This window comes from Castanea sativa, chromosome 5 (genome assembly GCF_040712315.1).
Source record: "Castanea sativa cultivar Marrone di Chiusa Pesio chromosome 5, ASM4071231v1".
In the NCBI taxonomy this organism is placed as follows: domain Eukaryota; kingdom Viridiplantae; phylum Streptophyta; class Magnoliopsida; order Fagales; family Fagaceae; genus Castanea; species Castanea sativa.
In genome coordinates, this window is record NC_134017.1 from 10,765,158 (window position 1) to 10,817,000 (window position 51,843).

At 34.0% G+C, this 51,843-nt stretch overlaps 3 protein-coding genes and 2 long non-coding RNA genes across 5 annotated transcripts; 4 read left to right on the plus strand and 1 right to left on the minus strand.

Annotated features, from left to right (window-relative positions):
- Positions 1-1,544: 1,544 nt before the first annotated feature.
- Positions 1,545-1,871, plus strand: LOC142634714 (uncharacterized). Its single transcript, XM_075808985.1, has one exon. It carries the CDS (start codon positions 1,545-1,547, stop codon positions 1,869-1,871), a length of 327 nt encoding a protein of 108 aa, XP_075665100.1.
- A 13,699-nt stretch (positions 1,872-15,570) lies between these two features.
- Positions 15,571-16,188, plus strand: LOC142634715 (putative F-box protein At1g47300). Its single transcript, XM_075808986.1, has one exon. The coding sequence runs from the start codon at positions 15,571-15,573 to the stop codon at positions 16,186-16,188; it is 618 nt and encodes a 205-aa protein (XP_075665101.1).
- Positions 16,189-16,603: 415 nt separating this feature from the next.
- On the plus strand, positions 16,604-18,779 carry LOC142633795 (uncharacterized). The gene is made up of 3 exons (XR_012843970.1): positions 16,604-16,758; positions 17,366-17,417; positions 18,474-18,779. It is a non-coding gene; the product is annotated as an uncharacterized LOC142633795 (long non-coding RNA).
- A 3,548-nt stretch (positions 18,780-22,327) lies between these two features.
- LOC142634481 (uncharacterized) lies at positions 22,328-23,194 on the minus strand. Its single transcript, XR_012844191.1, has 3 exons — positions 23,135-23,194; positions 22,931-22,972; positions 22,328-22,387 (listed from the first exon to the last, which is right to left on the minus strand). It is a non-coding gene; the product is annotated as an uncharacterized LOC142634481 (long non-coding RNA).
- Positions 23,195-41,443: 18,249 nt separating this feature from the next.
- Positions 41,444-42,697, plus strand: LOC142634716 (F-box protein At5g07610-like). The gene has a single exon (XM_075808987.1). The coding sequence runs from the start codon at positions 41,444-41,446 to the stop codon at positions 42,695-42,697; it is 1,254 nt and encodes a 417-aa protein (XP_075665102.1).
- The last annotated feature ends 9,146 nt before the right edge of the window (positions 42,698-51,843 follow it).

The following is a 51,843-nucleotide window of genomic DNA, read 5'->3' on the forward strand; positions in this document are numbered from 1 at the left end:
TAAAGTTTATTCAGTTTCTTTTTATGTATAATTTTACATAAAAAATTACAAATCAATTTTTATCTAAATTATATATATTTTTATTTTAACAGTTCTCTTCATTCTTTTACCTTTTTAAAGTAAGATTACATACAACTATTACAACCTACATTTGCAGTGTGGGGCTAGCTAGAGATGGTAACACCTCCTTTATGCCAACCATATTGACAAATTGAACTGATATTCCATGGATGAACATAGATATTAAGGCCTTTATAATTTCCTCATCATCTAATTAACCATATTTCAGGTTCAAGGATTGAAGAAGATACCTATTTCTATCAACGCCAGTGCCTCAACTTTCAAAGCTAAACTCGAGTTAATCTTGGATGGATGTGAAACACTGCACTGAAATATATCACTAATAACTCTATTCTGGACCTACAGTTTTTTCTCTCCAATCCCATTTATGAATCTCAAAGGTCCAGGTCTTAATCCAAAAGGATATATGGACAGGGCCAACTCACCTAATCTTACTGGCTAGTTTAGGGATCCAATAATTTGGGTGGAATCACGAACGTAATGAGGAACTTGCTTAGATAGGTCACAATTTTATACTACATGTTTCAATTTTCTTTCGCTTCATTTGTTAAATATCTTGTAGATTGTAGATATTTGTGTCTTGTAGATATTTGTTATAAGCATAGAATATCTTGTAGATATTAGTTTTAGTGGTTCTGAGTTGTATTTTGTATATAGTAGTACTAAGCTACAGTAGCATAGTGTTGTATATATTAGTACGGGTGTAGTTTACAGAATATTTTTTAGTTAGTTTGTCATCTGCCATTTGTCATGGTTGTATTGGTTGTAATAGTTGACTTTCACTGTTCTGTTTCTGGTATATAAGGAAGCAGAGTCAGATATTTATAATACATAGAAATCATTCTCTCAAGCTCCGTAATGTTCATTCACTCTCTCTTTCTCTCTGCATGTCTGTCATTTCCTCCATTGATGAACCTTTGAGCTTGTATCTTGATTTCAACATGGTATCAAAGCTGAACTAGTTCAGGGAATCGCTCAAGTCTGGTATTCTCTGATTCTTCCTAGTTCATTTTTCATCTTTCCATTCTTTCTTGGTGCTTCTTTCAGATCAATTAGAATATATTTTTTCTTCGTTGTGTTTCTAATTGATTCTTGCACTAAGTTCATCTTCTTCTAGGCTTTGTCTTCTTTAGCATATTGAAACCTAGATTTCTTTCTTTGTTATTGGACATTGTTTTCTTTCCAATTTTAGGGCTTCAATTCCCAATTTGTGGTGTGTTCATCAAGATTGTAAATTGAATATTGATCTGGTTTTCTTCAATCTTAGGGTTTCAATTCACACTTTGCAATTCTCTGTTGTGATTTCATCAAGGTTGTATATTGAATCTTGATTTGATTTGGTTCTTGTTCTTAAAGAACTCTTTGGAGAGTTAATTTTGGTTTTCTTTGCCTTTGTAAATTCTGGTTTGGGAATCTGTATCTTCATCATTGCCCTAAGTATGACTGAAAGTACAACTAATGCAATGGCTCGTACTGCTCAACCTTGGGAAAATTCTTCCAGTCCATATTTCCTATCTAGTGGTGCTAATCCTGGTCTTTCATTGGTAGTTCAACCTCTTACTGAGGAGAATTATAACACTTGGAGTAGGGCAATCCTCATCTCTTTGGATGCCAAGACCAAATTAGGATTTATTGATGGCTCTATTCTTAAACCTCAATCTGTTGATCATCCCTATTACACAGCCTGGTGTAAATGCAACGACAACTCATCTTGGCTTTTGTTTAATTATGTTTCTAAGGATTTACAACCAAGTATAGTGTATTTCAATACCCAGAGATGTGTGGATTGACTTGCGGCACGGAATATGGGCAATGGGCCTAGAATCTTTGAGTTGAGAAAAGAAATCAGTTCTTTGACTCAAGAAGACTTCACCATCAATGCATACTACACCAAATTTAAGGGTCTTTGGGATGAATTTACCAATTATAGGACTTGTACCTGTGGACTTCAAGTAGAGGATTGTACTATGTCTTTCTTAATGGGGTTGAATGAGACTTATGCAGCTGTCAGAAGTCAGATTCTTCTTATGGATCCTATACCTTCCTTGAGTAAAGTTTTCTCTCTTTTACTTCAAGATGAGAAGCAAAGAAAAGTTGGTTCTGGTAAGAAGGCTATGCTTGAGACAGCAGCTGCATTGGCAGCAATGGGATCCAAGTCTGGTAGTTTTGCCAAGAATTTCAATAAGTCAAAGGCTGGTGGCAGACCTCAATGCACTCACTGTGGTGTCATGGGACATGTAGTTGATAAGTGTTACAAGCTACATGGTTATCCTCCTGGGTACAAGTTCAAGAACAAGTCTCACACCTTTGCAAGCAATCTGGTTGCAACTGAGGATAGTTCCAATGAACCTGTCTCCCTCACTAGAGCTGAGTATCAACAGTTGGTTGGTTTGCTGAATTCACAGTGTCATTTTGGTACTCAAGCCCCACCAGAAGCAAGTTTGACCACTACTCACCAGGTTGCTAGCATTATAACTCAGCCTCCTCTTGGTTCTCAGCTTCCATTTGGTTCTCAAGGTCAAGAGTCGGGTATCGGTTCTATCCATCCTTTGAGTATTCGATTTTTTCTTCAAGTGTCAATACTTCACATATAGGCTCCCTGATTGGATTCTTGATAGTGGAGCTGAACCACATGGTTCACTCTCTTCATTTTTTTAAGTCCATTACATTTTACGTTGATTTTCTGTTAGATTACCCAATGGTGATATGGTCAAGGTGACTCATATAGGCCTGTTCAACTTTAGCCTCCTTAATCTTAGAGAATGTTCTTTGCATTCCTAGTTTTTCGTTCAATCTTATTTCTATTAGCAAACTGACCCGAGAATCCTTCTTGTTCTTTGTATCTTTCTTTCCAATTATTGTTTTCTCCAGGACTTACAGCATTGGAAGATGATTGGGTTGGGTAAAAAGCAAGGAGGTCTTTACACCTTGCTACACTCACGAGGTCATTCTACCAAATTCCCGTTTCGAGGCTTTGTCAATGTTGTCATCTTGTTTTCATGTCAAAAATGTTAATTCTTGTAGTCTTGATTCTTCTGATAGTGCTTTTAGGCTATGGCACTATAGATTAGGTCATCCATCTGCACAAAGATTGACTTTGTTAAATAATATTGTCCTTGACGAAATCAATTCTTGCAATAAAAATACGCCTTTTGATTGTCACATTTGTCCTTTAGCTAAACAGCACAGATTGCCTTTTACTCATTCTTCCAGCACTTCTTTATCTTGCTTTGATTTGATTCATGCTGACATTTGGGGACCATATTCCACTCCTTCCCTGAATGGATCAAGGTATTTTCTTACCTTGGTTGATGATCACAGCAGGTGTACTTGGGTATATTTGTTGAAGCATAAGTCTGATGCTTCTGCCTTGATTCAATCCTTCTTTCATATGATTTTAACACAATTTAATGTTCCTATCAGAGTGCTTAGGTCAGATAATGGACCTGAATTTGCCCTTTCTTCTTTTTATGCTTCTAAGGGTATAATTCATCAATTGTCATGTGTTGAAACACCACAGCAAAATGCTGTGGTTGAAAGAAAACATCGACATCTTTTAAATGTTGCTAGAGCCTTAAGATTTCAAGCTAATTTACCTTTGAAGTTTTGGGGAGATTGTGTTTTGACAGCAACATATCTCATTAATAGGCTTCCTAGTCCATTGTTACAAAATCTTACTCCTTATGAGAAACTCTTGGGTCATCCCCCTACCTATAGTCATCTCAAATCCTTTGGTTGTTTGTGCTATGCTTCAACCTTAACTAGACATAGAACAAAATTTGATCCTAGAGCTAAGGCATGCATTTTCATTGGTTATCCTTTTGGTACCAAGGGTTATAAATTGTATGATTTGGCTTCTAAGACTGTTTTTTTGTCTAGGGATGTTATTTTTAAGGAGTTCATTTTTCCTTTCAAACATTGGACCTCTAAATCTGTCATAGCCCCTACTCCCAATTCTTCTCTTATTTTTCCACCTCAGAATTTTGTTTCAGATCCTATTCCTTCTGTTTCTGCAGAATTTTCTTTTCCTTTCTCTTTTGTTGAACCTGCTATTCCTCCAGATGAATTTCCTGACCTTGTGCATTCTGATTCAGCTCCTTTTCCATCTATTCTTGCTCTTTCTCGATCCCTCTTGACCTTCTTGATCCTATTTCTTCTCTGGCACCGAGTTCCCAATTGTTAGAAGATCTTCTCGGCCTCATAAACCTCCTTCATATCTTCATGGATATCAACGTAATCTTGCTTACTCATGTGTTGGCCACGGCTTCTTTACCTCAATCTCATGATTCTTCTGTTTCGACAGTCCGAGGTATTCTTTACCCTCTATCTTCTACTCTTTCATATAATAGATTGTCTACTTCACATAAGGCTTTTGCCATTGCTTTAACATTGCCAAGGAACCTACTTCTTATGCTCAAGCCTTGCCTGATCCTTTGTGGCAAGCTGCCATGAAGGCTGAGATTGATGCTCTTCAATCTAACAACACTTGGGTTATGACCAAACTTCCTCCTGGCAAGGTTCCCATTGGCTGCAAGTGGGTCTACAAAATTAAACTCAAGGCGAGATAGATTACGTTGAGAGGTACAAAGCACGATTGGTTGCAAAGGGGTTCACTCGAAAGTGGGGGTATTGATTATTATGAGACTTTCTCTCCTGTGGTGAAGTTTGTCACTGTTAGAACATTATTGGCTCTTGCTGTTGTTTATGGTTGGCATCTTTCTCAATTGGATGTCAACAATGCCTTCCTTCATGGGGATTTAGATGAGGAAGTGTACATGGTTCCTCCACCTGGATTTGGCAGCAAGGGGGAGGTGTGTAAACTCACAAAGTCTCTTTATGGTCTCAAGCAAGCTAGTAGACAATGGTTTGCTAAGTTGTCTGCTACTATCATTGCTGATGGTTTTATCCAATCTAAATCTGACTACTCTGTCTTCACCAAGGTCCTGAGTTCAATCATCATTTTGTTAGTGTATGTTGATGATATTCTTATAGCTAGCAATAATGTGGATGCTGTTAACACCTTCAAGCTTTTTCTAGACAACAAGTTCAAGCTAAAAGATCTTGGCACTTTGAAATATTTCTTAGGCCTTGAAGTTGCTAGAACTGAGAAGGGTATTAGTTTATGTCAAAGGAAATTTACCTTGGAGCTATTGTCTGATACAGGTTTGCTAGCTAGCAAGCCTACTAATGTGCCAATGGAGCAATCGCCAAATTCGGTAGCTCGATAGGTGAGGATGTTCTGATCCTTCTTTGTATAGAAGATTGATAGGTAAATTACTCTATTTGACACTCACTAGACCGGACATATGCTACTCGAGTACACAAACTTAGTCGATTCATGAGCTCTCCCAAGGTGCCTCACTTGCAAGCAGCCTATAGAATTCTTAAGTACCTAAAGAAGACACCGAGTCAAGGTTTATTTCTTTTACGCTGACTCGAGAATTGAAGCTTAAAGCCTCTTGTGATGCGGCGGGCTGCATGTCCGGATACTAGAAGGTCTATATCCGGTTTTTGTGTGTTTCTTGGTGAGTCTTTGATTTCTTGGAAATGTAAAAAGCAACAGACTGTGTCAAGATCTTCGAGCTGAGTCGAGTACGAATCAATGGCTACGATCACAAGTGAAGTTGTTTGGTTGATAGCTTTGCTCAAGACTTTTGGACTAGAGCACAATCATGCAGCTTCTCTTTCTTGAAGGCAGAGCAGCTATCTATATTGTTGCCAATCCGATTTTCCACGAAAGAACAAAGCACATAGAAATGTCACTTCATCCGAGAAAAGATTCAAGAGGGAGTGATCAAGACCTTCCATATACCTACTAGACACCAGATTGCAGACTTTTTCACTAAGGCACTCGGGCATAAACAATTTCATTACCTGTTATCCAAGATGAACTTAGTCAACATATATAGTTCATCTTGAGGGGGAGTGTTAAATATCTTGTAGATTGTAGATATTTGTGTCTTGTAGATATTTGTTATAAGCATAGAATATCTTGTAGATATTAGTTTTAGTGGTTCTGAGTTGTATTTTGTATATAGTAGTACTAAGCTACAGTAGCATAGTGTTGTATATATTAGTACGGGTGTAGTTTACAGAATATTTTTTAGTTAGTTTGTCATCTGCCATTTGTCATGGTTGTATTGGTTGTAATAGTTGACTTTCACGTATTTGGTATATAAGGAAGCAGAGTCAGATATTTATAATACATAGAAATCATTCTCTCAAGCTCCGTAATGTTCATTCACTCTCTCTTTCTCTCTGCATGTCTGTCATTTCCTCCATTGATGAACCTTTGAGCTTGCATCTTGATTTCAACATCATTTGAGATAACTCGCTCTAATTGAAGGCCATAATAGTCTAATATTCTATAATGCTTTAACCTAGAGCCTGTTTGTTAATAGCTTGTAACTCAATTGACACATGTTGGTATTTTTCACAAAAAAATCGAGATTATAGTCTTCTAAGTCCTCTCGATCGGTTTCGTTACCTGTTTGAGAGCAGGAGAATGCAAATGTCCATCTGAGGCAAATGTCCAACGGCAATGTATATGTCAACAATATTGTCCTTGATGTGCAACACAATAATCTAATTAATAGTAATATAATAAATAGAAAATTAGAGGTGGGATGGGCTTATTATAAATTCGTAGAATTTCTCTTTCAATAGGGTATAATCCAAATTGAAGTTAAAATTTGACGCCTGGGTGTATACATTCTACTCTTCGTTAGTTTAATTGTACCACATTAGGACCCACCTCCCAAAAAAGAATAATAATCTTATGAAGGGTGAAAATAATTGCGCTCATGTCCCTTATATCCCTAATACAATTTATACTATTTTTTTTTTTTAAGTTGATATTTTTAATAAGAAAGTCAATAGTTGCTTATTTCATTTAAACAGAGTCACAATCCAATTAGTAATGAATTATATATATATGCCAATTATTTAAACAATTTTGAAAAATGCATTGGACTCCTAAATATTTTGAAAATTATTGTATTTTAAAAATTAATTTTTTTTCAATTTTCTGACAAAACATTAAGAGGTAATAAGCTACTAATAACTATAGAAATAGGATTGCAAAGACGTGGAAGTATTTGCAAAAAAAAAAAAAAGTTATTTTTTTTAGTAAAATAGAAAATTGAATTTTATTTATTTATTTATGTTGTGTCTGTTTTAACATAAAAATAAAAAATTCCGAAAAAAATATTTTACTGTAAAATATTTTAAAGCACAATATTTTCTTTCTAATGTTTGGTTACATCCATAAAAATAACTTTAAAAATATTTTCCTTTATTTGGTGTAGTAGGATTAAAGAGCATGCACGAAGTTGGAGTTGAATCTACAATGAATGAATGTGTTGGAGTAGGTTATCCTTGATAGTGATGCATAAAGGTTGGAAGTTTTTATTTCGATGATACATTTTACAATATTATTAGCTTTTTAATAACTCTAGAACAAAATAAATGATAGAAACGTTTTTATTTATTCATTGCAATGTAGAAACCCCCCATCAAATTTTGGACAAGTTAAATGAAAGAATCTCATGCAAAATTAAAGTTTAAAAACTGTTTTTTAAATCCAAAATCATATCACCACCTCTCCTCACCCATATAAAAATACCCATCACTCACTCTTGAAAACCATCCCAAAAACCTCAGTCTAATCAAACAGAAAATTAAGGAACCTCTAGCTAGCTGGTACTAGTTTTGCACCATGGCAAAGTTCAACAACATCTTCATCATGGTAGCTTTGATCTTAGCAAGTGGAGTCATGGCCTCACTTGCTCAAAAAAAGATAAGCCCACCAAAGCATGTACGGGGTTATCCCTTGCACTTGTTGCATTGTGCTAGGAGAGTAGAAGATGAGTGTGGGAAAGAAATATTCCTTGGAATGTTTGAGAAATTACCTGTGTCTAGGAAATGCTGCGTACAACTTATTAAGAAAATGGGAAAAACTTGTCACGATGATTTGGATAAGGCAATTGTTCACTTACCAGATTACTCATCAAGGGCATCCAAGGCAATTCCCAAGGGGAATCGAATATGGCATAAGTGTGCTTTGGTTGCTCGGCATATTTAACTTGCTCCTTCTCCACCTAGTTAAATAGTAAATTTTCTATTTAGCAATTTTGTACCACATGAATGTTAACATTGAATAAATCTTCGTCTTTTATCTTTAGACAGTACTTAATTCTGCACCAATGATCTATACCCCTATGTTGCTATTGAATTAAGTAAGTATACTCAATCATAAATAGTAATAATTTGTCTCACAAATCTAAAATTGTATTTCTTATACGGTGGGATAAGGCTTCCATACATCTAATATTCTTGTGCATTGGATAGGGTATAAGGTCAACACATGACTATTTTTGAACACATGTAGTGCACGTGTCATTTCCAATACACAAGAACATTGAAGGTAAGGCAAATCTCTTTTCTTTTTACTTTTTTATAATTCTGAAGAACAATATGTCACACACAATAGGATTCAAGTCATTTCTTGTTTCTTGTTTGCCTTTTCCCTCTAGTATCAACGTTGCATCTCCTCTAATAGTAAATTGTTGGGAACTAACTCTTTGCTGGACTGACTGGTACTTAGTAGTCTTCAAAGGAAACAAAATTTACATAAAATTGTATTGCCATTTATTCACCCTTGATTTTGTGCAGCTGATAATGGATAGCATTACATGTTTGAAAGGATTGGATACATACATACATACATATATATATATATATATATATATATATAATATTTTAACAAGAGGGTTTTCCTGTTTCGTCTTTAATTTTTGGCATACCAAACTATCCTCATACAAATTCTGAAATAACATACCCTTTAGTTTAATTTTTTTACTACAAAAAACAAAAAAATGTTAAGTAATAGAATCTCACGTACAAAAGAAAAAAAATACCGTTATTCTCACCACCCATTTGTATTCAAATGTCTAAATCCTATCTTTGTTTGTTATCTATTTGAATTCAAATACTCCAATTATCTTCATAAAAAAATTAAAAAAAAATTACTTCTTCCAAAAAAAATGTTAAAAGAGTAATACTATCTCACGAAAAAAGAAAATAAAATTGTTATTCTCACCACTTATTTGTATTCAAATGTATTATTCATATTTTTATTTGTTATCTATTTGTATTCAAATAATTCAATTATCTTTATAAAAAATATATATACAAAATTACTTCCAAAAAAATAAAAAACTCAATATCTCACGTAAAAATTACTCATTCTTATCACGAAATTTCTATAGTTTTTTTTTAATTCTTTAAAATATTCCAAAATTTTTGTTATCCAAATTCTATAAAATTATCACAAATCATCATCTATCCACACTAACATATATCATCTTTCTTTTGTTTAAATCTCAAGTTTTTTTACTTGTATGTATGTATATATATACACGCACACTATTAATAACAGGATATCCTGTTTGGATTTCAACATTTTGCGTATCAAAATATCCTCACACAGATTCTTAAACTCTTTAAAATACCCCTATCTTTTAGTTAATTAATTTTAAAATAAAAAAACACAAACTGGTTAAAAAAATAATTTATTGTTCCTAAATTTTAGACTTTTTCATTTATCTTCTCCATTCAGCTTAAAACTTAGGACACTATTTTTGTCTCATTTTTAAACATTATTCCACGTTATTTTACCTCTTTCTTGAAAACAAAAAAAAAAAAAAACACAGTAATTTATATATCACTTTTAAACATTATTACACTAAACCAAAAAAACAAATAAATAAATAAAAAATTGCACGTGCAAAGCGCTTGTAATGAGTCTAATGTATGTGTGTGTGTGTGTGTGTGTGTGAGTGCACACACACACATGCACAGAGAGAGAGAGAGAGAGAGATTCCAAGTGTAATTTGACAAGAGGTACACATTTTTTAGACAATATATTTCTAATAAATCTAATGATTAAAAAAACGACATTAATTGCAAATTGCTTTATACCTCTTTCACCTAATTAACAACATTTTTATTTCTCTCTCATCATATATATATAAGAATTATATATTGCTTATTTAAAACCTCATTAAAGTTAAATAGCACCCTGCCATGTTTTTGTAAAGAGAAAAGAACCTAAAATTCTTATATATTACTTATTTAAAACCTCATTAAAGTTAAATAGCACCCTGCCATGTTTTTTTAAAGACAAAAGAACCTACAAAAAGAAGGGATAAATTAAAATCGAAAAAGTTAACGAATGGCTTACGGGCATTAATTTAGAAAATACTCTTAAAGCAACTGATTTTTTTTTTCAAATTTTTATATTCCTTATGAAACTTATATCAAAACTTTTTCAAAATTGCTCATTAGCAAATATGTTATGGTCTCCCGTTAACAAGTTAATTATTCAGTATCTTACATTCATGCACAAATTCATTGTGATTGTGTGTGTGTCATTCTTTTGATTTAGGTATATCGCTTGACATTATTTTTAAAAAATAAAGCAATAAGTGTATTTTAACAACAGCATAGCACATTGGTTAACAAACTCCAAAATTAAAATACCACCGTACAAAAGAGTCAATAATACCTTACTGTTGGGGCAACAGTAAGTGCTTCTTACTCAAATAATAAGGAAATAGTAATTGCTAGGAAGCTATTCTACCACGTTCTTTAATGTTCTAGTTTCTTTTTTTTCTTTGCTGAATCTTTAATATTCTAGTTTGGTAGGGGCAACTACCCACCTCATATGTTAAATGCAAAACATATTTACTTCACCCTTATTAGGTTTATCAAATCCAGGTTCTTTTTATCTACTAAACGTTATATTTTAATTCAATTAAACACTTTCTCTCTTTCATCAAAAAAATAATAATTAAACACTCTCTCCCTCTCTCTCTCTTATGCGAAAACACTCTCTTATTTTATTTTAATTTTTTTTTTTTTTTTGAGAAGAAAAACATTTTCTCATTTAATTCCCTCATCAAATCACCAATGAATGCTCCATTCGTACCGTTCACATTTTTTAAGTGAACGTACTGTTCATATTTAATTTACCGGGTACAAAATTCAGACTCAGGCTGCGTTTGTTTCGACGGTAAACGGTTTCAGGAAATGATTTTACGCGTTTTCGGATGTTTGGCAGGGGCTGAAAATTTGGTCAAATGGAAAATAGCAATCAGTTGACCGTAAAAAACAGCGTCTGACCCGGAAATCCTTTTCCGCTTTTATTTTACCTTCAATTGAATTCAGCCCTCATTTTCCCCTCGCGTTCTCGCTGCCTCAAGTCAAGCTCCAGAAACACAGCTCCAGTCAAGCAACAAACGCAGCCTCAAGCCGGTCCGATCTTCACCCCCGTCCAACGAGCACCGCCACACCCACCGCGAGATCGCGCCGTTGCACCCTGGCACTGCGATCTTGCGCAGTCGCACCCCAGCACCGATCGCGATAGCGCACCCCAGCATCGCGATCGTGCCGATGCACCCAGCCCTCGCGATCGCGCCGACGCACCCAGCCCTCGCGATCGCGCCGACGCACCCAGCCCTCGCGATCGCGCCGACGCACCCCAGCCCTCGCGATTGCGCCGTCGCACCCCAGGATCCTTGATCGCGCTGCCTTCGCGATCCTTGATCGCGCCTCCTCCTTCGCGATCGCGCCGCTTCTCTCGGATTTTAGGATTTTTTTTTTTTGGGTTTTGTTTCTTTTGTGATTTTACTGAGAAATGATGATAAATATTTGATTGGAAGTTGAGAAAATATGAGCATCAAGTAAAAAATGTATTTTCTATAATATTTTCAAGATCATAACCAAACACCTGAAAATATTTTCCAAAGTATTTTTTAAAATGCCACCAAACACCTAAAAATATTTTCCTTTGCGGAAAATATTTTCTTTTCTTGAAAACATTTTCCGGAATTGCTTTACTGTCGAAACAAACGCACCCTCAATTTTTTAGGAAAACTGGAAAATCATAGAATTGAAGAGACACTGATCTGAACAAGACAAACGGTGCTTAGTGCAGTGAACTCATATGCCGTTTGTTTTGTTTGTTTGTTTTTTTTTTTAAAGTTTATTCAGTTTATTTTTATGTATAATTTTACATAAAAAATTACAAATCTTTTTTTTTAAATCTAAATTATATATATTTTTATTTTAACAGTTCTCTTCATTTTTTACCTTTTTGAAGTAAGATTACATACACCTATTACAACCTACATCTGCAGTGTAAGGCCTAGCTAGAGATGGTAACACCTTTATGCCAACCATATTGACAAATTCTTCTGATATTCCATGGATGAACATAGATATTAAGGCCTTTATAATTTCCTCATCATCTAACCATATTTCAGGTTCAGGGATTGAAGAAGATACCTATTTCTCTTATGGCCAGTGCCTCAACTTTCAAAGCTAAACTTGAGTTAATCTCATTGCATTAGAATATATCACTAATAACTCTATTTTGGATTCACAGTTTTTTCTCTCCAATCTCATTCATGAATCTCAAAGGCCCAAGTCGTAACCCAAAAGGATAAATGGACTGGGCCACACTCACCTAATCTAACTGGCTAATTTAGGGACCCAATAATTTGGGTGGGCTCAAGAACATAACGATGAATTTGTTTTGATAGGCCACAGTTTTATACTACATTGCTTTGAGATGACTCCCTCTAGTTGAAGGCCATAATAGTCTAATATACAATGCTTTAACCTAGAACCTATTTGTTAATAGTTTGGAGCTGAATTGACACATATTGGTATTTTAATAGAAATACCGAGACTTATAGGGGTGGTTGGTGGTTGTTTTCAAACAACTATTTTCAGTTTTTAAACAGTATTTTACGCATTTTTGTACATTTTTTCACCCACACGTATTTTCATAAATATTTTCAAACAATAATTTTTAATTTTTAAACACATGTACCAAACGGCTCCATAGTCTTCTGGGTCCTCTCAGCTTCATTTTTTTTTTTTTTTAAATAAGACTCAGCTTCATTACCTTCTGAGAGCAGGAGAACGTAAATGTCCGTATGAGGCAAATGTCCAGCGGCCATATATATGTCACAATGTCCTTGATGTGTCAACACAATAATCTAATTAATACTAATATAATTAATAAATAGAAAAATTAGAGTTTGGATGGGCTTATTATAAATTCATAGAATTTCTATTTCAATAGGGTATAATCCAAATTGAAGTTAAAATTTGACGCCTGGGTGTACATTGTATTCTTAGTTTAATTGTACAACATTGGGCTCATGGTCCTTATATCCCTAATTAATACAATTTATACTAAAATTATTTTTTAAGTTGATAATTTTTATAGGTCAATAGTTGCTTATTTCATTTAAACAGAGTCACAATCCAATTAGTAATGAATTATATATATGCCAATTATTTAAAAATTTTCGAAAATGCGGTGGACTTCTAAATAATTTGAAAATTATTGTATTTTAACAATTAATTTTTTTTTTCAATTTTCTGGTAAAACATTAAGAGGTAATAAGCTATACCAATAACTACAGAAAGAGGATTGTATAGGTGTGGAAGTATATGGAAAAAAAAAAAAAAAAAGTCAAAAAAAAGATTTTGAGTAAAATAGAAAATTGTAATTTTTATTTATTTATGTTGTGTCTGTTTCAACATAAAAATAAAAAATATTGAAGAAAATACTTTTACTGTAAAATATTTTAAAGCACAATATTTTCTTTCTAAGTTTGATCACATCCATAAAAATGACTTTAAAAATATTTTCCTTTATTTGGTATGGTAGGATTGTAGAGCATGCACGAAGTTGGAGTTGAATCTACAATGGATGAATGTGTTGCAGTAGGTTATCCTTGATAGTGATGCATAGAGATTTGAAGTTTTTATTTCGATGATATGTACATTTTACATTGAAATAAATAGAGAATTAATTTCATGTTTAATCAAACAAATAAAAAAATTCCCATAAAAAAACAAATAAAAAAATTAAAATGAGACTAGAACATGAAAAAGTCCTACTAGTCCTTGTTGGTTTACTTTGCCAACTTAAGAGTTAAGACTACTAGCCCTACTAGGACTCTGCAATATTCTCAAGATACAGACCCAGCCGACTTATGCTAATATATATATATATATATATATATATATATATATATATACACATGTTGTGCGGCTTCGTAAACATGTGATCAAAGACAGCCGCAACTTTTGTTTTTAGAATAGGGTTCTAGAGATTTTCAGGTTTTTGGACTTTGGGGTTTATGAGAGCATCAGCAGTGAGTGTGGTATATGCTAAATGTAAGGTGTATTTGGCATTTAGACTCAAATATTGCTCAGCAATGAAAATGACAAATTGGAAAAGCCAATTTTTTTTTGCCATATAGCTACAGTACCATTGTAAATGTAAGATGATACTGTAACTAAATGGGATAAAAAAATATAATTTTTTAATACTCTCCTTCTGTTTATTTACCCTGGAATTTCTCTCTCCTCTCTCATTCTTTCTCTTTTTTTTTTCTCTCTCTTCCTTCTCTCTTTCTCATTTGCTCTCTACTCTCTCCAGACCCAAGACTCTCTCCGATGACCCTCTCGCCGATGACCCTCTCTCTCTGATAGTGATTCCGACGAGGCATCGGTGCTCCAATCCCTTTACCGATTCACTCAACTGACGAGGCATCGGTGCTCCGATGACCCTCTTCAAACCGACATTCTTGTATGTGTGGATGACCCTCTCTCTTCAAACCGACAAAATCAACATATCGGTGAGTGATGGGTTTCTTGTTTTGATTTGGATCGGAGATCGGAGATCGGTGACTGATGTGGGCATGGGTCAGGTGGTGCAGCGGCGGCATGGGTTTCTTGTTTTGATTTGGATCGGAGATCGGAGATCGGTGTGTGATTTGGGTTTTTACCGGTGGAGATCGCCGAGTTGTGTGGATTTCTGGCGGTGGTGGGTTTGTGACTGATGTGGGCGTGGGTCAGTGGTGCAACGGTGGCGTGGGATTTTTGGTTTGTGATTTCTGGATTTTGTGAATGATTTTTGGTTTGTGAATTTAACTAGTTTGTGAATGATTTTCTCTCTCTGGTTTGTGAATGATTTTTGTGTAACTGAGAGAAGTTGGATGGTGGACGGTGGTGGTGTGACTGAGAGAAGGTGGACGGTGTGGTAGTGTGACTGAGAGAAGGTGGACGGTGGTGTTGGTGTAACTGAAAGAAGTTTGACAGAGTAAAGAGATACAGAGATCAGAGAGAGAATTGAGAGAATTGGCAAATATTTTTATATTATTATATTTATATTATTTTAATGTGTAGTATGGTAAAATAGAAGATTGAATGTTGAGGAATTGTAAAATTGTATTGTATAATTGATAAAGTAACTTTTTGAATGGTAAAATAAGATAGAATTAGAATAAAAATGTGGATACTCTGAGTGTTTTTGGTACCCTTTGCAACATATAGTGAGTTGCGAACTCCTAGGCAAACACAAAAACACTGTTGCTCTACGGTTCTCTTTCTGAGTGATTAGTCATGGATGCTGTGCGATGCTCTCTGTGGTGGCCATGCTCTCGCTCTCACTCTCTTTTTCAACCTCCGTCAATAGATGATCTTCCCGACTGTGTGTTGAGTGAAATCTTGATCCTGCTGCCTCAGAAATCAATAATTCAATGCAAGTGTGTCTCACAGCGATGGTGCTCTCTAATCTCTTCTCCTTCTTTCGCTTACTTTGTTAACAGCAGGTTCCACGCCTCCACACTTTTGCAGCGACCCTCTACCTTGCTCTTCAGCTACAACAATCATGGTAAAAAGAATAAGATGGTCCTAGTGACATCAGAGGAACCCGAATTCAAATCTCTAGCCTCTTTAATACATCAATATTATAATACTAACAGCTTCGTTTCGGATGACATTGCTCAAGCCTCGTGTCATGACTTGCTTTTATGCTACGAAAATGTGTTCGTGGCCGATGATGATGGGGGGTCTCGTCCTATGACTGTGTACTACGTGCTAAATCCAATTACAAGGCAATCAGTCGCGCTTCCTCCCCTACGTCGTAGTAGAAGTGCTCGGATTGGATTCATCTTCAGCCGTAAGAAAGAGCGGCAATCCAGTTATAGGGTGATGCGCATTCCTAAATTTAAGGGTTAATCAACGAAATTCAAGGTAGATATATTCTCCTCCGACACAAGCAAATGGAGTGAGTCAATAGTGTCGTGTCCACGGGGATTTCAGTTGGCTAAATACGCCTACGCTGGTGTTCCCTATCATGGTTTGCTTTTCTGGTGGAGTACAAGTGGACACCTTGTTGGGTTTGATCCGTACACCAGCAAATGCTGTCGAGTCATTGACAAACCCGTGGAATTGGCACTAAATGTCACGTCCCTGTCAGAAAAAAAAAAAAAAAAAAAAAAAAAAAAAAAAAAAAAAAAAAAATGGGAAAGGTCAAGTTTTAAGCCCTCCCACGTGCCCCCCACCTAACCCCACTACCCATCACTCTCCACCACTCATTTTCTCTTATTTCTTCTCCCTTTTTGGCCGGCTCTCATCTTTCTTTCTCTCTTTCATTTTTCTTTCTTTTCTCTTCACCTAAACATACTCATTCCTCACCTCACCCGCCGGCCTCCTCTCCAAAACACACCATTTCACCATCATTTTTCCGGCAAGATCACCGGAAAAAATTCTTAGGAACCCATAAGCATCTTCATCATTTTTTTTGAGGTAAAAATTTCTAATCTTTTGGTAGGTTTTACACTTTTGCTTGAGGATATTTTTTATCTAAGTTTTGATAATGATACCCATGTGATTTATGTGCATTGGAAGTGATATTTATGTGTTTTTATGTATGGGTTTTGTATTGGTGGAATTTTTGATGAGTGGGTATATATATATTTTGTGCTAAAATGGCTATTCAAGGTTTATGTATGGTGGAAAAATTTAGGGGTTTTAAGATATAATGTATGATGGTTGGTAAATTTAATTTTGCCATTGCCATTGGGTTTATTTGGAGTTAGTGAAATTCTAAATTTCTTGTCTTGGAGGATATGTTGATTTTTGCCTACATGGGTCTCTTAATGATGTAGTGTAAATCTTATAAAAATTAGTCATAATGTTGGAGATATTATGAAATGGGTTAACTTTATAAATTGAAGTTGATACCTTGGGAATAAATTTGTTGAGAAACCTTGTGAATGGTATATATTATTTTTGATGAGGGTAAATAGTAGGCTTGCCTAATTAAGTGTTTATTTGGCAAATCCTAAATTTTGGTTAGATACAATTTCAAGTTTTGTACTTATTGTAATAGGTTTACTTGATAATTGTTTAGGTTCTAGCTAATCTCCTTGGAGCTTGGAGAGTTAGGATTTTGTGGTTGCGAGGTAAGTAGCTTCTTAATGGGATACTTTTAGAAAATTTCCATATTTCACAAACGATGTTCTTGGGTCAAACACATTTTGGAAAATTATATATGGATATATGCTTTCTTAAAATTGTCGCGTTGTGACCCTATTACATATTATTATATATAAAAATGCATCATATTTGGTATTACATTTGGGGAAATGCATGAATTGTTGATATAGAAAAATGAGCATCTTTTATTTAATCTTTGATAAGGAAATTATGGATTCTATGGTATAATAGAAAATTTAAAGATGCTTATCTTGTCTTAGTATTTGAGAAATTGATAGAAAATCTTTGTGGCAAGAATGAAATTGAAAACCTTACAAACTTTGTGGAAGTAGATTATTTAAGGTTTTTCTGAAACTACTTGGATATAAACTATGTGTTTCAAAGTAACGTAACTTGTGAGCATTATATAGTTTTAACACCATGCCATGTGTGATTTCCCGGTGATCACCCGATTTGGTTTTCGTAGTCTTTGTGACAACGGAATCAAATCTAGGTCAGTGCTCTTTTACTTTGGATGACGCGTTCTTCCCTGCTGTCCATGGGGGGAAGAGGTTCCTTAATTGTGTGTGGGTGAGGCTGCTGTCCATGGGGCCAAGAGACCACATGCAAGAGAGGGCCTATTTGACGCGCTCTCTCTGCTGCCCATGGGGGGAGAGAAAAACCTTGAGGGTATGGGTGAGGCCGCTGTCCATGGGGCCAAGAGTCTGCATACCAGAGAGGACAATATCATGCCAGTTGTGAAGGAGTGGATCCCCTGACCGGTATATATATGGTAGTGTGGTATATTATTGTGATAATTTGTCTTATATTAGATATTATGGCTTTGAAATTTATATTGTTAGTGCTCACATATTATAGTATATTGTTTCAAGGTAGTTACTTAGAGAAATTTGGTATTTCATTAGTTAACCATTCTTGTCATGTTATTATTATTGAAGTTGGAACTTGCATTTCCCCTACCCCCATTAATTATGCTACTTACTGGGCCTAGTCTCATCCCATTATTTTTATAAACTTTTCAGAGTAGGCAACAATATTTTGAGACAGCTGTTGGTGGCTAATAGTAGTTAGACTAACTACTGATGGAGGCTGAACTTTTGTAATGGATTTTATTTGATGATGTACATTTTAGAATAGGCTTGACTCATTCTTTTGTATATTATAGTGGTTGTGACTATGTTTCCCACTGATGGGACAAGCTGTTGAAATGTAATTATTCAGACCTCTATTCTTTTGTGGCCAATGGTCTTTGTAATTAATGCTTAGAGCTCTGACTTACCTTGAGAGTATATTCAATGAAATTATTAAGATAATTTTTGATGTTGATACTTGATAGGATTTATGTGGATTGAATTGTCGAAAAGAAAAAAAGAAAAATTTACAGGTACTTGAGATGTCTTTCGCACGCTTTGAACCCTTTGGGATTTGGGGCGTGACACTAAAGCATGGAATTCAGCGCCTTGGTTTGTGTAATGGTGCCTTGAGAATATGTCAAATTGTAAAAGAAGATGATGGTAAGTTACTTGTTTGGGAGCTCAAGGACTATGCTACAAAAGGCAAATGGTCTTTAGAGCACAAGGTTAATTTCAACGAAATAGTTTCTGATTATCCTCGGCTAAATGATACGGTGTCGGTGCTAGCCTATCATCTGTATGACAGGGATATTGTGTATGTGATGCTTCCACCTAGAACTCAACACGAGGAGAAAAACAGTGGAAATTGTCTGTGACTTCTTATGCCGAGGAATTAGCGCGTTTTACAATGGCTTCAACGTCTTCAACTTTGCTTTTCCTTATTGGTCAACTCACATTCCTTCTTATCCAGAATCCCTTATAAAAGAGAAGGCTGCCTAATTACTCTGCCGCGTGCTACCTTGGATATTAGGCAATGATTTGCTTACTATTTTTTTTTTTTAATTACTATTTTGTATTTGCTATATCAACAATCAATTATTTCGTAATTTTTAGTCTTGTGGTGATTTTGTAAACTTGGTTATCACTTGTTGTGGCTTTACATTCAACAATTAACACAGACAAGAACATAGCTTTCTTAGTTTTTCTTAGAAAAAGAGAAACAAGAGCACAAACATTATCCATAAATGTACTTTATGGTCTGGAGTAAGCAAGATATATTTATGAACCCTCTTAAAAAAGAAAGTAGAAAGACTTCAAATATGCCTTTGCATCACAACTCAATAGAGGAACTACTCAATGTCCATGCCCCATGCAATGAGAAGACTTGCAAATATATATATATATAGTATTTACAGTATTTTCACAGTAAGTTATAAGTTTGCAAGAGTACCACCTTGAGTTGGTTTCACCATTTTTGTTTTATCCGCCTCTCCCATGTGATTTTGGTAAGTTATAAGTTTGAAAGTGAAATGCAAATTACATCATCTGAGTTTGATTGAAATTCATTTTAATCCTTTAACTTTACTTTTATTCAATTAAGTTTTTTAAGTTTCAAATTTAATCAATTTAGGCATTCTATCTAATTTAGATTTTTTTTTAAATTCTCAAATGAAAAAGTCTATAAAATTAATATAAATTTTTTATGTAAGAATTTGTATTGGATACTCTTGGTAAGTTATAAGTTTGAAAGTAAAATGCAAACTACATCTTCTAAGTTTTACTAAAATTCATTTTAATCTTTTAACTTTACTTTTATTCAATTAAGTTTTTTAAGTTTCAAATTTAATCAATTTAGGCATTCTATCTAATTGAGTTTTAAAAAAAGATTTCTCAAATGAAAAAATCTATAAAATTAATATAAATATTTTATAAATATTTTATGTAAGAATTTGTTTTTTCAAAAAATATTTTTTCATCAATTAACTGAATACTTAATAGTAACATTTTGATGGAATTTTACTAAAAATCTAAATTGAATAAATTTCAAACTTAAAATGCTCAATTGAACAAAAGTAAAGTTGGAAATCTAAAATGAATTTCAATTAAACTTAGAGGATGTCATTAGCATTAATATTTAGCTTTTTATATTTGAATAGTAAAATATATATATATATATATATATATATATAAATTTTTATATTATCTGGTGCTTTACATGGGTTAGTAACCAGAAAATTGGGGTAGGGACACTACAAGAAATTTGGTCTTTAGCGACGGCATATAGTCGTCACTAATGCTTTACATATCGTCACTAATTATATTGGCGACGAAAAATGTCGTCGCTAATTTTCGTTAAACAAAAGTGGCAACAAAAAAGTTTTTTTGTGACGATATTAATGTCGTCGCAAATACAATACTATTAATGACGACAAAGTCGTCGCTAATAGTGACAATTATCGTCATAAATAACTCGAGATCTCAAAATGAAATGTCGTCGCTACTAGTTCATTAGTGGTGATGAATTTTTTTGTCGTCGCTATTAGATTATTATTAACGAAGACATTTTTGTTGTTGCTAATATGTCATTACTAGCGAGAACACTTACTGTCATCATAGATAATGATATATAAGTGACCACAAACATGTCATCACTAAAAATTGCATATTAGCGATGATATTTTTTGTCGTCACTAATGATATGATAAAATATTAGCGATGACATTGTCGTCGCTAATAATATTTTACATTTTTTAAAATTTTTCTTTAAAATTTACATTCTGAATTTTACATGGGTACCTGTTGGGAAATAACAAAGCACAATCCTATGCATATAAAAAAATTTCAATCACAAATACTCATATAAGCATCACAACTGCTCAATCAATAACTACTAATAAAGGAAAATAATACCCAAGTTCAATATCATATACATAATAAAAGCTCCAATCTATTCACTCAAATACTAATCAAATGATAACGAATTCCTCATGAAGATATGCAACCAAGGTGAAGCTTGTTGCAATGAACAAATCACAAAACAAGAGCCAACAAGGAACAAGACAAAATTCCATATCCAATTTTCTCAGTATTTCCAAACTTGTCTCCTTTTAAAAAGTACTCCATAACTCAAATTAAATTAAGACCACTTTTACAATTCACCAATCAGTTACACCCAAAACACACAAAAACTCCAAAATCATTCAAAACCCATGAAACTCTAAGACACAAAGACCCACAATTGAACCATGTAATAGTTGTTGATTTTCAAAGATACCCACAACTTGTTTACCAAAATTAAGGAATAGTCAAAAGGTATAATGAAGAGAGATTACCAAAAGTACCTCAATTTAACACAACCAGGAAAGATGTGAACTTTGACACTCCCCAATGTTGAAGTGTCAGACTTTAAGTTTAGTTTCTTCTTCGATAAAAAATAAAAATAAAAACTTTGTTTCTTTCGCAGTGTTTGGTAAATGCCTTGGACTTACAAGTTGAACAAAAGAGTGAGATCGTGCTCTTTTCTGATAACGTTTGTGCCTTCAAGATGAACCACCACTGGTACTTTCAACATAACCTTCAAAAGAAGACCCAACAGAGATTAACTCTTCAGCAAATGGCTTGGAGGCAAACAAAAATGAGAAATAGAAATTTGGATGCGATGTTTAATTTGTAAGTGTAAGAAAATTAGGGGCAACATAGAACTAAATGGTAAGCATCCTAATAAACAAGAATATGTCAGGCTTCTTCATGGTTTTACAAGGAAATGGCATGCGATGACAGCTTTAAAATTTTAGATTTATATGGAATAATTTACAATAACATTGAATTATAGAAATAAACACAAAAGGAGGGAAAAGAAAGGGAGACTACTCACAGCCTTTGAAGACCAGGAGACCCGAAACCGAAATGTTGGAGGGTTTTGACACTTCACTAGCCAAATTGTTCAACTCCACAACAGTAGCAGAAGCTAGTTGTTTTGCTTAGAAAGCCTCTTCAGCCAATTTTTTATTTTACACACATAACCCACTATTCTCCTCTGAAAGCTAAACATGTTCCAACTTAAGTTTCTCATTCTTAATCCCCTATCCAAACAAACAAACACAACAATGAGTTCCAAAAGTGCAAGCACTTGTCAAAATGTACAATGACACATAAACAATGTGCTTTAATACCAGAAAATTGTTTACCATATTTTATAGATAAATTAGGAAGTTTCACAGCATGAGTGGGTCAAGCAGCTGGATCTTCTACAAGGATCACATGCTAGCCATTTGTGAATGCTAGATGGATTGACATGATGTAGAAGACAAGGTGCTATTTGCACGTTATAAATAGGGATTTTAAATTGGGGCAAAAAAGAGGAACTCATGATAAGAACAATCAAGTTACTACCATAATAATCCGACTTTAATAAACCACAATTCCACACATCACAAATTTTCAATGACAAATACTTGTATAAGCATAACAACTACTCAATCAATAGCTACTAATAAGGAAAAATAATACTCAAGTTCTATATCATATACATAATTTAAATTCAAATCTACTCTCTCAAATAATAATAAAATAATGACAAATTCCTCAAGAAGATATTCAACCAAGTTTGCAATGAAAAGTATCACCTCTCAACATCATCAATAGCCCAAGGCATGTGACATTTTAACCTGAAATAAAAAGAATAAACCAATGTAAAAGTGAACTAAAGTAGATGACAAAAATGTGAACAAAATAGTTTTAACATCCAAGTAAAACTTTAACATTTTTATTTTTTTTAAAAACCATAGCTAAAAAGATATGAAAGCTTTATATATTTAACAAAACTTAACCTGCTTCAAAACTCAACTTAATCTTCATCCCCAAGATCTCCACTAGATTCATCATTGCTAAATAAATCTTTTTCCTGATCTGAGCTTGAAACATCGTCATCACTATAGGTTTCTTCTTCATTGTTAGAATCTGTATCCCATTCCTCATTAGACAAGTCATCATTGATGAACATACTTTCATCAAGTTGCACATATACATCATCAACAGGTATTAAGTCCCCCAAATCTATTACTGACACATCATCTCTATGTAACAAAGTTCAGTCTTCATCATTTTCTTGTTGAACTGTTGCATTAACCCCAATACATTCACTTTCTTGGTATACCGCATCACCATTATCTTCTTCATTTTCTTCATGCACATTCTTTGTGCCTATGGGAATATCATACATGTTTCTATGCGTCATATGTTGCACCACGCACCAACTACTGCCCAATTTGGTATCATTCAAGTAAAAAACTTGTGAAGCTTGGCATGCTTGGATAAATGGGTCAAAATGATACCATGTACGAGATGTATTCACATTTGTAAAATGCTCATCCCTTTGCATTCCTGTTCCATCCCTAGTATCCCACCAATCACACTCAAATAAATATACATGATTATTGCCCAAGTAGGTTAGCTCCAAAACATTCCTCAACTCACCATAGTAGTCAGTTTTTGTTCCACCATCTTCACCCGAAACAAAGACTCCACTATTTTGAGTACAACGAGTATGTTCACGGTCTTTTGTGTGGAACCTAACACCATTCACAATGCAACCTTGGTAAATGGCAACAAGAGCATCAGATCCGCATGCAAGACTATATAATTCTTTTGACACATTTGTCGCATTACTCCCATATACACGATTGTGGAACCAATTTTCGAATTCAACTTCATGCTTATGATCAATGTCAATGATGCCTTCTCCCTGGATCTCCAAATAAGGCTCACTACATTATAAATACATAAAAACACTTCATTTTATTTTCAAGTAACATGAAAATTTCTTTAAAAAAAATCACTGGATCTTCAGATAACACTTACTACATAATAAAAACATATAAGCACTTCATTTTATTACTAAGTAACATGTAAATTGAAAAAAAAATCAATGAAACACTTACGTTTTGTACAAACAATTTATGAGCAATTGCTAAGCACATACCATCGAGCCCGTGTGAGATGCGTATCATCAAGTCTTACATATTTTAGTGCTCCTAAAGGACGTACTGGTTGCGAAAAAACAAACAAGCCTACATCCCTTTCCCCCTGGCACCTGTCACTGTTCCGCTCCTCACAACTCCATACTGTCTCAATCTCACGAAGATACATGGAGCAGAATGTCAAACATTCAATAGATAAATATCCTTCAGCAATTGATTCTTCTGGACATGCTCTATTTTGCACAAACCGCTTTAATTTACCAAGAAACCTTTCAATTGGATACATCCAACGAAATTGTTCGAGGTAAATGAAGAGCTAGATGTACCATTATATCAAAAAAAGCAGGTGGAAATATCATTTTCATTTTGCATAAAATCACAACAATGTCTTCCTTCATTTGATTTAAGACATCTAACTTCATTGTTCGTGAACACAAGTCCTTAAAAAATAAACACAATTCAATCAATGTTGTACGTATATTATCATTGAAATATCCACGAATTGCAATAGGAAGTAATCGTTGTAAGAGTACATGAAGATCATGGCTTTTCATTCCTGAAATCGTACCCTCATTGGTGTTCACGCATCTATTAATGTTAGATGCATACCCATCAGGAAACTTAACATTTTTCAGCCAATCACAGAATCTTGTATTCTCAGCTTTTGTCAATGTATACTTTGCTTGTGGCATTTTCGTAGATGTACCAGTTTTCTGTAAGTGTAAATCTTTACGTATGCCCATATCTTCTAAATCCTTTCGTGCATTAGAAGTGTCTTTATTTTTCCCTTTTCCACGATCATACATCAGTGTACCTAAGACACTATCACATATATTCTTCTCAATATGCATAACATCTAAGTTATGTCTTAGTTTCAATGTTGACCAGTAAAGTAACTCAAAAAAAATACTTTTCTTTGTCCAATTCAACTTGATCTTTGTGCGCTTTCTTTTTCTTGTAGCTTCATCAGTTCCAAATTGCACTTCTGGAACATTCATTAGTTGTTGTAACAGTTGATCTCCTGATAATTCATTATGGGCTATCCTATGCTCTTCAATTCCATCAAAAAATTCTTTTTTTTTTGCGCCAATTATGCTCCTGAGGTAAGAATCGACGATGACCCATGTAACACAATTTGTGGCTAGACTTCAAATAACTCGACTCTGTATTCTCGTTACATATGGGACATGCTAACTTTCCCTTAGTAGACCACCCAAATAAGTTCGCATATGCAGGAAAATCATTAATAGTCCATAATAATGCTGCATGCAACTTAAATGAATGTTGCATTGATGCGTCATACGTCTTGATGCCTTCATTCCATAATTCTTTTAAATCATCCACCAACGGCCACAAATACACATCAATTTTATTTCTAGGTGCCTTACGTCTAGGAATAAGTAAGGACAAAATCATATACGGATCCTTCATACACCTCCATGGAGGTCAATTATACGGCACATACAAAAAAAGAATTTTGATACCCATTTTCCCTCCAAATACAAACAATCCTTTCCCTCAAATATTTCTAAACTGCAGTTGTAAGGACACAATTCAAATTCCCAAATCACGACTGGGAGGAAGATGGGCTTGAAAGGCCTTTCTTCACAATGAATTTGTAGAGGGTGGGTTGGTAATTTAGATTTCAAGAATGGTTTAGACAATTACAAAAAGAACGGGCTTTGGGCCCAATGGAACAAAACAAAGAAATCGTTTGCAAAGAATAAGACTGAGAAATCGTCCTCGGATTGTTTCCGAGGATGGTTTATAATAATGTTTCTCAAGTTTGAATACAAGTGTTGATCATCATTTACTATTGACTCTATCTCTTCTACTCCAAAAGTCCTCCTCTTTCTTCGTATGCCTTCCCTCCTATTTATATTCTTTTCTGTCCCTTCATCACCTTCCACTTTCTGGTTGCAATCCTCATTTCTGGATACTTGTCCCATCCATTCTTCCCTAAAGCCCGCTGGGATTAGGGACCAAGTTCCAAGCTCTATGCTCAGGTCCCATCCTTCCATCTATCCAGTCAGCGTATCAATTACAGAGCTTTTAATGTATGGGCGGTGGTAGCAGCTTTATTTTTAGACATTCCACCGTTCTTTCTATTGTCCTCCACGTATACTGTGTATCCCCATAGTTGTAGGACTCTTTATAATATAACCCAGGGATACTAAACTTCTTTTCCTATGTCCTCGACCTAGTAATCCGAGGACAAATCTGCTCTTCGAATGTATTCAGCTATTTAAATAGTCCACGATCATTTTGATGTCTTCGGATTTGGGTTTCCAGCCCAAAATACTTCGCTGGGCCATCCTTCATATATTACTGGGCCCAACACCCCTACAGCAGTCAAAAGCAATAAATAAATAAATAATAATAATAAAAGTAACAAAACCCATCCTTCATGCGGCGGACTCTAATCCAAATAATCCAAATAATTATCACTGCCTATAATCCAAATAATTATCACAAAAGTAAGCTACATCTGAATAGAACACTACTAAAATAAAAACTTTTTGCTATACCCAACAAACCAAAAAAAAAAAATTTGTCCTCCTTACGCAGCACTATCCCCAGCTGCACATGCTGATGCCTACAAATTTTTATCAATCATCAATATTTCTTTCTTCTTATTAAAAAAATAGTAAAATTGAAAGGTTATAATTTGAAAATCATATGGTCGGAGATCGAACATGTCAAATAAGCATAACAAATAGTAAACTAATTTTGTAAAAATTATGGGTATGGATCTAATAAAGGATTTACAATTAGATTGAAAAATTGGAAAGGATTAAACTGAAACATACCACAATCAAAACCAAAACACAAAACCCAATCGAAAGATTTGAAACACAAAAAAAATCTTTCTCATAAGTCTAATGAAATCTGAACAATAAAATAAAACTAATCAAACCAAAAAAAAAAAAAAAACATGTAGAATGCCGAGCTCAACTTCTCTGCCCGTGATCTTATGCGTGTATGAGAGAGAATTTGTTTGTGTGAGAGAGAGAAAGAAAGGGAGAGCTTCTTGAATGCTCTGGAGTAGACGAAGAGAAGAAAAGAAAAAAGAAAAAAAAAGGAAAGTGAAGAGAGCTTCAGTGGAGTAGACAAAGAGAAAAAAAGAAAAAAAAAAGTGAAGAGAGCTTCAGTGGAGGAGTAGACGAAGAGAAGAAAAGAAAAAAGAAAAAAGAAAGGTGAAGAGAGCTTCAGTGGAGTAGACAAAGAGATGAAAAGAAACAAAGTAAAGTGAAACAAGAGTTCAGACAACAAAAGAAAAAAGAAAAGTGAAGAAGAGATAAGGGAAAGGTGTGGAGGAGAAAAAAAGAGGGAAAAAAAAAAAACGTGAAAGTCAAAGCACAAACGTTCTTAAAACTATATGAATAGTATATGAATCTTAAAACTATAATAATAAAAGAAGTGATAAGTTCACAATATTTTCACAACAAATTATAAGTGTCTAGTTATTATTAGTTTTAATTTAAATCTAAAATTAAAATTACTTTTTGGTTTACCAATAACAGCTTATATCAACCTATTATTTACAATTTATTGTGTAAGTATTGTGAAAATGTTATCGATATAACATTTTTTCAATAATAATTTTTAAAAAAAGAATATTAATATTCATATAAAGATATAAACTATTGTACACAATGAGGAAAATAAAAATAATACCTCTGACATTTGCTTTTGGTACTCACGTGATGGGTCAGAGAAGTTGAAATTTGAAATCAATAGAAGACACCACCAGTTCCTAAAATAAAAAAATAATAAAAATAAAAAATAAAAGAAAAGAAGACACCACCAGTCCCACACTCCCACTACCCAGTGGATACAATGATAAATTCTTTACTTTATTTTTTTTATTTTTATAACTTATAAAAGATTTCCATCCACAAATTTCTAATTTTTTTAATCATTTTGTACCATTTCTTTTTTAATGTGGTCTGGTCTTGTCTCAAGGTCTTTTCTTTCACTTCTTTTTTTAATTACATAAATAACTTATAAGCTCATTGGATTAGATATAAACTAACTAGTTACTTTTTTGCTAAATATAAACTAACTAGTTACTATTATCATTTATAAAGATGCATAACATTTTATATGGATTTTTACAAAAAAATTAAATTTATAAAAATTCAAATAATATATATATATATATATATATATATATATATATATATATATATACTATGAGTTTCATTAATATTATAATTATATAATTTTTTATTTCAAAATAGCAATAATTTTGAAACAGATCAAAGACAACAAAAGCACACATTTTTTTATGAGAAGTGCTACGTATAGAAACTAAATTAATTTATTCTAATCCTAGTATGTATTTCAAGTTTTCAAAAACAATAAAAAAAAAACACACATTTTTTTAATGAAAATTGTTACATTCACAACATTTTCACAACAGATTATAGGTGGTTAGTTGTTATTGGTTCAAATTTGAACCTAACACTAACATTACTTTTTTACCCCAACAATAACAACTAGTAATAACCTACCACTTAAAATTTGTTGTAAAAATGTTGGTGAAATTTTAGAACAATTGGATAATCAAATTGAGAGAACATAACCATAAAGGTATATAACACATGTCCATCACGCGTCATCCTTAGATTTAAAATCTAATTAACGGTTAGATTCAAAGATCATAATGAAAGGTTAATTCTAGTAAATCATAGTCACAATCAAATGGTTGGATTTAGAGAAAGGCGCGATCAAAGTTTAGTTAAAGTTGGTCAAACCCGGTTAAACTTAATAGATGGTCCCAAGACCACTAAACTTTGTAAAATTCATATTCAAATCTTGATCATTGGGATTAAAGAGTATGGTGACATATTGGTGTTGGTGAAATTTGAGAACAATTGGATGGTCAGATTGAGAGAACATAGCCATAAAGGTACATAACATACGACCATAATACGCCATCCTTAGATTTAAAATCTAACCGTTGGATTCGAAGAGTGTAATACAAGGATAATTCTAGTAAATTATGGTCACAATCAAACGGCTGGATTTAGAGAAATGAGTGGTCAAAGTTGAGTTAAAGTTGGTCAAACCCAGTCAAACTTAATAGATGGTCCTGAGACCACTAGACTTTGTGAAGTTCATATTTGAATCTTGATCATTGGGATTAAAGAGTATTGTGACATATTGGTGTTGGTGAAATTTGAGAACAATTTGATGATCAAATTGAGAGAACATAGCTATAAAGGTACATAACATATGACCATCACGCGTCATCCTTAGATTTGAAATCTAACCATTGGATTCGAAGAATGTAATGAAAGGACAATACTAGTAAATTATGGTCATAATTAAATGGTTGGATTTAGAGAAAGACGCGGTCAAAGTATAGTTAAAGTTGGTCAAACTTGGTCAAACTTAATAAATGGTCCCGAGACCACTAGATTTTGTGAAATTCATATTTGAATCTTAATCATTGGGTTTAAAGAGTATGGTGACATATTGGTGTTGGTGAAATTTAAGAACAATTGGATGATTAGATTGAGAGAACATAGCCATAAAGATACGTAACATATGACCATCATGTGCCGTCCTTAGATTTGAAATCTAACTGTTGGATTCGAAGAGTGTAATGAAAGGATAATACTAGTAAATTATGGTCACAATCAAACGGCTGGATTTAGAGAAAGACGCAGTCAAAGTTTAGTTAAAGTTGGTCAAACCCGGTCAAACTTAATAAATGGTCTCGAGACCACTAGACTTTGTGAAATTCATATTTGAATCTTGATCATTGGAATTGAAGAGTATGGTGACATATTGGTGTTGGTGAAATTTGAAAACAATTGGATGATTAGATTGAGAGAACATAATTATAAAGGTATATAACGTATGTCCATCACGCGCCATCCTTATATTTGAAATCTAACCGTTGGATTTGAAGAGTGTAATGAAACAATAATTCTAGCAAATTATGGTCATAATCAAACGGCTAGATTTAGAAAAAGGCAAAGTCAAAGTTTAGTTAAAGTTGGTCAAACCCGGTCAAACCCAGTCAAACTTAATAGATGCTCTCAAGACCACTAGACTTTGTGAAATTAAGTTCAGTGGGAAGGTTTTCATTGGATTATTGGGTATTGGAGTAGTTGTTAGAAAATGTTAATGAAGAAATAATTTTGAAAGATGATGAACATCATGTTAATATTAACTTAGATAAAGTTGATTAGGCAAAATGATGAAAATTTTAATAATTTTTGCTCATATATCATGTATTACAACTTTTGATTTTAATTAATTTGAATAAGTATGTTATAAATATATTTTAATTTGATTTATTTACTTACTTTTGGTAAATATTATTACATAATTGATTATTGAATTGGTTATTGGTTGAATATATTATGAATTTATAATGAATATACCTTTCATATATTTATAATGAACTTATTAGTTTGGTAAATATTGACTAATACCTTTTTTATAACACATGATACAGAAAAATCAAAAATTGATTCACGATACGATTCACATTTTGATAACTATGAGAATTAGTTAGTATTTTGAGTGGAATCAGAACTTTCTCAATTTTTATTATTTTATCGATTTCAAGTTTCAAATGGGTAACATTATGATTTGAGAGTATTTTGAAGCAACAAGCCCTCCGTTGTCCCATTTTTTCTTCTTCTTTTTTTTAAACGGATTTGAAAGTTTTAAGTTACTTTAGAGGTTTTAAGTTTATTTTGGTTATTATATAAGTTTGGGGGTATTTTGGTCATTTTGACGAGGTTAATGGTATTTTTATCATTTCAAATATTTTAAAGGAATTTATGTCATTTTAAATATTTTAAGAGGCATTTGGAGGATTTGATATAAAAAAAAAATCATATTATATCAAAATTGTTTTAGACACATATTAGTGACGACAATATTTGTCTTCATTAAAAGATCCCTTATAGCGACAACCTAATTCGTTGCTAATATATAATCTGCTTCCCTCCAATAATTCCCACCACTTTTTGAGAGTGAAAATTTTACCCTCCATAATATTTAGGTAGATATATTTGCAATGACATGTTGTGTCCTCGCAAATAGCCTTCTAATAGTGACCACTAATGTGTCATCGCCGATAAATAAAGCATATATATAATTTACTTATTATATATTTTTGGCCACATATCTGTGATGAAACATAAGGTCGTCACTAAAGATGATTATTAGCGACGATAGATATCGTCGTTAAAATAAACCTTATTTTAGCGACGTAAATGTCGTTGCAACAAAATTTATTGTTGTTGCTAAAAGTTTCCCTCCATTTTCCAAAAGTAAATAAAATTCCCTCCATGGCGTTAGTGACAACTTATTAGCGACTACCTTAGTATTGTTGCTACAATACACTTATTTGCGATGAACATTTATTATCGTCGCTAATGTATGCCTAATAGTGACGACTTTTTGGTCGTCGCTAAAACATTGGTCGCAAAAGACTAAAATTCTTGTAGTGGGAATTGAATATGTTGAGGAAATTCCATCTATTTGTTATTTAATTAGTTTCATTGGTTTGATGTTTTGACTAAAATAAAAAAATGGGCTTGATTTTATTTACTGAAATTAGTGTTCCATCTGCATAATTGTAAATTGGCTGTGGACTTTTCGTGCAAGTAGTGTGAGATAAGATAGAATTTTTCCAAGGGAAGAGATTTGGTGCTTTACTTGGGGGAGAGAATTGAATTGCATACTGCATTGGTATTTAGAAATATTGGGGGAGAGAATTGAATTGCATACTGCATTAGTATTTAGAAATATTGATTCAGAGTCAAGTAAAACTGTATGGGAGTTTGATTAAGTTCAGCTTAATTTGGAAGTGGCATGGAATTTATCAGTTGAAGAAAAATCTTACTTTAACAAAAGTGTACTTCTTCCCTTCACCTTCTCCTAGCGCACATATCTAGCCCAATATCTGAGTCAATTCATATTAGTTCATTAATCACTACAATTAAAAAGAATAAAATAGTCACTCTCCTTTTCAATGTGGGATTAAACATTTTCACTAACTCCTCATCTTCTATATTAACTCCCACATCTTTACATTTATGTTATAATATAAATTAATTGTAATTATATAATATTAAAATACTCCAACATATTATTTATTTGGCACGCAGATTCAATCATCTGATTTAAGCTAAGCTTTACCCTAGGAAATTCGAGTCTAACCCTTAAAAATTAACCCTCACGTCTATTGCATTTGTTGGGAAATTTAGACTTTGGTTGATAGAATTAACAAGTTTAAACCCAAGTTGTTAATTAGATTTATTGTGAATAAAACTTGTTAAAAACAAACAAACATCAATATCATGTCAAAAATAAGTGCAGCGAAAAAATAAATAAAACAATATATGATGATCCAGGAAAACCAATGAAACAAACTAGTTTCACAGTAAAAAACCTGGAGGGAAATTTTCCCAAAAAGCAATTCACTATAGTAAAGAGAAGTTTCAGGTCTAGTACAAAACCTTTGTCCCTAGACTCTACAATCTCCGTAGATGAACTTACAGTAGAAACCTTCTACCGCTTCAGAACCTCTAAAGTCTTCAATATATGAACTCCACCCTTTTGATGCACGGATCCCAGTACATGACTAATTCCTTTGCACGAACCCCAGTACGTGACTCACTCACCAACTTAAGGAAAAAGAATGTTAGCTGCAAAGTTCTTCACTTCATTAACAATGAAAATCAAGAAACACTTGGTTACTAAATCCTAAGGCGCAAAGATATAGTAGCTTCTATCAGGGAGAATAATCACTCAGTCACTTTTTCATAGTTCTCTATGTATTCTCATGTATGACGGCCTTTAAAATAAGCCTTATATATATCTATGGTTGTGAAAAATATGCCTAGGGTTGTGAGAAAAGAAACCCTGCACATACATGTCAACATGGGCCGAAAATCAGATCTAAAAATCTGAATTTCGTAAAACTCGATAGATGCAGCTGTCGAGACCTCGATAGAAGCCATTTGTCAAGCTAGCTATCGAGACCTCGATAAAAAGCCATCTGTCGAGCTTTAATGAATCAGCACTTCTTCACTTGATTCTTGGACAGATTTACATGGATTCAATACTAGACTTGAACTCTTATTCTTTGAAGTATTAAACACATCCTGGATTTATCCAAATACAAGTAAAGTGCATTTTGTTGAAGGATTAGTCAATTACATAAAATGTTGACATATGTTCCTAACAACCAATCACATATGTCCTAACAACATTTATGGTAAGCCATTCTTATCTCTTTTAGTTGGTTACTGATGGGTACAGGGGAAATGATATAAGCTCTATCTTATGATCCTAGTGCTCTACATGGATTAAGTATAAGTTTAACCAAATGTTTCTAAGCTCTTAGACACCCTTCACTTGCAAGCTAGTTTTCAAAGGTAAGTTCTACCCATAGGTTCCTAACAGTCTAAAAGAAAAATCTTTACAATCTATTCTTAACATTGGTATTGAGTTATCATATGCATCTGTGTGTAAGCTAGTTTTCAAAGGTAAGTTCTACCCATAGGTTCCTAACAGTCTAAAAGAAAAATCTTTACAATCTATTCTTAACATTGGTATTGAGTTATCATATGCATCTGTGTGTGTGTGTGTGTGTGTGTGTGTATTAATAGCCAAAATTTAAAGAAAATTCAATTAGATTTTAATTGAATATTCAATTTTGTGCAACGTGTCCTATTTAATTTTTAATTTTGTGCCAAGTGAATTAGTGGGTGTAAAAATCAAAGAGTCAAAATCCAATTAGATTCTAAATTGTATTTCAATTGGAGTCTAATTTTATGTTATGTATCCATCTAAATTTTTAATTTTTGTGGCAAGTAAATTATTAGATGCAAAAAAACCAAACATTCTAACCAATTAAATTATAAATCTTTTATATATATATATATAATGAGAACCCATTACATGTTTTAGAAATTTATGATTTAAAAAAAGTGTAAATTAATACGATATATAATTTGAACTGTATAATTGTGATTGTTTTTAATTGTACCCATGTATATGCACAGAACTACACATTAGTGATAGTTAATATATGTGTGGGTGCCTTTTTTCTGAGACACAGGCCCAAGTGTGGATAAGGATCCTGGGCCCAATACTTATTGTTTTAAGGGACTGGGCTTGGTTCACCGCAGCTAGATTAGCTGATTACGAACCAGATGGTGCACAGAACATGAATCCTACAACACATACATGCTAGCAAACCAGGAATATATGCATTGGACAACAAGAAACAATAAAGGGACTATGTAATAGAGAAAGACACAATAAACGTTAAGGGTCCTTAAGATAGTGTGAAGTATTCCATTACTTTTCCAATTATGTAATATGTTATGCTCACTAGGACGTGTTACAAGGTCCAAATAAGTTCAAAAATTACAGACTTAAATGGCTCTTTAGGCTCTAATACTTGCATAGTTTAAATCTCTTTGAATCCAAGTGTGCTCTCTAATGGCTGTTTAGGGATACCGGGTGGTATTTCCCTCTCTTTTTTCTTTTCCTTTTTGAATTCTAACATAGTTTTCTCAATGATTCTATTTTAATTTACTGTTGTTAAATATCCCTCACCGTTGGTTGTTCTTCCTTTTTATAGTGTCATCCTAGGGTTTTCAGGGTACCATTGATTCCCCCAAATCGTTCCCTTAGGTACCAGAACCAATGTTGTGCTAGCAACATTGGTGGTTGTACTTTCCATATTTCTCATAATTTTCTTCTTTTGGTGCTTCTTCTTCAAAAGTCTCTTGCTGCTTTTCCGTTCTGGGATGTCTTTATAGAGATGACTTTTGGCCCCTCTTCCTTTAATGCTTCTGAACCTCACCTTTTTAGATTCAGCTTTAGGCTCTCTTTCCCTTTGTCATTTTTTTCCAAGTTAGCTGATTCCTTTCTGCTAGATTGAAAGTTTCCCAGCCACTTCCCTTTACGGTTCTTCTTTCTGGGTTCCCCGAAGTACCAGCCCCTTGTTCATGAATTGTTGGTTCCTAAGCTTTCTGATTCCTGCCTGCGTCATTGGGTGGCTCATAGGGACATGTCTATTCTCATTCCTTGCGTTTTTCGGGGCCCCCTTTGAGTTGTCTTAATCTAACCCTGGCTTTGTTGCACGTCCCGAGGATCCCAAGCTCCTTGCAGTCCCTAGGTATCCTAGCCCAGTTCTTTCCACTGGGTTCCCTATCAATTTTCTGGCCTGGGCAAGCTGGGCTTTCCTCCTTCCCTTCATTTCATGAGTTCTAAGGCTTACCCATTCGTGGATTTGGGTTCTTCTTTATAACCCTTAATGAATTTGGGCCTACCTCTTTCTTTCTTTATTGCGGGCTCAAGCATTTTATTATTTTTATGGAGTTCAATTTTCTATGCCCCCTTTTGGGTCTTGGCGTAGTATTGTGACTTTTTAGACCTCAACAATATAAAACCATAAACTCACACATGCAGCTTCTCCACTTCATGGGCCATAGAAACCAAAGCATTCTTTATTCTCTCTTTGTTCCATTTGCTCAATGTTTGCCTTCTTTTTATGGCACAACTCTACAAAAGAAAGTGTATATATATATATATATATATAAGAAAGTTTACGTACAATCTCGAATATAAATAAAATATACAGGATTAAGTGGGTGAAAATTTACTAGGGATCTTAAAGTGAAAAAGGAGACTATAATTTTTTTTTTCAATAGAAAAAAGTGCTACTCTAAGAGAGAGAGCCAAAGAAAAAGAATAAAACTTATTAAAATCCTATATTTGGGTAAAAAAATTGGGTAGTCACTGACTAGTAAATTTTAGGAAAAATAAAAGGTAAAGAAGCAACTAGAGATCGTCAAATAAATTACAAAACCAAACAGTTAGGTTGTATTAATGCAAACATGATGCATTATTTGATAAAACTCAACATCTGCAGACTTGAAAATGGAATCAAACCACCAACAGGAATAGAAGCTACTCTATCATGAATCACATTAGAGTTTGCAATGATTCGGTTAGCCATTAAAGAATCTCCAATTGTGAAAAATTAGCAATTTAGCATGGACAGGTGAGGCCAAAAAATAAGTAAGTAAATAAAATTTGAAGCAAATAATTATAGAGACTCAAACACTGGCTATATATAGGCAAATTGTTTGTGTGGTTAGCTAGAAAATTTAAGTAATTGAGAGTATTTGAAATCAAATAGAAAACAAATTAACTTTTTAATATAAAACAAATTGTTATTTTAGAATTTGTGTAAAAATACTTGAAAATACAATATAATTAGTTTTTTTATAACTCTAGAACAAAATAAATGAAAGAAACGTTTTTATTTATTAATTGCAATATAGAAACCCCCCATCAAATTTTGGACAAGTTGAATGAAAGAATCTAATGCAAAATTAAAGTTTAAAAACCGTTTTTTAAATCCAAGATCATCTCACCACCTCTCCTCACCCTTATAAAAATACTCATCACTCACCACCACGCACCCTTGGTGCGGTGGTCACTCCACAAGTATAAGTGTTTGTGGGGTGTGGGGGGCAAGGGCCGGGGTTCAAGTCTCCAGGAGGAAGCTTCACACATATATACACTTAGATTAGGCTAGAATAGAAATTCTATCTTGTATCAAAAAAAAAAAAAATACCCATCACTCACTCTTGAAATCCATCCCAAAAATCTCAATCTAATCAACCAAGAAATTAAGGAATCTCTAGCTAGCTAGTACTAGTTTTGCACCATGGTAAAGTTCAACAACATCTTCATCATGGTAGCTTTGATCTTAGTAAGCGGAGTCATGGCCTCACTTGCTCAAAAAAAGATAAGCCCACCAAGGCATGTACCAGGGTACCCCTTGCATTTGTTGCATTGCGCTAGGAGAGTAGAAGATGAGTGTGGGAGAGAAATATTCCTTGGAATGTTTCAGAAATTATCTGTATCTAAAAAATGTTGCCTGCAACTTATTAAGAAAATGGGAAAAACTTGTCACGATGATTTGGATAAGGCAATTGTTCACTTACCAGAGTACTCATCAAGGGCATCCATGGTGATTCCCAAGGGTAATCAAATATGGCATAAGTGTGCTTTGGTTGCTCGGCATATTTGACATGTTCCTTCTCCATCCAATTAAATAATAGTAAATTGAATTCTATTTGGCAATTTTGTACCACATGAATGCTAACATTGAATAAATCTTCATCTTTTATCTTTAGAAAGTACTTAATTCCGCACCAATGATGTGATGCCTCAATTTGATTGATTGTGTGATGTGTGTGAGTGTGTGATGTGTGTGAGTATGTGATGAGTCCCACATCGGGTATTTACTAGGTAGATCTGGGCTTTATTAACAACTACAAGGAGCTTCAATAGTGACTAGTCCTTTTGAGGTATAGTGCAGATGTGGCTAGCGTTTTTCCTTGGATCATTATATATAGTATCCGAGCCGGCCCGGTAACCCCGTGTGGGCTCAAAGACACTACCCCACAAAGTGGGCCCTAACAAAGACGTTAGGAATTTAAGTGGGGGAGATTGTGATGCCCCAATTTGATTGATTGTGTGATGTGTGTAGGTGTGTGATGAGTCCCACATCGGGTATTTACTAGGTAAATCTGGGCTTTATTAACAACTACAAGGAGCCTCAATAGTGACTAGTCCTTTTGAGGTATAGCGCAGATGTGGCTAGCACTTTTCCTTAGATCGTTACAAATGATCTATACCCCATTTTGTTATTGAATTAGGAAAGTATACTCAACCAATATATAGAAATAATTAGTCTCACAAATCAACAATTGAGTTTCTTATTCGGTGGGATAAGGCTTCCACCTAATATTCTTGTGCATTGGATAGGGTATAAGGTCAACACATGACTATTTTTAAACACGTCTTGCACATGTCATTTCCAATCCACAAGAACATTGGAGGTAACAATGCAAATCTCTCTTCTTCTTTTTTAATTCTAAAGATTAATATATCACTCACATTAGGATTGAAGTGATTTCTTGTTTCCTATTCGCATTTTCCCTCTAGTATCCACATTGCATCTCCTCTAATAGTAAATTGTTGGGAACCAACTCGATCTTTGCTGGACAGACTGGTAATTGGTGGTCTTCAAAGGAAACTAAATTTACATAAGATTGTATTGCCATTTATTGACCCTTGATTTTGTGCAGTTGGTAATGGATATATATATATATATATATATATATATATATATATATATATATATATTTATTTAAATCAACTAGCTAGTTGTGTTATTTAAAGTGATGGAGTGAGCTAGGCTGCGGGTTCCATTCCATCTCATTTTACTCTCTATTACCTTCTTTTTTTAAATCTCCTTCACCTATTATTATATTTACATCTCTCTCTCTCTCTCTCTCTCTCTCTCTCTCTCTTAATTATACCTACCTAGACCTAATTTTTTTTTTTTTTGAATGTAAGATAGAAATACCTAGATATGATTTAGTATTTTTAGTTATCTCAAAAAAATTATATGAAAAATGTTTCTGTATTTTTGTTCCTTTTTTTAAAAAAAATAGACGTATTATAATCTTACTATACTCATTTTGTTCTTTTTCCATAGCCGTACATTTCTGCCAAATTTTATAAACGTACATTTTGGGAAAGATGCTAATTTATACCTGTTGGTATAATTATCATATCTTACACATACCATATATTACTAAATATGCTAATACATATGTAGTTGTACTCTGATTAAATAATGTATTATAAACTCAGTTTAATTAAAACATTAATATTACTATTTTTGTGTGAGTTCTAATAAATATTACTGTCTACTCAAAAAAAAAAACTTTAACATTTTATTTCCAAAGATATTGTAATAAACGCATTATTTTCATTCTGAAAGTTAAAATTTCTGTAAATATGATTTTTTTTATTTTTCTTTTTAGAATGCCGTAAATATGAAAGTAAAAAATCCATAATAATCACAACCCATAAGATTATACTCCTATAAGATAACAAAAATTTAAAACCAATCTAAAGTCAAGCCTTATCACATATATTTGAACATATCTCATATCTTATAAGTTATAACAATAAAGGAAAACACTGTTATAAAAAATAAATAAAGTAAAACACTAACTAAAACGTATTGCTGTAAAACACAAACTGAAAAGTTTATAGTGCATTCTCAATATATATATATATATATATATATATATATATATATATATATATATATATATATATATCATAGTGAAACACTGAAACGTATTGCTAAAGAATATTTATTTATTAATTAATTAATTAAAATTTTAAACATTCTAATAAAAAAATTAAAGTCTTAAACCCCAAATTAAAAACTAATGCTGCCAAACACATATCCCAAATTTGCAATGTTGTTGTATGCTTCAAAAAACGAAATTTGTTGCAAGTATGTGCCTTATGGTTCCTAATGCCGTAATTATCATCGTTAGCTAAAAAAATGCTAAAACGTTTTAGCATTTTTTTTAAGTGACTAACAATGATAGTTAACTAGTGATAGTTAACTATGTAACTATCACTAATTTACTACTAAAAATTTACAAGTTGTTCCAATGAATGAGATTTGTGCGACTGTAACACGATAGTAAATGAGTCTTTGAAATTTTTTTTTTATGATTATTAAATTATTAATAAATCAATACTTATTGATGATGCTGAAAATCATCAGTAAGTCGCATAGTACTCACGTGCTCTAGACAAAAACCTACACAACACAAAAAGATGAAGACCCTATAGAAAGTACTGGTGTGGTACCGGCCAAATACTCTCCGAATGTTAAGTTAGAGAACTTTCACAACTCTAGATTGCAAGAGTTAGGGTAAATTATGCGTACCTTAGTTTGTGAAGATTCGGGGGTTTTTATAGTAGCGTAGAGTGACATTTGTTTCTTGGCGGGGAGGGTCTTTCCTTGTAGGGAAGATCCTCATTAATACGCATATATTGCAGGATCCTTTCCTTATAGGGATTCCTTTTATTAGGATTAATCATGGGACACAAGATATTTCCTTGTATAGATATTTGTGGAGGTCAAGCAAGGCCACGTTGGACTCGTCATGCTCTTCATCCCGTCGACTTCTCTACTTCCGCCTTCTTACTATTGAGGCGATATCGTCGGCTTATGGACTCGTAGTGCTACTTCTCACATACATGAAGCTGATGGGCTCAATAAACTCGTCAGCTTCTTTGTATGCAATGAGTTTATCTCCCTTTGAAAATATCATTATCACCTATGTAGTGAAATTCGTAATAACCTTAGCATTAGCCTAAAAGAATTAATTTTATTAGGATGTTCTAATGATTAAATATCACCTTGGCAGAAGTTAAAGGTCGTAATACAAATATTTATAGTAGTAATATCAATAAATTTTATGGTAAATGCTTCCGTATTTGTTACAAATTTTTTTTTAAATGTATACCCATACTCTACACGTATCTTCTTCTTTTTTTAAATCTATGTTCTATCTTATTTGCTTTTACTTATTTTTTTATCTATTTTTTTATATTTAAATTCTATCCTTTTTATGGGTAATTATATTCTATTGATTTTAGGCTTTGTTGATAATATTTTAGATAGATACAATTGTAGGTTGTAGTTATATCGCACCAAACAACTAAATTTAATCTCGTTCTAAAAATTTAGAAGAAACTAATTATAGGTTGCATGTTTTGTTAAAATACTTATTGTTATTTTATTTCAAGAAATTGATAAGAACAAATAAAATAATATTTTTATCTAAAAATTTATTCCAATTTGGTACAGCAACTTAACGCAACCACGACTTCTACGCCCGATTATAATATATATGATAAAATTTGATAATATAAGGATAATAGGAACCAACTTGGGTCCATTGGAATTTGGACACACATAAATTAATTGTGAAGTTTCGACCAACATTTCATTAGGTCTAATGCAGGTGCATTGAACCCAACCTTTGCCAAAAAAACTTAATACCATAATATGATAATAATTATGATAATAATAATAATAATAAACCACCATTTATCCCCAAAAAAAAAATTAAATAATAGCTAATGTTTATATTCTTGGAAAAACACAATTTCGCCTGGGTCTATAATTATCTGCTTGGACTTAATTTTGAGTATATACGCAAACACTATTGTTCTTGTACTACGGTTCTATCTCTTTCTGAGTGATTAGTCATGGATGTTGTGCGATGCTCTTCCTCTCTTCTTCAACGTCTGTCAATAGATGATCTTCCCCGTCTGTCAATAGATGATCTTCCCGACTGTTTGTTGATTGAAATCCTGACCCAGCTACCTCTGAAATCTATATTTCAACGCAAGTGCGTCTCACGCCGATGGTGCTCTCTAATCTCTGCTCCTTCTTTCGCTTACATTGGTCACAGGCTCCGCTCTTCTTCAATATTGCAACGAACCTCTACCTTGCTTATCAGCCACTACAACGATGGTGTGAGGAAGGTCCTCATGACATCGGAGGAACCCGAATTCAAATCTCTAGCCTCTTTAATAAACCAATATTACATTAATAACAGCTCAGTTTCGCTTGACATTGTTCACGCTTCGTGTCATGACTTGCTTTTATGCACCCAAACGAAGTTGAAGTTGTTCAGTGAGGTGGTCGACGATGTTGTGTACCATGTGTTAAATCCAATTACAAGGCAGTCGATAACGCTTCCTCCCCTACGCCGTCTTAGCAGTGCTTGGATTGGACTCATCTTCCGCTGCTACCGTGATCAGCAGCAATTCAGGTATAGGGTGATGCGCATTCCTAAATTTGAGAATGTATCAACACAATTCAAGGCAGATATATTCTCGTCCGACACAGGCAAATGGAGTGAGTCAGTGGTGTCGTGTCTGCCGGGGTTTTACTTTACTGACTATGCGCATTCCTACGCTGGTGTTCCCTACCAAGGTTTGCTTTTCTGGTGGAGTTTGGATGGGCACCTTCTTGGGTTTGATCCGTACACCAGCAAATGCTGCCGAGTCATCTACAAACCCGAAGATTTGGCACCCAACAATAGAATTCAGCGCCTTGGTGTTTGTAATGGTGCCTTGAGAATATGCAAACTTGCAGGTCCTTCTTATGCTGATGAATTACTACTTGTTTGGGAGTTGAAGGACCATGATACAGAATGTAAATGGTCTTTAGAACACAAGGTGTATTTCAACCAAATGGGTGCGGAAATTCCTTGGCTAACAGAATGCCTAAAACATATATCTATAGAGTCACTGCTAGGCTTTCATTCGTATGACAAGGATGTTGTGTATTTGATTATTGAAACTATGGTTGTATCACTCAACTTGAGAAGAAAAACAGTGGAAATGGTCTGTGATTTTCAGAGGCCTTCACCGTTTTACAAGGCTTTAAACGTCTTCAACTTTGTTCTTCCTTGTTGGCCAACTCCCATTCCTTCTTCTCCCTTTAAAGAATGAGAAGCCTGCCCAATTATTCTGCCACTTCGATCTCAGTCTATGACTTGCTTACATTATGCTATGCTATTGTATTTTCTGTTTTTTTTTTTTTTTTTAAATTACTGTTTCGTATTTGTTATATTAATAATCAATTATTTCGTAATTTAGTCTTGTGGTGATTTTGTAAACTTAGATATATACTTGTTCTGGCTTTACATTCAACCATTAATAGATATCACAGGCAAGACGAATAGTTTTTCTTAGAAGAAGAGAAACAAAAGCACAAACACTATCCATAAATATAATTCCGGTCTGGAGTAAGCAAGATGAAGGTCGTCACAACCCAATAGAGGAGCTGATCTATAGATGCAATGAAGACTTGCAAATATATATATATATATATATATATATATATATATATATAATTATTTTTTAACTAACCAGTTTTATTTACCCTATATCATCTCATGCTTTACATGGGCTAGTAACCAGAAAATTGGGTAGGGAATTGAATATGTTTAGGAAATTGCATCTGTTTGTTATTTAGTTTCATTGGTTTAATGTTTTGACGAAAAACAAAAATGGGTTTGGTTTTGTGATCTTAAATTAGTGTTCCATCTATATAATTGTAAATAGAGGATCCTCTATTGAAATTAGTGTTCCAAGTAAATTCGAGACTAACCCTTAAAAATTAACCCCACGTCTATTGCGTTTGTAGTAAGCCATTCTTATCTGTTTTACTTGGTTACTAAAGGGTACAGTGGAAAGGATCTAAGGACTAAAATAAAAGGGCTTTATAATCTATTTTTAACATTGGTATTAAGTTATCGTAGGCAGATATTCTTAGTACAAAGCAATGCCATTGAAAAAATTAGATATATACTTGTTTACTAAAGGGTACTGTTTCGTATTTGTTATATTAATAATCAATTATTTCGTAATAATTTAGTCTTATGGTGATTTCGTAAACTTAGATATATACTTGTTCTGGCTTTACATTCAACCATTAATAGATATCACAGCAAGACGCATAGTTTTGTTAGTTTTTTTTAGAAGAAGAGAAACAAAACACTACAAAAAACAGATCTACAGATGAGGGTCGTCACAACACATAAATATAATTCAGGTCTGGAGTAAGCAAGATGAAGGTAGTCACAACCCAGTGGTGGAGCCACTTGAGGATCGAGGGGGCCTTGGCCCCCACAAAATTTTTGAATTTTTTTTAAAAAAAATTGGAAATATCCTAAATAATTTGAAAATTCTTAAATATCCTTATCATTTTAGCCCCCCATACTTGATAATATACATATATATATTTAAGAAAGTCTAAAAATAAAAATAATTTTTATTTAAACAAAATACAATCCACAAATACATATCAACAAATTACAATAATTACACATTTAGCATCTTTAAAATAAACATATAGGTATTTTAACAATTACTCCAATAAATAAAAGGGAAAAAATTTCTAATTTTCATCCCAACACATCTAGAGCTTACTTGTACACAGTAGAAAAATTGAAAAGTCTAAAACTTTGTCTCTCCCACACGGCCACACAGTTGCAGTCTTGTAGAAACATTCTTTCTTACACAGGTGACTCTCTTTCTCTCTCTCACTCTCTCTCTCTCCGTTGAGGACTTGGCCTTTGTGTTCTTCTTCTCTTTCTTCTTTCAGACTTTCTGTTCTTTCTCTTTGCCTTCTTCTCGCCACTGCCTTTGCCTTCTTCTTCTTTTTTTTTTTTATCATTTCAAATTTTACTTCTTTGCTTTTGATCCATTTCTTTAAAAGTAAAAGTTTCCACTTTGTTCTAAAGTAAAAGTTTTGCAGTAGTGTAGTGTACAATGGGTTCAATTTAGACAAGAAAGGGTACATTTCATTTAGGATTAGGAATAGGTGCGTAATTGGACTTACTTTTTACATCTCTCTCATTATTTGGGACCCTATTCATCTCTTTGGGCTTCTATTGAATCGAGAAATAGGTTTGATTGTCTATCTTTTTCAATTTTGTCCCTTTGTCATTGTCAGTGACTCATTATCGTGGGACCCTCAATTTGTGACTCAATTTGTGAAACTTCTGTGCTTGCGCTTTTGCTTGTGCAATGTGCAGTGCTCTATCTATGCCCTTAAGACCAACTGACCCATAAGTTTTTAACACTTTCGATTTGTATTTTCTTTGTTTTAATTTTTTTATTTTTCTTTTCATTGCTTTCTTTTTTAAATTCCTTATAATATATTATTTATTATTATAATAATCAATATATTATAAACAAGATATACACATATATTTAGTTGTTGTTTATTATATTTTTTTATGTATTGACATTTGAATGATTGTTCAATTTTAATTAAATATACTTTTGTTTATACATATTCGGCTATGAAGTATTGTACATTACTGTAAGGACACGGTTTGGTTCCTAAGCCCAAAAGGTAACAGGGTTTAGACCCAAAGACTCCAATACAATGAATTTGTAAATAGTGGGTTAGAAAACTTAGGCTCTAATGAGTTATATAACAATTATAATGGATCCAGACCACAAGAAAATAAAGATAAACTGGTTTTATCCAAAGAAAATCGTCATCAGCACAGTCCAAGGAGATTAGTTCTTATATATATTTCTTTTGAATATGGTTACAAGTCTAGTTCTTGTTACTACAGTGTTTTTCTCTCCCTTCTCAGATAGATCCCCTTGTAAGGGGCTTCTTTCTCTATTATATACCCCTCTCTTCTTCATCTCCACCGTCCACGTGTAGGTCAAGTTGTTGGCTTTAATTCTTGTCACATCAGCACATTCCTGAAATCTTTAGGAATAACTGTAAGACTGTTTGTCACTGTTCAAGTATCACCTTCACATTAATGTAGCCAGAGGATTAGCTGTAGAGTATTCAATGCGGTGATAGCAGCTTTCCCTTAGATATTTCATAACTTCCCTTTATCCTATGTTTCCCTGATGTTTATCGTTATCAATAGAACCTTTCGAAGTATTGCCCTTAAGGGCAGACCAATCCTTTTGAGCTCTGCTTTGCTTAGCCGAGGAGGCATTCCTCCTCGAACTACCTTCCCAAACCTTCACAATCATAGTTTGTTCATGGCGCTCTGACTCTTACGTCTTCCGTATCGTCTATCTGTCCTCGGACCAATAAGCATCATCGATCAAAGCCCATGGCCCAATATATACTCTTGGGCCCTTTATCCCTACAATTGCTATTTTACATTTCACATGCACACACACACACACACAAATTTATATATAGCCCCCCCCAAATATAAATTTCTAGCTCTGCCACTATCACAACCCAATAGTGGAATTAATCTATAGATCTACCCAATTACAAGTGAAGTGCGTTTTGTCAAAGGATTAGCCAATACATGATAACATATGTTCCTAACATGAATCACATATGTCATAACAATCTCCCACTTTGGCAATCCATGACAAAACCACAACAAACAAATGAACATATAAGAGAAGTCATAAATCACTTAACTCATTCTCACTTGTTGAATACAATAAAGTCTATCCTAACACAAACTCTTGAAAACCTTTGCAAGAAGAGAATTCATGACAAGGAAAACTTTGACAACCTGTATTTCTGAAACACTTTAAACAAAATTCATCACGGCATCTTAGTGTGAAACAGGAATAAAAGATTGCATACAGTAATAAGAAGCATATGAATAAAGAAAGAAAAGAAACAACACTTGAAGAGATAGGTGAAAATGTAATAACAACCTCAATATATATATATCATCAATAAGTACAAGGTTTGCTATCACAAAGTGGTTACAAGACCAAAGGTACATGAACTAAGTGTCTAAAAGATAAAGAAAAGAAATGATACATATGTCCTCACTAAATCTCTCAAAAAATATAGACACTCCCCCTAACAAAAATCTCCTACACTAACTCTCCCCCTAAATATATATGACTACCTTTATATCCAAAACTACTCCATTTTTTTGTCACAAATGACAAAGGGCAAGTAACTCAAGCAATCATCTCATCAGCACTGGAAGAGATAGCACCATCATCCTCATCATCACCTCCATCAGAACCACCATCGTCATCCTCATCCTCAGAAGCCTCTGGAGAAGGAGTGGGAGACTCAACGAAGCCACCAAGGCTAGCTTATCGTTGCGCAATACGACCGACATGGGTGTTCACCTGACATAACTCATTGCTAAGAGTGTCAAGGCGAGCATCCATGCGCTGAAACTACGCCATAATCGCCTCGAGAGTCACACCATCCATGAAAGAAAAAGGAGCGGATGTGGATGGAGTTGAAGAAGTTGGAGGTGTCATCGTCTCAGTCCGTGGCCACTTCAGTCGAAGCTAGGCCTCACTCTGTCTGACAGTCGTCTCATCAATGGCAAACATGGCAGGGAAATGATCAGAAACGGGAAAGGAGACAGAAAAATGGCGAAGGATCCTTGTGATAGCTGAAGGAAAGATAAGCTTATCACGGGTTGCCTTATCCTTATAAACATCTATAAGGGAGAGGATCAAATAAGAAGGGAAGTCAATAGTGAGGTTCTCTAAAAGGGATAACAAAAATCGAGCATGAAATTTTATAATAGAGTTATAGTGAGACAAAGGGTGGAGAACAAAAGTCATCACCATGTTAAGAAACCTCGGACATTTGGTAAAGGTTGAGCAACAGGTGATCTGACGATCACCCCAAGAAGAAGGAGTCTCACAGAATAAAGACATAAGCTCGTCTTTAGACACAGTCTTAAGACGATCACAACCAGGGTATTCAGGATGCGCTTCCTTTGAGACATGGAGCACCTCGGATACAATATCCGGAGTGACCACAATGCGCATACCCCGGACGCGAGTGATAAAGTGAGGTACTGAATAATCGAATCTGTGCATGTTGGAGTAGAAATCCTGTATGATCATGGAAGGACAAGTGACCAGGACACCACACAGTGACTCCCAACCCCTACTATAGATGACAGTGAGAAGGTCAGTATCAGAGAAATCCAATAAAATGACTTGGCGTTCCGAATGAATGCCTCGTCGAGAGAAGTTCTCCGAGAAGTCCTTACAAGCTTTCTTATCACGGAATTGAAGATAAGAAGGAGTAGGATCAGAGGAAAATGCCTCGGAATAAAAAGGATTCCAGGACAAAGTGGATTTACGCTTAGGTGCCATGATGTAGACTAAAAGAAGGAGAGAGAGGGAGACAAGCAGAAGAGCACCAAACAATTCAATATATAAGAATATAAAGAAATAAAGGTACGTATGTATGAAAAATACATGAACATGTGACATGCAAACTTAAAAGGATCATGGGCTCAGCCCAATCCAAACCTAACAGCACACAAGTTTGCAACAAAGTAAACACACATCTAAAATGCATGAAACATTGTTAAAATGCAAATGTGATGCAATGAATGGTCATTTAGGATCATTTATACAAAACCCATCCCAAAATTTTGCAAAAACCTCATCAATTTTGAAAAACCCCAAAAAAATTTCAAAAACCCAAAAACCTAGGTCTAATGCATGAAATGCATGAAGAATGAAGGATTAAAGACCCTTACCAGAGAAGAAAAGCTTAATCTAGGCCGAAAATCTACTAGGAATGAAGTTTGGAGTGAGAGAGAAGTGTTTGGGAAGGTGAAAGGTTAAAAAGAATCGAGAGAGATCAGGAAAAGTGAAGCAAAAATCGCTCTGACCCTTTATATAGAAATCCATAATTCTCAACAAATCGAGAGGTGTCGAGATTTAAAGTTCAATAGATATAGCTATCGAGAAACTATTTAGAGGTGTTTACAATAAAAGGGGCTCGATGGATCGAGAAACTATCGATTATCTATCGAGGAAACAGAAACTTTCTCGATGGATCGAGAAGCTATCGAGAAGCTATTGAGATTGCGATAAAAAGAAGCTGAAGAGCTCGATAGATAGCCTAACTGTTGAGCGGTGTCCAGCAGCTAACGAGATTGCTTAAAAATAGTTTTTCATAGAAGAAAAAAACACAGATATGAATGCAATCAAGCATGCTATACAACCAAAGATCCAAACAATATTTTAAGCTCTCAAAAACATCTCTCAATCAAGAAAAATGTCAAGCATTTAGATCCAAAATACACACACACACTAAACAAGTCTAACCAGTTTTATATTTCAAAAACAAGTCAAGACAGTTTAGTGGGTATACAATAACACATGTATTTCTTGTGATGGTTAAATCACATTGTACCTGCACATTTATCAAAAGTAGCAAAAAGTATTGTGTGTTGTGTATGAAAAATATCACAAGATTGCATAAGTGTCTATATGTTATGACGATTTGTGATATGAGCAAATTAATTTAACTCACACACGATCATAGCTGCTTGATGGGGACTATCACTTTCAAAGTACATCGTATAACTCCCACATCTCCTAGAAGATACACTTGCAATCATATTTAAAGCATTTTGATTCTTTTTGCTTTAATTTTTCTTTGCATATTTCTATTTATAAACATGTCATGCATGGGCATATAAGAGAGAAAAAAGAAATACCCAATTATGTTAAGCTTTCAACATTGCATTTTTGCTATGCCGAAGCATACAAATGTCATTTCATGATTAGTGGGCAACAATGGTGAGATTGTTATTTATGCCTTTCTCTTAGGATTTTCTAGTCCTTCCTGTCAAAAAGAGTGATACGAGTGTTAAGTACAAGAAATTACTTAATCTTACTCATTAAAAACATGAGCCACAAAACTCACTTGCTTAGTTGTGCATAGAGATGCTCATTTAAACTACAAGAGATACGAAGTTTAGAAAACATTGTTTCAATGGCCATCCAAGGTACACAAGTACTAATGTACACAAATACACACTGTTTTTGTATTTTTTTTTTTTGATTTTTCAATTTTTTATTTTTATGAAAAAAAAATAAAACAAAACTGAAAACAAGCAAACAAAAACATGTTAAGAAAAGCAATGCATAAAAACTAGATTGACTCAAAACAATAAAGCAAAACACACAAGTAATGCAAACACAAAAATAGAGGGAGAGAAAGAAAGTGACTAAATCACTTAAATCCTTTTTCCTTCCACACCTTGAAATAACCTTTCCTTTTAGCGAACCCTTGAACCGGCAGTGAGGGGGAAGAATTACAACCATTCAAGTTCGAAAGGAACATGAAGGCTTTGAGAAGATCTCTAAGAGCAGCAAGAGAGGATGGAAACTAATTCTAATTTCCCGATGAGATCATACTGTTGCTTTGTTGAATGGCTAGCCACTTATAGTAATTAGGTCGAGTACGTCCGATTACTCCACAATGATGGCAGAGATGCTGCTTCTTCTGATTAGACTTTTGAGCATTTCCCTTCTTAGCCCTAGGGTTTTTAGTTTCTATCTTAATAAGCTTAGGGGATGCTCCTGAGATAAATTTACCCTTCTCTATGTTCTCACTAGCTATCACAGTTTTGACATCATTGTTCTTAGATTCAACATTATTAGCGGGAGAAATAAAAACAGTAGTACTAGAGGAAGTAGTATTAGGAGAAGAGAAATCATACCATAAACCAGTTCGATTAGAAGCAGATTTCTAAAGGCTAAGCATCTCATCAAGCTTTGCACTTGAAGTCCTCTCTAGCTAAGCTCTGACTTGAAACAACTCCACTTCAAGCTTCTTGGTCTTATCAGCTAAGAAATTGTTCTCAAACCTCAGTGCTCCAATAATTTGATTGGCTTCATCAAACTTTGTAGAGATTTCTTCTCGTTCAAGCTCCACATCACTGAGCTTCTTGGTGGCTAACCTATACAACTTTTCATACTTTTCGGAGACCTTGTATAACTTTGCATAGGCTGTGTGAATGTCATCTTGCTCATCCATCTTCTTAAACTTTGACTCCACCAAGTCCTCTTCTTCATCCACATCTTCTACAATTCCCTCAGTAGGATTGATAGTGGCAGTGAAGGCATTTAGGATTCCGTTATCCTCATTTTCAGAATCAACCTCAGGTTCGGCGTCACTGAATGTAGTAGCAAGTTCCTTACTTTTCCCAATGGTCTTGAGATACGTAAGGCACTCTTGTTTCATGTGTCCAAAGCCTTGACACCCGAAACACTTAGGTCCTGAGGAAACAATGTACTGACCTCCATCCTTAGCATCCTTCTTCCCTTTGTCTTGACTTTTAGACTGAGAATAACTAAATTGCCTACGGTCCTTATTGAAGCCCTCCGCATTGGCATTCTTCATGAACTTCTTGAATTGCCTTGTGATGTAGGACTTCATTTTAGAATGTTCATCATCTGAAGACTCATTCGTGTCACTGCTTTTAGCCTTCAGTGTCATGCTCTTACCCTTACTTGATTTCCCAATCCTTGTCAAACCCAACTCATAGGTTTGCAGATTGCCAACCAGCTCTATCAATGATCTTGGCATGAAATCTCTCAGGTAAAGATCTGAGTACCTTTTTCACAATCTTGGGTTCAGGAATGGTTTCCCCAAGATTAAAGGCTGAGTTCACTATGTCCTTGAGCTTGGCATAGAACTCATTAAATGACTCATCCTCCTCCATCTTGATCTCTTCAAAGCTTGTAGTGAATCTCTGAAGCTTCAAGTCCTTGACAGTCTTGATTCTCTCATAGGTTGTCTGGAGGATGGTCCATGCTTCCTTCGCAATTTCAGTAGAGGATATCTTCTTGAACTCCTTATTTGTGACCGCACTAAATAAAGCATTCAATGCCCTACTCTTGAAGTTTGCCACCTTGATCTTAGCACCATCCCAATCGGTCGGCGCTTCCTTCAGTTTGGTCCAGCCTATCTCCACAGCTTGCCACACTTTCTCATCTAAAGACTGCAAGAAAGCTCTCATGCGTAATTTCTAGTATGCATCAAGGAAGTCAATACTGTACCGGTTTGGCTTGCGGTACGATATATTTCGGGTACCAGTCAATACCGATATACCGTTTCGAGTTTACTACTATTTTTTACTATTTTATACAATATACAAAGTTATATTTCTAATAACTCAATATATCACTTTGGCAACTTTTTATATTTTTTATGGAGTTATCAACATATATATATATATATATATATATATATATATATATAAAATAATCAAACACCCACCAAACTCAATAAATGCCAATCCCACATGTCAAAAGATTGTGACACCAATTCAAACTAATATCTTCTGATGCTT

Bases quoted from the DNA above. Each gene is read 5' to 3' on its own strand.
- LOC142634714 (XM_075808985.1), top strand. From the start codon at position 1,545: ATGGCTCGTACTGCTCAACCTTGGGAAAATTCTTCCAGTCCATATTTC.
- LOC142634715 (XM_075808986.1), top strand. From the start codon at position 15,571: ATGGATGCTGTGCGATGCTCTCTGTGGTGGCCATGCTCTCGCTCTCAC.
- LOC142634716 (XM_075808987.1), top strand. From the start codon at position 41,444: ATGGATGTTGTGCGATGCTCTTCCTCTCTTCTTCAACGTCTGTCAATA.